The sequence below is a fragment of the Ceratotherium simum genome, chromosome 16 (assembly GCF_057802395.1).
Source record: "Ceratotherium simum simum isolate JZ-2026a chromosome 16, ASM5780239v1, whole genome shotgun sequence".
NCBI lineage: Eukaryota > Metazoa > Chordata > Mammalia > Perissodactyla > Rhinocerotidae > Ceratotherium > Ceratotherium simum.
Window position 1 is genome coordinate 39,392,548 of NC_141915.1, and position 58,353 is coordinate 39,450,900.

General features: G+C 58.0%; 6 protein-coding genes across 16 annotated transcripts in view; 4 read left to right on the forward strand and 2 right to left on the reverse strand.

Annotated features, from left to right (window-relative positions):
• Positions 1-349: 349 nt before the first annotated feature.
• NEUROD2 (neuronal differentiation 2) lies at positions 350-1,498 on the reverse strand. Its single transcript, XM_004434574.3, has one exon. The coding sequence runs from the start codon at positions 1,496-1,498 to the stop codon at positions 350-352; it is 1,149 nt and encodes a 382-aa protein (XP_004434631.1).
• Positions 1,499-19,873: 18,375 nt separating this feature from the next.
• PPP1R1B (protein phosphatase 1 regulatory inhibitor subunit 1B) lies at positions 19,874-28,709 on the forward strand. 2 transcript variants are annotated; one of them, XM_087441093.1, is made up of 8 exons: positions 20,287-20,408; positions 21,409-21,628; positions 22,071-22,131; positions 22,443-22,465; positions 22,892-22,967; positions 26,215-26,415; positions 27,681-27,800; positions 27,888-28,709. In XM_087441093.1, the coding sequence occupies exons 3-8, from the start codon at positions 22,098-22,100 to the stop codon at positions 27,935-27,937; spliced, it is 504 nt and encodes a 167-aa protein (XP_087297219.1). In that variant the 5' UTR covers positions 20,287-20,408; positions 21,409-21,628; positions 22,071-22,097; the 3' UTR covers positions 27,938-28,709. The 2 variants fall into 2 exon arrangements, with proteins under 2 accessions (XP_004434630.1, XP_087297219.1); XM_004434573.3 differs by lacking the exon at positions 21,409-21,628 and having other exon boundaries at positions 19,874-20,408.
• Positions 28,710-29,257: 548 nt separating this feature from the next.
• On the forward strand, positions 29,258-50,864 carry STARD3 (StAR related lipid transfer domain containing 3). Of its 3 annotated transcripts, XM_087441094.1 has the most exons (16): positions 29,300-29,376; positions 39,479-39,627; positions 41,509-41,781; positions 44,602-44,679; positions 45,015-45,092; positions 45,216-45,269; positions 45,653-45,770; positions 45,984-46,082; positions 46,310-46,365; positions 46,746-46,838; positions 47,494-47,556; positions 47,716-47,811; positions 48,186-48,265; positions 48,357-48,461; positions 49,562-49,655; positions 50,096-50,864. In XM_087441094.1, the coding sequence occupies exons 3-16, from the start codon at positions 41,560-41,562 to the stop codon at positions 50,198-50,200; spliced, it is 1,341 nt and encodes a 446-aa protein (XP_087297220.1). In that variant the 5' UTR covers positions 29,300-29,376; positions 39,479-39,627; positions 41,509-41,559; the 3' UTR covers positions 50,201-50,864. The 3 variants fall into 3 exon arrangements, with proteins under 3 accessions (XP_004434627.1, XP_087297221.1, XP_087297220.1); XM_004434570.3 differs by lacking the exon at positions 39,479-39,627 and having other exon boundaries at positions 29,258-29,376; XM_087441095.1 differs by lacking the exons at positions 39,479-39,627; positions 50,096-50,864 and adding an exon at positions 49,952-50,089 and having other exon boundaries at positions 29,258-29,376.
• A 186-nt stretch (positions 50,865-51,050) lies between these two features.
• Positions 51,051-53,996, forward strand: TCAP (titin-cap). Its single transcript, XM_004434569.3, has 2 exons — positions 51,051-52,869; positions 53,137-53,996. Exons 1-2 carry the CDS (start codon positions 52,760-52,762, stop codon positions 53,525-53,527), a joined length of 501 nt encoding a protein of 166 aa, XP_004434626.1. The 5' UTR covers positions 51,051-52,759; the 3' UTR covers positions 53,528-53,996.
• A 1,674-nt stretch (positions 53,997-55,670) lies between these two features.
• On the forward strand, positions 55,671-57,538 carry PNMT (phenylethanolamine N-methyltransferase). Of its 2 annotated transcripts, none has more exons than XM_087441103.1 (3): positions 55,671-56,031; positions 56,679-56,847; positions 56,971-57,538. In XM_087441103.1, the coding sequence occupies exons 1-3, from the start codon at positions 55,683-55,685 to the stop codon at positions 57,410-57,412; spliced, it is 960 nt and encodes a 319-aa protein (XP_087297229.1). In that variant the 5' UTR covers positions 55,671-55,682; the 3' UTR covers positions 57,413-57,538. The 2 variants fall into 2 exon arrangements, with proteins under 2 accessions (XP_087297229.1, XP_004434625.2); XM_004434568.3 differs by having other exon boundaries at positions 55,815-56,031; positions 56,640-56,847.
• A 537-nt stretch (positions 57,539-58,075) lies between these two features.
• The window catches only part of PGAP3 (post-GPI attachment to proteins phospholipase 3), a 14,746-nt gene continuing 14,468 nt past the window's right edge, over positions 58,076-58,353 (reverse strand). For all 7 annotated transcript variants that reach the window (XM_087441096.1, XM_087441102.1, XM_087441097.1 and 4 more), the window contains one exon: positions 58,076-58,353. This exon is cut by the window's right edge. The gene's annotated coding sequence lies outside the window, so the exon portion shown is untranslated.

Consider the following 58,353-nt stretch of genomic DNA (forward strand, 5'->3'; position numbering starts at 1 on the left):
TGGGCCTTCAGGGAGGAAGGGGAGGAAGAAACCTAAGCGTAGGGATTGGAAATGGGGGATCTCCAGGGAGTGCCCAAAGAGGGGTCCCTAGAGAGGGACTCCCTGGGAAAGAGGAGGAGGGAACCCCTTGGGGAGAGAGAAGGTGAGTCCCCTGGGGGAAGCGAGGCCCCTGGGACGGGCCACCCACAGGTAAGAGGACTGCGCTGCCCAGGAGAGCGGCAGGACCGGCGGCCTGCTCCCCGTGCCCGGCGCCAGGGTAGGTGGGGATGCCCCTGCGCTCGGGGGGCGGGGGGCCGGGGCAGGGGTGTGGGCAAAGGCAAAAGAAAAAGAAAGGGGCAGGCGCGAGGTCTCAGTTATGGAAAAACGCATTGAGCTCCTCGTACATGGGGCCCCGGTCGTGGTGAAGGTGCATATCGTAAGACAAGAGATTCTCCGAGTGGACGCCCCCGCGCACAGCCGACGAGCCAAAGACCAGCCCGTGGCCCGTGGGCCGCGAGCCGGGCAGCGCCGAGTAGTGCATAGAGTAATGGTAGCTCTTCTCGTGGTCGGGCGACGAGTCCTGCTTGAGGGAGAAGTTGCCATTGAGACAGAGTGGAGGGCTGAGCGGGCCCTCGTACTCGGAGCTGTTGTAGTCCGGGCTCGCGCCGCCGCCGCCCGCCGCCGCATACAGCGTCTCGTAGGCGGCGCAGTAGCCGTGGGTCCGCAGGGCGTGCGCCGCGCCGCCGCCCAGGCCGCCCGCCGCCTGGCACTGTGCGCCCGCCAGGCGCGAGCACGGGTACGGGTAGGGGTGCATGGCGAACGGGCCGCCCGAGCCGTGGAAGCGGCCCGTGCCGTCGGCGCCCTGCTCCGTGAGGAAGTTGCGCGAGTTGAGCTGCAGGCAGCCGGCCACCAGGTTGGTGGTGGGCTGCGACAGACCCTTGCACAGCGTCTGCACATAGGACACCAGGTCGGGCCGCTTGCCCGAGCGCAGGATCTCCGAGAGTGCCCAGATGTAGTTCTTGGCTAGGCGCAGCGTCTCGATCTTGGACAGCTTCTGTGTCTTGGAGTAGCAGGGCACAACCTTCCGCAGGTTGTCCAGCGCCGCGTTCAGGTCGTGCATGCGGTTGCGCTCCCGCGCGTTCGCCTTCTGCCGCCGCAGCTTGGAGCGCTCCAGGCGCGCCTTGGTCATCTTGCGCTTCTTCGGCCCGCGCTTCTTGGGCCGCTCGCCCTCTGCCTCGTCCAGTCCTTCCTCCTCCTCCTCTTCCTCCTCCTCCTCGCCCCCCAGCTCGCCTTCCTCCTTGACCTCGGCCAGCGCGGCCTCCGGCACCTCGTCTGCACGGAGAGGGACTGGCTTGGCGGCCCGGGCGGGCCCCGGAGCCCCAGGCCCCGGCGGAGGCGGAGGCGGCGGCGGCGCGTCGCCCTTGTCGCTCCTCGGCTCGTCGTCGTCGCCGTCGCCCCAGCTGGCGAACTTGGGCACGTCCGAGAGGAGACCGGGCTCGCTGAACAGGCGGGTCAGCATGGTGCCTGAGGGCGCCCCGCGGGCGGGAAGGGGAGACAGATAGCACAGAGTAAGGGGCGCTCTGGGGTCTTGCCGCCCTCCCCCATAACCCACCTCCAACCCCAAGTCTGTTGTAGGTTCCTCCCCAGGGGGCCCGGATGCCCACCTCGTCCGCCTGCCCCACCCAGAGCCGGCCCAGCCCTGTCCCGGCAGCCCGCCCGTGATCTCAGCCCAGGCCCTTTCCCCAGCGCTGGGCCCCAGCTCCGCCCCTCGTCTGAATGAGGGGCCGCTCCCCGAGCTTGGGTTTTCTCCGTGTCAGGGCAGGGACGGAGTAGGGGCTTTAGGGAACAGATATCTTCGCCTGGGGAGGCGGCGCGCGCGCTCTGAAAGCCTGTTCTCTCCCGGCGGTGGAGGAAGGCTGGGCGGCCGCTGGTGGGGACAGCTGCCCCGCTCGGCGGCTCTGGTGGCCCGGGCCCCTCGGCCCGGCTCCCCCACCCCTCCCGTGGCTCTCACCCCCACGCTCCCTAATCCAATTTGCAACTTGGCCGCGCGCCGCCCTCGGCTCGGCCCCCACCCCCACAGCCCCAATTCCAGAGGCGGGAGGATCCTCTCTTCTAGCCGTTGTGTCCCCAGCTCCCGGAGCCGGCTCCAGGCGGCGAGGACCGAGGAGCCCGGGCGTGGGGAGGAGACTGAGAGAAGCGAGACCCGTCCGTCTCCCCTGCGGTCAGGGGCCCCCTTCCCCCCTTTAAACTGCCTCCCTCCCACACGGCTCTTCAGATCTCGTTGTATTTCGGGATTGATGGAAAAAAATCCAGATTTGTTTGTTTGCTTCTTTTTTTTGGTAATGGGGAAAGGTCGCAGGTTGCTCTGGGACAACCATGGGGGGGGGTTCCCACCTCAGCCTCTTCACCACCCCCCATGATCATGCTTCCCCCCTCCCCAAGCCCATCGCAGGCAGAGACGCCTCCCTCTGCAGCCCCCTGAGCTGCAGCCCCTAGGAGAGAGGTAACCCAGGGCACCTCCGATGCCCACCCCATGAGAGGAGATCGTCCCAGGAAGGGGGCATTTGGGGACCCTCCCGTCCGCCGAAGCAGCCCCCCCACACACAACCGGCAGGTCAGATCTAGCTCCCTTTCGGACAACTTACCTCGGAGAGGAGTCAAGGGGAGAGGGGAGGGGGAGGGGAGGGGGACAAGAGAGAGAGGGGGGAGAAGAGGAATCTTCTCGCTTATTTCATTGTTCCCCCATCTTCAGGGAGCGGGGGCAGCGGCTCCTCAAGGCGGCGGGCGCCGGCGTCTTCAGAGCGCCATGCGAACCGCGGAGCGAGTGTGGCATCTCTACCAGGCGGGGTACCAGCCTCTATGCCAGGCCATATGGGCTTGGCACGTCACGGGCAGCAGCTATCACATGAGAGACGGTGATTGGCATGCGTCTGCATTGGGGGAGAGCCGGCTCCCCCGGGACCCGCCGCCATCTGTCACTCTCTACTCCAAAAAAAAAAAAAAAAAATTAAATAAATAAAAGAAATAAATAAATATCTCTGCCGCCCTCCCCTCCCCGCCCAACGCAGGGAAAGCAGGGATTGAGAGGGAGGTGGGAGGAATTGCCCCCCTTGGATATAGAATCCCCCACATGGGAACAATGGAGTGGCAAGGCTGGAAATTGGGGTTTTCTGGTGGCCCCCAATTCTGTGCTCCCTCCAGGGTCCTGCTCTGTCCATTTCCTCCCTTGCAGGCTCCCAAAGGTAGGTCAGGGACCAGACCCTCGGGTCTAGAGAAGAACCTCCTCAGCCACAAAGGGACAGCTGAGGCCCCCTCCCAGGGTGGGCATGGAGGGTGTCCCTGGCCCAAGCCCCATAGGTAGATGTTGGCACCATGCCATCCCTCATCCCTGTCTGCCCCTCCCCCACCCACTCTCACGCACACACAACATATGTGGCTGAACGAAATTCAAACCAAGGGAAAGACAGAGAAAAGGAAAGACTTGCCTGGATGTCTGTGTCTCTGCATGGGTGTGTGTATCTGTGGGGCAGTGTGTATATCTGTGGAGTCAGCCGATGGGAGAGATTTCCTAGGGTGTTTGGGGGGCTTACGTATGTTGGGGTGAGGGTGGAGAGGAACCCCTTGGATAAGCCTCTGCACTGTGCAGCCACCATCTGGGAATGAGGGAGAAGGTCTCAGACTGGATTCCTAACCCAGAAATCTCTCACTCCCCCCCCAACATCCCCTCCCCCTGCTAGACAAGTGACCATGCCACCAGGGGCTTTTTTTCCTGACCCTCTGACTTGCTTATTCGAGGGAGGAGGGGGCTGGGCTGGGAATAGCCTAAAGTTCCTGGAGGAGACTCAAGCATTCTATTCCCCCTGCAAAAAATACTGAAAATATCGAAGCCAACTCCAGCAGTCCTGAGAGAGACCAAGGCGAGGTAGGTCAGATCAGACAGGTGTCTTGATAAGGAAGGTAGGCAGTTGCTGTTTTATCTTACAGCTCACCTTTCAACCCTCTCACTGGGCCAGACACAGATGTAGATGGCAGGAGTTAAGGAGGTACCTTTACACACACACACACACACACACCTGTTCCTCACTCTGTGGTGCAGAGAATGGATACACACCCCTACTCAGATAGATACGTGTGTGAGCAGGTGTAGAGAGACCCTTGCCCACACGCTGATTCAGGCATTTGTGTGTTTCAGATCCACATTTCTTGTCCCCCCTCCTTCAGCTTATATATGCACAGACAACTTCAATTATACCTTAAGCACACATACTTTGATGTCACCCATTTGCCAAGCACTATGGTGGTGCAAGAACTGAGGCGTCACCCTCACCCTGGGCAGATACATTTTCTCCCTGTAGGAGCTTCCAGAGGAGTCTTGGCCTGATAAGACACTGATTTGATGCCTGGTATAATGAATTAGGTTCTAAATAGAGGCACAGTGGCTAAGGAGGCCTTGGAGAAGGGGCTCTGGTGCTGTCTGAGGCTCTCAGAGGCACCTGGCTGGGAACTGAAAGGAGCCTCAGAATGCACAGTCCCAACACATCCTTTTACAGAGGCCCATGTTGGGAACTGACTTGCCCAGGAACACACAAGCGGAGAGCAGAACTGGGTCTAGAATCCAGGGAATTGACTCCCAGCCCAGTGCTCCTTCTACAACCCCACAATCTGCCTCAGTGGTCACTAAGAATGCGAAACCAATGGTAAGTTTTCCTCCATTCAAGGATCTTAGGTCTGGGAAAGTAGAATCCCACCTATGGCAGATGGTTTGGGGCATTCTGAGCATGGCAGAGAGAGAGGCCAAAGGATAGGCCTCAGGGGGAGAAGAGACTCAGGAGTGCTGGCCAGGCCCGTCTAAGTTTGGGCACAGCCTCAAAGGCTTTACTGTCCCTTTGCTGAGGGTGAGGTCTTCAATCCTGGCACATGGCCCTTCCAGAGCCCCCCAGTTGTATGATTTTGGTTACATGCACATGCTTTGGGCTCTGATTCTTGGCCACCCCCACTTACCAGCTTTAAAGAATGCTGAATGCCTTGAGCAAGTTACATGTAACCTCTCTCAGCCTTGATTTCCCTATCTGTAAAATGGGGATAATTATGCTACCCCCCCTCATAGAGCTGTTGTTAGTACTAAAGGGGATAATACGTGTAATGAGTTTAGCACAGGGCAGCAATATAGTGAACCTTCAATAAATGCCAGCTCTCATTTTTATTAAAGCACTTTGTAAACTGTAACATGCTTTACAATATTAATTTATTAATTTCTTGCACATACCCCCCCACACACACATACACATTCAGAATGCTTTGTCTATATAGGAACTGAGTTTTTGTTGAATTAATGGCTGAATGAATGGATGAGTAAGTGAATGAATGCTTCCTTGGGGTAGAAAGATACCCCCTGCCCTCTCCTTTGGACATGAGGGCTAGGTTAAGCCTCAGAGGCCCCGAGCGGTTCTGCTTTCTGCTGTAGGCAGGAGGCTGAACCTTGCTCAGGACAGGTGAACCCTTGGGAGGTCCTTCCATCCCTCCCCTGTCTCCTGTCAGGAATGACCTCAGCTCTCTGGGTCTGAGAAGCCCCCGCGCAGCCCCCTAGAGAAGGAGGCCTGAGTCAGGGGTGGGGGGAGGTGTATGTGGGGGTATGGGGAACTCCATTCCTCTCAGTCTGTTTCCTGCCCCTGCCTTTTCTTCCTTCAGAAAAATGGAACAAGTTTTTCTCACTCGACACATTTCAACTTTTTTTTTTAGAAGATACAATAAAAAACAGGGGAAAATTGGAACAGAGGGAGGTGTGGGATGGGTCCGCCTCAGACATGGGCTTGAAAGGGGTACAACACACACGTGTCCACACACACACAAACAAGTATGAACATACAGGGACATACATGCTCCTCTCTGTACACCCAGAGATGCAGAGATGCAGTGACAGAGAGACAGAAAGAGCCAGAAATGGAAGGAAGGAGACGGAAGGAGAAGGACACCCAGAGATGCCATCTGTTCCTCCCCCTGGCATTGGGGGAAGGGAGTTGGTGAGGGGCCTAGTCCCCTCCAGGTCTCTGAGAGGGAAAGGGGAATGGTGGGCACCTCAGCCAGGCCTGGAAGACTCCCATTTCTGCTGCCCACCCCCATCCAGGGAGCTGGGAGCCGAGGGTCTGAGGTTCCCATGGAGACATAGCCCCATCCCAAGGGAGGCCACAGTCTGGGCACCTAAAATGGCTGCCTCAGAGGGGTGGCGGCCATTTTGTGCAGGCTTAGGTCCTGATGGGGGGCAAGAGGGTGAGGGGGGCTGAGAGTGAGGAGTAGAAAGAGAGGGAGAGGTTATGTCATTCCTGAGCAGTCTAGGGGACTCTTGCTCAGGGGACAGAATGAATGTTCTATAAAACTGCTCTCATTACACCTCCTGCTCCACCAAAATAAATACATGGACACATAAATCTGTAAAGGCTCCACTCCACTCTGACACCCAGAGGACACTTCGTCAGCTGCCACCACCACCATGCCCCAAATAAGATCCATGGGGGCAAGTGTGCTGGAGAAGGAGACTTGATTTCCCACCAAAGTGCCAAGCCATGGGGAGCAGGTGGGTTAGAACCCAGGTGCCCATTCCCTGGCCTCAGCCATCTACATCCATCTCCTGGGGCCTCCTCGGGCTGAGGTGGGCAGGCAGGTGAAGAATGAGGGCGGGAGTGTGGTCAGGAGGGGGCGGCCTATTCTCCCCACCCCCACCTCGGATGTGAGGGAAAGGGCAGGAATTTAGAGACCCTCTGAGGACCTGTGCTCCTGGCATTAGCTGTGCTGTGGGGGAAGGAGGAAGGGGAGGGGGCAGGCTGGCACTGCTCAGACGGCGCCTGTTCCATCAGTTCGAGATGCTCAAAGCTTCTTCCTGAAGCATAAGAACACTGCCACCCCCTTCACCAGCCCCCTGCCCCACCTCAAGTCCAAAAAGACCTTGGGGGAGGGGGACCTGCCGCTTCTTCCTGGCTCTGGGGTGGGCACCTGCCCCGCTGCCCCCTCCCCCCACCCGCCGCAGTGTTCTGGGGAGCGGCGGGCACGCCAGATGGCGTGGCTGAGAATGCGGCGACGTTGCCGGGAGGTGAGGGCTGGCACGGGTGATATGCGGCTGCGTGCCTCGTGGTGCCACCGGGGAGGGGGAGGGGGAGGACCAGTGAGGTGTAGCCCCCCTCCTCTGTGCTGACCTCCTGTCCTGACCTCCAGCTACTACCAGGACGCTCCTCCACTTCCTTTGCCTGCTCCCTGGGCTCCCACTCTGGGCCTAGGCCCCACCCAAAGATGAGTGGGCACAGGCCCATGGGGCCCGGCATGATGCTGAGAGTCCTGGGTCAGATCCCTGCTGCATCCTTCTTCCCCCCCACCCCCAACCCAGGACAAAGGGCAATGAAGGAGATCCGATAGTCTTCCAGCAAAGCCAGTCAGCACCCTCGGGATTGTTCCTTTGCTTCAAAAGGGGAGTGACTTTTGCCCTATAACCTTTGACCTCTGGCTTCTGAGCCCTGTGTTTCAGGTAAGAGCTCCTTCCCTGATGGGCACTGATCCCTGAGTCTCCCTCAAACTCATCCTCATTCCTCACCAAGGTGTTTCCCGGACACCTCCTCCTGGGAGCCTTCCCTGACCTCTCCAGGCAGGGCAGCTTCAGTCCTTACCACCTGTTAGGAGGATCCATTTACTCATCTGTCTCCCTGACTCGACAGTGGTGGCTACTTGTTTCATATTTCAATAGTTCAGTGCTTCACACAGATTGTGTTGAGTTGGTGCTCAATAAATAATTGTTGCATTAATGCCTGGCTGGCTTAGAGGGTTTGGGGTACTGAGCCTTTCTCTGGAGAATCTCTTAAGGCAGTAAGGCCCATGGTCCCGGGTCCAGCCCAGAGCCCCCAGACCCCTCCTCCTGTTTTTTGCACAAATTTCAGTCTGGGGAGGTAGACTTGGGATGGGGGGGGGGGTCACAGATTCCCCCCAAAGTGGCCCTCAGAGAGAGGGCTTAGGGCGTGGAGGCTGAGCTGGGGAGTGCCCACCCACATTCCCTGGACACCAAGCTCTGGTTCTGAGGCCACATGAGGCCTACAGTGCCTCCCCCACCCAGGGTGTTCCCTCCCAGCTGTAGACCCCCCTGCTCAGGCCTCACACCTCTCTGCAGGCTCAGAGCCCCTCTCCTTCCTACCCCACCCCACTCTGACCCTGCATGGGGTGGATGAAACTCCCTGAGGGGAGGGGAGACGAGGTCCAGGGACAGGGCTGAGTCCTACTCCTGCTGCCTTTTCTTTGCTGATGCTGCTCCCCGAAGCCACTCCCCAACATCTCAGAACCCTTCTGTCTTATGGACCCAGCCCAGGCCCTCCTCCTCTGGGAAGGCCTCACTTCCCACAGGCCCTCGCTCCTGTGGCTTCCTGCACAGGACCAAGGCTGCCCATCCTGCCCATCCTATCTGAAAGGCAAATCTGAACGTGGTGTTCTCCTACTCAGGTACCTTCAACAGCTCCCCATAACCCCTAGAATCAGGCCATGCTCCTTAGGGACACCCCTGATCTGGCTGCTGCTCAACTCTCCCTCGACACTTGTCCCTGTCTTGACCCCTGCCCCTCAGCAGCTCTAAACTGCTTCTGCTTTCACAAGCCTCATGACTGTGAGCCTTTGCTCAGGCTGTCCTCTCTACCTTTCCCCATCTTTTAAGCCTAAGCATCACCTCCTCCAGGAAGTCTCTCTGGGTTAGATGCCCCTCCCCAGGCTCCCCTGATGCCTTCTGCACACCTCTACAAGGGCACAGGCCATGACCTTTGCCTCATGGATGTCTCCCACCTGGCAGCACATTCCTTGAAGGCAGGAACTGGGCCTAGAGCCTGGCACAGAGAATATCCTCAATAAGTGTTTGTGACATCAAAGGCCTGTCCTGCCACTGTTGCAAGAAGTGCCAGTTCTACCCCAGAAACTGAATGCTGCAGCCAGAGCAGGACACCCACACACAGGAAGCCCCTCCTCGAAACTCTCCCTCCTTTGCCCTCAGCCTCCCTACGGATCCCGGCACTGACATGGAAGTCGGCCTTCCCCTCTGTAAAATGGGCATGGTAATTACAACAAGACCTGCCTGCTCAGACTATAACGTCAACCGAGCTAACAGGTGTGACAGTGCCGCCTCAGCCCACGGGCCTGTCCAGACAGGGCTGATTTCACCTTAAGCCCCTGATCACCTTTAAAAATTAAAAATTTTAAATTTAAAAATCTTTGTTCCTGGAGCTCTGTTCACCACCACATCTTGGTTCTGCCTTTCTTGTCAGTTCTCCAAGAAAGCAGTCGGGATGGCCTGCCCCTGTCCCTTCAAGGGTGCACACAGGAAGGCAGTCAGATGAAGAGGGAGCTCGAGGTGGCTAAAAGAGCACCGGGCTTACCAGGGTCTTGACCTTGGTCTAAATCACATGGCCCTCTGCATCCTCACCTGTAAAATGGGAATAGTGCCACCTGCCCACGTCAGCACTGACAACTCGAGGACGAAAAGGACAGCCGGTCATGAAGGGCACTCGAGGGGTTAAGACGTGATTGATGGGGGATGTGGGCACCTGATGGGCAGGGCAGGGCAGTGGGACAAGCAGAGGACAGGATGTGTGTCCTGGGCTCTCCCTCCTTCGGGCGGGCCCGCTGCGAACTTCTCTGTGCCCTGGGCATTTCCTGGTTTCCTCTCCTGGAAATCCGAGCCAGGGATCTGGGCTGCGGACTTGGGGGGCCTGATACCACATGGTTCTCTGATGCCTCCCTTGAGCCCTGGACGGGTGCAGGGGGCACCCCGGGCTGGCAGTGGGCGCAAATAACCCGCAGATGCAGCCGTGCTGGTACTCACAGGAGGACAGCCTCAAAGGGCCATGGTAGGGGTGTACATGGAGGGCACAGCCAGGGCAGGAGGTCACAATTTTTTTGTGTGTGTGTGAGGAAGATCAGCCCTGAGCTGACATCCATGCCAATCCTCCCCGTTTTGCTGAGGAAGACTGGCCCTGAGCTAACATCCATGCCTATCTTCCTCCACTTTATGTGGGACGCCACCACAGCATGGCCTGACAAGTGGTGCGTCAGTGCACACCCAGGCTCTGAACCCGGGCCGCCAGCAGCGGAACGCACGCACTTAACCGCTACGCCACGGGGCCGGCCCCAGGAGGTCACATTTAACAAGAGACCTCTTGGCTCAACTTCTGGGAGACTAGATGGAGCCCAGGACAGTGTGAATGAGACTTAGCCATTACTTCCCTACTTCTCCATCCTGAAGGGCCAGGGTGGGCATGGGAGGGAAGGGAACTGTCCAGGGGTAGAAGCCTCATGGACCAACGCCCCATTTTACAGATAAGGAAACCACGGCAGAGAGAGGGGAAGCAACTTGCCTGGTGTCACACATTAAGTGAGTAACAGAGCTGGGACTAGAAACTATGACCCCGATTCCCACTTTGGGGTCCTCAGAGCTCTCAGTAGTAATGTACTATGTAATCCATAATAATGTAATGATGACAATGGTGAGCGTTATCTGTGCCAGGCACGGGGCTTCACAGGCATCATCTTACCTCCACTTAAAGGTGAGGATGCTGAAACACAGAGAGGCTGTTAAGGTTGCTGTGCCAAGGTCACATAGCTAGTAAGTGGCAAAGCCCATGCTCTTATTCACTATTACAAACTGTATTCCTTTCTCTGAACCCCCCATTATCTCCACACTGTGGGACCAGCAGCTCCTGCAATAGAGAGGGAAAGGAGGGTGACCCGGGAAGGACTGGTGCCCAGGGTTTGCACTTTGTCCAGGCCCCCAAGTCACAGGAGCTAGTGCCCTGACCTGGGTCTCCAAAGTTCTACTCATGGGTGAGTGAGGGCTCCCTCTCTACACGTGGAAGGGTGGTGACATTAAACATGGGGTTTAACCATCCTGCATCCCCCTTCCCTCAGCTCCTTCAGAAGGTGGCCTCCTCACCCTTGCAGGCTCAGTGAGATGCTTCCTCCACCAGGAAGTCCTCCCTGATGCCCCCTGAGGAAATGTCGCTCCCTTTTCCGGCCCTTGGCACCACGTTGAGCACTTGGGGATGGACGGACCAGCTGGAACTCCAGCTTTACCACTTGACCACTAGCAGCCTGTGACACTGTTCTGTTCTTCTGTCTGTAAAATGGGAATAAGGAGCCCTACCTCACAGAATCTTTGTGAGGATTAGAAGCGAAGCAGCTTCCTATGAGGAGGCACCTAGCACCCAGTGGGCCCCTGCCACTAGCTCCTTCTCCTCCCCGTCCTTCTCGTCCTGGCTGTCTCCTGGTTCTCTCCTCACCGCCCCCGCCCCGCGCCTGGCCCAGGGCCCGGCGCGCCCCAGCCGCCCATTCCCGGCTTGAAGCCTGACTTCCTGCCGCCAGGCTCCCTCGCCACGTGCCCCGCGCCCCCTGGGGCCGAGCCACCTCCTGGGCGGCCTCCGCGCGTGCCCTCTCTCCCCGAGCCTGGCTTGGGCCGCCGGTCGCCTCCTGGAAGGGGGTTCAGCGGGCGGCTCGGTCGGCGGAGGCGGGGGCGGAGGCGGGCCGGCGGCGGTGAGAAGAGGACGCTGCCCCTTTAAGGTGCCACCGCCGCGTGGCAGGGAAACAGCTTGTGCCAGCCCCATTCCGCCCGGCTCCGTTCGCAACAAGAAACACAATGCATAACAATCAGGCGCGCGCTTGGAGCCGTGCCACGCAGCGGGGGCGGGGCGGGGGCGCCCAGGTCACGACCCCCGACCGGCGTCCGGTAGCCGCGGGCGGGCCCGGGCCTGACGCTCCCCGGCGCGGCCGCTCTGCGCCCGGGAGAGGCGCCCCTGCGCCCCAGCGCCCCCGCCTCGCCCCGCTCGCCTCCCCCTCCCTCCCCGCCTTCGCGCTCCCTACAAAGTTCATTCCCACTAACTCTTTTCCAGGCCACTTCCCTCTCACATCTGACAATCCGGGGCCCCTCATTCTCCCAGTAATCACTCCACTGCACTAATTGCACATGCAAATATGCAAATGCGTATTAATTAATTACTATACTAATTAGTTCTGTGGTATTTGCGAGTAATAAATCATTGGATGGGAGCGAGGAAGCTGGAGACCTGGCCCATTTTCATTCTGCATAAAATTTTAATGGTCTCTCTGGCTGATCCGGGACGGCAGCGCGCGGAGAGGCTCTTAAAGGGCCAGTGGCGGCGGGAAGGGGCAGGGGTGGGGAGCGCGGGGCGAGCCCGGCGGGGCCGGCGCCCTGGGCGTGCTTGGAGATGCAGCCCCACGTCCTGCAGAGGCGGTCTCCAGCATGCGGCTGGCTTTTCCTCTCCCCTCTGGGGCTAAGTGTCCTCCTGGGTGGCTTTTAAGGAGAGAATCCTGGCGGGAGGAGGAGGCTGAGCTCGGTTTCTTTAAGGCAAGGAGCTGTGAGAGGCCAATGCCAAAGGGAGACAGAAATGAAGACTCCACGTACAGGATGGCTGAGTAAACTGAGGCACTGGACAGGCCCAAGCTTAGCTCTCACCTCTGCCTGTCCTGGGGGTAAGGAAGCTAGTAGGAGGTCTTGGGTGGCCCAGTCTTTTCTTGTCTCTGGTGGGGGCCACCGAGGCTGGGGGTGCCTCCAACCTTCCCTTTCCACATCATCAAACTGCTGCCCTGCCCCTGTGGCACCAGCTGGCACCCTGGCAAAGCAGTCCTGGGCTTGAGTGGGCCCCTGGGACCCTGCTTTATTTCCAGGAGGTAGTCAGGACCTGGGCACCGGGAGGGGCTGGCTGCTTTACAGGACCACTGACTCGAGGACACAGAGGGTTGTGCCTCCTGATCGTGCCCAAGCCAGTGTCCAGGGGGATGCCAGAAGTGAGAACACTGAAGAAGTGGAGACTGCGGGCCCGCCCTGAGATGGGATCCCCAATACCACGGTCTCCAGTCTGGTTCTGCTCACCCTCCCACCTTCTGCCATCAACAAGCCCCTGGGTGGGGCAAAGCCTAAAAGGGGTCAGTGATCTAGTGGGGGCCAATGATAATCATAACAGCAACTAACGGTACTGTTAATCTGGGCAAACATTTATTTAGCTGGAGAACTGTTCTGAGAACCCCTGATGTCTTACAACCACCCAGTGACACAGGCTGTGTTACAGTTCCCATTTTATGGAGAAACAGGGGTGTGGGAAGGTTAAGTGACCTGTGCAAGGTCACTCAGCTGCAAGTAGTGGAGTGGGATTTGAACCTGGACAGTCCAGCTCTGGCATCTGGGTTCTTTCCACTACTCTCTGCCACCTCTCTCTGCCACGTCCTCATCACCTGCTGAGAGCCAGACCCTGTGCTAAGAACTTCATGGGCATTGTCGCATTCAACACACACACAACAACCCAGGAGGTATATTCTGGGAGTCTCCCCATTCTAGGGCTGGGGAACCCAAGGCTCAGAGAGGTTGACTAAGTTGTTCTGGGCACACAGGGAGGATGTAGCAAGGCCAGGCTCACACTGGACCTGTGTGACAACAGAGTCCAGCAGGCTCTCTCTCTGATGCCTCCCCATCCCACTGGAGGTGGGGCAGGAAAGGGTCATGGCAGCCCCTGCTGATGAGAGACCAAAAGAAGAAATGGAAGGGTTTTCGGTTAGACAGTTAGACTGGGGGGAGAACTTGCTTCTTGAGAGGTGGGGTTTCCAGGAGCTGGAGTGGAGTGGAAGCTTATCCTTCTTTCCCAAGAAGAAGGCTGGGGAAGGGCCATGGCTACCGGAGTCGGGAGGAGGTAGGGGGTAGACGGATGGGGGGAGAACAGAAGGGCCCAGAATAAGAAAGCCCAGTCAGAAGCATATAGCTCAGGAATCCTGGTCGGGCTTTTTCTGTCCAGCACTCCTACATGCCCCATTTCCACGGGAAATCTCCTGAGCACCCCCACCCCAAGATTTGCCACTTAGGGGGCCCCAGGAGATCCAGCCTCTGCTCTTTCCAGCAGGGGGATGAGAAGATAATACTAAGCGTGGCTTTGTAAGCACATACTATGTGCCAGGCACTTTATGTGCATCAGTTTATTTAATTTTCACAACAATTCTGTAATTATTATTCCTATTTTATAAATGGAGACACCGAGGAAGGACAGAGAGGTTAAGTTACTTGCCCAAGGTCACACAGCTAGTAAGTGGGAGACCAGGATTTGAACTCCTGACCTGGTGTGCTTTACCGCCCTGCTCCCCCTTTCCTGCTGAGCTCCTTGTGGCTATAAGGGCATGGCCGGATTGACCTCCTTGCCCAGCTGAGTCAGGGATCATAGTGGAAAGGCAGCAGGCCTTTCCTCTGGGTGCCTTTGGAACTTGCAGATGCAGAGAAAGAACATGCCTCATGCCTACCATTCACATGGCCCCCACCCCACGTGGATTTTCATGGTACCTTTTATATGCTAGTGGAAGTTGGCCAAAGTGAATGTTCAGGAGGCCTGAATCCCTCCTCTCATCATCCTGGGGATGGGAGTGTGTGGGCATCCCCGCATTCCTTGCCCCCTCCCAGCCCACCCTTGAGAGAACAGCAGGGTCAGGGAGCCGGTTAGCATCTGTCGGGGGGACCACCCTGATACAGGGAACTGAGATTCCAGTGCTCTCAGAGACGAGCCCAGGGTCCCCTTACCTCCCAGTGGCTCAGGGGAACTTCTCTAGGGAATCTGGACACCCTCATCTCCCTGGAACTAAGGTAACCTTTGACACCTACCTTCTGGCCTGGGAGTGGTGGGTAGGGTTTATAGGGCATTGGAAGGGATGGCCTTTAGGCTGCAGCCCACTAGGAAAGAAAAACCATCCTCACCTCTCCACTCCACTGAAGCCCAGAGAAGCTGGGTTCATCAGGGTTTCCCCCACACACGCCCAGTTCCTGGGAGAATGAGGCAAGTAAGGGAGTTGGGGGAAGGAGGCAGGAGGGGCAGGCTGGCAGCTCTGAGCTTCTCCATGCAGCCCTCCGGGCCGGGTGCCTGGGCAGGAGGAGGGGGCAGAGCAGCTGCTGGCGATTTATTAAGCAGTCACGGAAAAATTGGTTTATAAATTAACAGCTGTTTTAACTTTAGGGCCTCTTCTTCAGGGAATGGAAGCAGCCGACTGGACCGGGATTGGAGTGTGTGTGAAGCTGGTGGAGGGGGTGGGAGGCGGCGGGCTTCGGCAGCTGGCATTCTTCGGGGGCAGCCTCAGCTGGCACCTCGGGGGGCACCAGGCAGTGGCCAGAGCGAGGGGTCTCCAGGTGCCCGGGGCTGAGGCTGCCCCCACTGTGGGCTGCCTGCTTGCTCGCTCTCCTTAACAACATCCCACCTGGGGGCGCCAGAGGGCAAAGATACCGCTGGACTCATGTCTGCCACCAGAGGGAAGCCTCAGCACGCTGATTTCTGCTTCCCCCGGAGACCGGTCCAAACTGGGCTGGGCCAGGGAGAAACCGGGTCCAATGCTGAGCAAGAGAGAAGCCTAGTCCAGTGCACGCAAGCTATCTTCCACTGGCCCATTCTGAGTGTATTAAAGGCAGCAGTAAAGAGTGAGAGCTCTGGAGTCAGACTGTCTGTGTTTGAACGCAGGATCCGGGCAAAAGCTCTGAGCCTCATTTGCCTCATCTGTAAAATGGAATGATACCAATGAGCATTAAATGAGATAACACATATAAGAGGCCTAGCCCAGTGCTCAGCACAGAGTAAATGCTCCATATGTCACCTGTCGTCAATTTATATGACTTATGTGTTCATCTATGCATTCATTCCTCAATCCATCCCCTCTACAGCGTGTAGTGCCTACTGTATTCTGGGCACTGTGGCAGGCAGATGATGATGGAAAGACAGATGGTGGCAAGGACACGTCTCAAAATAATGTGCTAAGAGTTATGATACATCCAATGAGGGGGGAGGGGAGGTTGACTTGGATGAGGCAAAAGAGAATGTTTTGGGGTGGTGAAAATATTCTATATCTGTATTGTGGTAGTGGTCACATGCATAAAATTTTCAAAAACTCATAGAAATATATATTTTAAATTGGTACATTTTGTTGTATATAAACTCTAACTCAGTAAAGTTGATTTGAAAAAAAAGCACCCAATGTGAATTTATTGAATGAGTAAAGGGATGGATGATGGATGAATGAATGAATGAATGAGTGTGTGAATGAACATCTCAGATGATTGCCCACCTGTCCTGGTGCCACCATTGTCCCGGCTGAGGGTGCCCTCGCCCTCTCCTCTCAGCGTCTACGGGTTTCCCCAGAGGAGGGCCTTGGAATTCTTTCCTCCCTCCTCCCCCATCTCCTCCTCACCAGCAGCGGCAGGGACAGATGCCCCAGTGTACCCAGCTAGCGCTCCCCGGCTTCTCTAAGGTTGCTTCCCGGGGCTTCCGGGGCCTCCCTTCCAGCTGCCACATGCCAACCCGGCCAGCTCGGCTCAGCTCCATGGTGCCAAGGTCACCGGTGTGATGCCCAACTACAGACCCGGAGTGCCAGCGGCGCAGCCGCCCAAACCCTGGCCGACTCCGCCACCTTCTGGCCCTTTTGGGAACTGCATCCCTAGAGCTCCAGGGAGTCTGGACCGTTGATTGAAGACCTGTCAGGAGCCCTGCACTGGGCTGGGGGCTTTGTTAGTTTTATCTTATTGAATTGTCACAGCTACCATGGGAGGTAGGTTTGAACACGAGGACACGGAGGCATTGAGAGGCTCAGAAATTTGTTTAAGGTCACACAGTAAGTTACAGACCTAAGATTCCTACCCAGGTCTGTCCAACTCCCCAGTTTATGTTCTGTCCACGAGACTGTAACTTGCTTGGGGGAAGGGAAGGAATATTCGCGATTGTCCACTCTCCCCGCCTCCCAGAAAGAGGGAAAAGACCTCACACTTGCGGAGAAGGTGAATAGTGCCTCCTGTATGCCGGGCACTGTGGCAGGCACCAGGCAATGATGTGAAGAGAAATTGTGTGCTCAAAACAGCGCATTGAGGCCTGTGATACCTTAATAGACACCCTATGATAAACTTTTTTTGTCAGTCCAAGCACAAAGACCCATAGTTCAATCAGAGTTAAGTCAAACAAGGTCTTGAGCCTGTTCCTTGGACCCAAACGCCTGTGCTTCTAACTCAAGAATAATAATCGAGGAGTGGCATATTATTTTTACATCTCATTTGCATATGATTAATTCTAAGTCAAGAGAATGGAGGTCACCCTGGCCCCTTGCCTCTCAGCCCCTTGTGATGTGCCTGACCCTGGCCGCCTACCCCAGCGCCTGCTGGGCTCCCCCATCCTCACCAGGGCTGCCCACTCCTCGCCCCTACCCAGACCTCCCCCAGCTCCTAGAAGTCCTTCCCTTCCTCCTCTGTTACCCACGCAGCCCCCGCTACCTGGCCGCCCACCTGAAAAACTTTTCCCCAAGTTCTTGAGAAGTCGCGTAGGATCCAGGAGAGAAAAATCAAAGTAATAAAACCTCATTTAATTCCTAACGGAGGGCAGAGCTGTGAGCTGCAATTATCTTAATGCTGAGCTATTTTTACTCTCTCCATCGCTGTCTCCTGCCTCTCTCCAGCATGAGGCTTTCTCTGTCTCCCTTTGTCTCTCCATCTCTCACATGTGTTTTCTCTGTCTCTTTCTTCTCGATTTTTCCTACCTCCCTCCTTTCTCTCTCTCACCTCTTGTCTCTTTTATCCTTCCTTCCCTTCCTCCTCCTTCCTGTCTGTGCCTTGTGCCTGTACCTCTGTCAGCCAGTCTTCCCCATTCCTCCTGGCCCCAGGGTTGACAGCCAGAGCTGTGGGTGCCTGGGCAAAGGCTGGGGAAAGAGGGTAAAGACCCTTCTTTCCACTCCCAAAGAGCTCATCTTCCAGGCCTGGCTGAGAGGGGAGAGGCTGCCTTACCAGCTGCCCCAGCCTGGGTCAGGGGAATTTTTCCTGATTCAAGACCTCCCAGACCTCAAATCCTTTTGGCAGAACCTCCGTAAACAAGTCCTCCCTGGTCAAATGAGCTTCAGCTACCATGGTCCCCAAGGGCTTCTCAGCTCTGATGGGCTCCGAGGTGCAACTGGTGGTGATACTCCCTGTCCCTGTCCTCATCACCCAACCAGTTGTCCTCTGTTCCCTTCATCCCACACCAGGATGTTCCCACCCCCCAGCACTGGAGGCCACAGGCCCCTCACCCTGCGCTTGGCCCCGTGGCCACTCAGGTTACTACCTGAGCTGTACCTTTCCTGTGCCCCTTCTGACTTTCAGGACCTCCTTATTTCCTCCCAAGGCCCTGCCAAACTGGTCTTTGCCACTCCCCACCACACCCCATCTGGAAGAGGGGTCTGGGCCAAGCCAGGGGCTGCCAGAGATGCCCACACCCCTGGGCCAGCAACCTGGCATCCAGCTATTTCCCAACAAGCATATAAGTCAACAAACACAGCAGGACTTGAGCCAGGTCTAGGGTTGGGAGGAGTGGAGCCCAGTGGCCAGGACTTCCAGCTCCCATGAGCAAAGCTCTGCCCTCCTGCCACCCTCTCCCTCATGCCCAGAGTGGGCACTGACTCTGGGACACGACATCGTGCCCCTGACCCCATTTCCACACGACTCCTCTGGCTTCTTGCTCCCTCCTCGCTTTGCCAAAGACCCAGCATGCTGGGGCTGGAGTGGAAAAGTTGCTGGAGGGGTGAGAGGGAGGGCTCCTGACTGTTCCAAGCCTGAGTGTGACTAGGAGAGAACACAGCCAACACAAACAGAGCCCCAGGAAGACACATGCATACGTACAATATGTACACGTCTACACACGCACCCTCTCAGCACCACAGAGAGGCACTATGACCCTCACCCACAGGCCTGCAGAGGGAAACACCAGCTTCTGCAAAGATACCCAGGGTCTGGACAGACAAACAGGGACACTCCAACCCACAGGGCTGGCTCCTCTCCTTTCCCCCTCCAGAGACACACACACACCTCTGCAGAGAGAGCGAGGCTCACACCTCAGAGATGAGCACACGCACCTCTCCCCTCAGCTCTGTTCCTGAATGCATCAAACTCACACACGTGATGGCATGTGTACTGGTACAGGCAGCCCCCAGCACCCCCAACTCTGTCCCCTGGGCTGGCTCTGTAGCCCCCTTTAGATCTGGGTAGAAAAAGCAGGAGACACGTGAATCCAGGGTACATCATGGAAGGGTCACATCCCTGCCCAGGAGTGCTCACAGGATCACAACCCTATCCCCCCTCTACTGCACAGACTAGAGCTGTGGATACAGTACTCCCACCCCCTTGCAAGCTGGCACACGCATGCCCATCACCTTGACAGCCTCTGACATCCTCTCCCACACCCACATACTCCCCCCCCACACACAAAGTCCTCCCACACCCTGCCACTCACACCTGCATCCTTGACACTCTGACACACTTACTCACAAAGACTCTCACACACTCATACCACACTGACCCCCCCACTCCCAAACACACACACTCCCCAGCTATAGGCACCACAGGGCCCCTGGCACTCTCTCACACACACTCCCTGTCATGATGACTGACACGTGTCCTCCCACACAACCTGCTCTTCCACACTCACTCGTTCCTAGGACACCCCCATTCACAGCGTGACATGCTGGTGGTACTCTCCACGCCCTCACAGGCCTCCCCATGAAACTCCAAGTACCCAGGCCACGAAGGGGTTAAGGCCAGAGTCCTGTCTCCCTGCTGCCCCTCTCCCCCTTGGCCTCCCCCCATTATCCTCCCTGCTGGACTCCATCAATAATGCAGCTTCAAGTTCTGGGGAGACGGCAGGGGGCCCCCAGCCTGCTCCCCCGCCCCCCTACCCCCCTTCCCCCCAACCCCCGGCCCTGGCTCATGCTCCCCACCCTCCTCCCTGCACAGGGAGAACACGGTTCCCAGTGCTCATTGGCCACTTTCTCCTAAGCCCTCCCTCCAAGCACCCGGGCGCCAGTCCCAGGCCGAGGGGACGGGCTGGGGACCCCAAGGCTGGGGCCAGAGGGGTGAGACCAGGAGATACGGAGAGAGGCAGAGAGAGAGAGACACGCGGAGAGGAAGAGAGGGAGAGAGAGGAAGGGCGGAGAGACAGCGAAGAGACACTCAAAGAGAGTGAGGGAAGGAGGGGAGAGGCAGAGACACAGAGAGAGACAGACACAGAGACCTGCGAGCCGGGGGGCCCGAGGGTGGAGGCGCGAAGGGACCGGGGCTCGGCCGGAGCGCAGCGAGCGCGGCGGGCGAGCCCAGAGCCGGGGGGCGCGCGGAGCCCGGCGCCGACCCCTCCTCCCCGCCCGTGCGCCCTCCCCTCGCCGAGCGCGGTATTTTTATCTGTGCACGAACAGCCTTCCTCCTCCTCCTCGCCACACAGCCCGCTGTCGCCGCGGCGCCCGGAGCAGCGCGGGGGAGCCGAGCCGGGACGGTGCGCCCCCGCCTACTGACCAACCCGCCCGCCATGGACCCCAAGGACCGCAAGAAGATCCAGTTCTCCGTGCCCGCGCCCCCTAGCCAGCTCGACCCCCGCCAGGTGGAGATGGTAAGGGGCCGCGCCCACCTCGGCAGCGCCCCCCACACACCCCGGGGCTCCTCTGCGCTCCGGGGCGCTGCCGGGTCGGGGCCGGCCTGGGGGACGGGGGGCAAAGGAGAGTCTCGGGCCGCCTCGGACGCGGCGGGGGCGCGGAGCAGCGCGGGAAGTTCGCTGGAGACTCGTGCAACTTTTTCCCGGGGCTTCCGTCCTGATTCCGGGGCAGGAGAATTGGGGCCCCCCCGGGAGGTGGGACTGTGCTCTGGACCTCGCACAGTGTCCCCCTTCCCTGGTCCCAGCTGGCACTGGTCGGATGTGAGAAACACGGTACACTGACCCTTTCATGATACAGAGCCGGTCTGCCCCTCGGCTGCCCCGCTGCTCTGCTCCTCCCTAGTCCCACCCTGCATGGCCGGGCTGGGGTCCCCAGAACCGTGTTCTGACCTCCTTCTGCTGTCAGGCCCTAGAAAGAGCCCAACATGGGGGTGGGGATGGGGGGTGGGGGAGGTGACTAGTCGTTACGGAAGCCAGACCTCTAAACACGGACGCCTGAGTTCTCTGGAGAGTCTTCCTGGGGACTGGGAGGTCTCCAAAGTCGGGGGGAGGGGGAGGAAGAGGAGAAGGCGGCTCCACCCCCCACAACCCAGCAGGTTCGCTTGTTGCTGAGGTGCAGCTGGTACCCAACAGAGCAGTGACAGTGGGCCGAGTCATTTTTAGGGGGGAGATAGGGGGCTGTGGGGGGCGGGTTGGGTCCTGAGCCTGAGCAGCCTTTCGTCTGGAGGACTGTGTTGGAGTTTGGCAGGAGGGGGTGGCAGTGTCAGCTTAATTCACCTGGTTCTCTTTGTGTATTTCCCTGGAGCTCAGAGGGGACCTAATTAACTGACACTTGGTCTGATTGCCAAGCTGGGGGGGGGGGGCAATTACGGGGAGTGCTCAGTGGCGCCCCCCCCCACACACACCGTTCAGCTTGGCTCATGTACCAAGGAGGGCAACTTTTTGTTTTTCTTATGAGGACTAGGCAAAGAGTTCTACGGCCTGAGAGAGACTGCTGGAGGGGCCTAGACCCCAGCCTCCAGAGAACCCCACCTCCCACCCCGCCCTGGCCCCTGTGGGTCTGGGGCTCAAGCCCACAGCTGAGCCTCAGTGTGAGGTTGGAGGCGCCTGCAGTGCCCTGGCGCAGCCTCCCTCTGCAGCTGGATCCAGTTTCTTTGAAGCCCTTGAGCTGACCTTAGGTGGGCAGGGCTTCGTGGGTGCCATGGCCCACGGGGCATCTACAACAGCCGGCTTCCGCTCCCGAGGTCTGATGTCTTCAAAAATGGGAGAGGAAGGGCCTTGGTAGGGGAAGATAGAAAGGGAGATGCCCGTTCTAGAATAGCCATGGAGTGGGATGGGCATGGGCTTGAGTCAGTGACAGCTTCATCTTCTCCTTTCTTTGCCTTGGCGTGCTGTGTGGCGTTGAGCTCTTTGCTGAATTTCTCTGAGCCTTGGGTTTTCACCTCAGTAAAATGAGGGGTGAGCTATAGAGTTCCTTTCAGCTCTGACAGTCTTTGATTCAAAGGTTACCGGGGAATCCAAAGCACCGTTTGTTCCCTGCTGCCTGGGGGGCCAGGGGAATGGGGGCTGCAGGTGTCTGTCCTGTCCCCCCCACACACACCTCTTTCTCCATCTCCTTAGATCCGGCGCAGGAGACCAACCCCTGCCATGCTGTTCCGGCTCTCAGAGCACTCCTCACCAGGTGGGCCCCTTCCCTGCCCCCGCCAGACCTCACCCCACCCTAACTCTGATACCTGCTTGGGGCCCTTGCCAAAGTCCCATGAGTAGGAGACTGAGCAGAAGATGGGGCGGGAGGAGTGGGTAAGGTCTGGGAGCCCAGCTTGGCTGGGTTCATTTATTGCCCAGGCCCCTCCCAACACCAGGAAGGAAAGGGCCCACCTTCCCTTTCCCCAGAAATTCAGCCTTTGGAGAAAGTAATTTGGATTCTCTTTCTCTCTTCGTCTCTCTCCCTCTTCTTTCTTCTTCCCTGGGTTCATTGGTGGCCTCCCTCAGAGGAGGAGGCCTCCCCGCACCAGGTGAGTTTTCAGGGGCAGCTGGAGAAAGGGATCCCAGGGCCGTTTGTGGTGGGGTGGATGGGATTACTTCCCAACTAACATAGGGTGCCATCCAGGAGGACACATTAGCATATCAATCGGCACCTCCAGGGAGAATGCCTGGTGCCAGGGTGCCACCAGCAGATCCTCCTCTGCCCTTGTGTTTCCTCTGCCCCAACTGAGGGGAGGCCTCCAGAACCTAGGGTCCTGCCCTGAGGCAGGCCATGTCTTATGGAGGCCCTCCCAAAGCATCAGCCCAGGTGCAGGACCCTCGGGGCAGCAGCGCCTGGACCCCTCAGCAGAGGCTAGACCAGTCTGCTGGGGTTGCCATGGGTGGGATGGAATGGAGGGAGGGTGCTGGGAATGGGCCTGCGGTGAGCCCATTTAACCTGGCTCTTCCTCTGGCAGAGAGCCTCAGGAGAGGGACACCACCTCAAGTCGAAGAGACCCAATCCCTGTGCCTACACGCCCCCCTCGCTGAAAGGTACTATCCCCTCACCTGTCAGTCTGGCTGTCCCCTTGACCCCTGGAGTGGGGCTGACACTGGGGGAGAGAGGTGAAATGCTGAGCTTTTGTCAGCGGGGAGGGATGGTCTCATGTACCCCAACCCCTACTTGGAGACCAATTCTTTCTTAATCTGAGCCTTGTCAAGAAGGAGCCCAGAGGCTGAAAGGGGCAGCTGTGAGCCTTAAAATCAGGTTGTGGGGTTGGAAGAAAATAGGTGGCTGGCCTGAAATAACAGGTAGGCATCAACGTAAAGAGACTCAGCTCTGCTCCTCCTCTTTGCAAGTGTGTGTGGACCCCCACCCCCCACCCCATCGCCCCCGCTGCCGCTGCCCTCCCCAAAATGCACCTTCTTCTCTGGGCTGCACCCCTTGCTCTCCTCTCCCATTCGCATAACATTTGCACAGGTCTGCACACTGGATGCTTCTCGTTTCTGCTTTTCCTTTCTCTTTTAGAAGGCAAGTCATTCCTCCAACACACGCTTATACAACCCCTAGTGTATGCCAGACCTCACTGGTGAGCAGTGGGCAAAATAAGAGGAGTGAGATTCGGCCCCTGCCCTCATGAGGCCCTTTGCATCAAAGGGTCAGGGAGAATTACAGGGGAGAGGATGTTTAAGCCTGGATTTGAAGGGGGCACTGAAAGGGCATTCCAGGAAGAGGGAAGAAGGTGTGCAAAGGGGAAGAGGTGTGAAATCAGAGGGGGGTCTTAGGACCTGGAGACTCTGCTTCCAGTGGGGGGCTGGACGAGAAGGTGGGGCAGATGGGGGTGCGGGGAGGGTCTCTTCCTATCTAAGCCAGGGGATGCCTTCCCACCCCCACCTCAGCTCCCGCCTGAGGCTCTTCCTGCCTGGCCAGCTCACTTTTCCCACGGAGGGAGGGAGGGCAACCAGAAGGGTAAGCTGAGAGCTCCCTCTGGGGTGGTTTTAATGAATTCCCAGCACCGGCCAAGGTCAACAGGTGCACCTGTCAGCCCGCCTGCAGGCAGCAGAGAGGAGAGGCTGGGAGGACAGGAGAGAAGGGCAGGGGCTCTTTCTCTTCCTCTGGGACAGGAAATGAAGGGACAGCAAGTGGGCAGTGTGGCTCAGCACCTGGAAGGGCTTCCCACCTGCAGGGACGTGGGGAAGGCCAGCCCCCGGAGCAGGCATGAGGGAGGAGATGGCATCTTCTCAGGAGAGGAGATAAGAAATCTCCCTCCTCCCCGCCTGGGCTGGGGAGGGCCAAGTGGATGTGAGGGGGAAGAACAGGCCCTTGGACGCCTGACTGTGAGCATGGGGCAGAGGGCTTGGGGGAAGAGGACGGGGCTAGGGTGCTTCCAGGGTGCCCTGCAATGGCCAGAAATGTGCCCCCGCCCACACTGCCCTTTTGGGCTATGCCTTAGGAGGGTCTAAGTGGGGAGAGGCAGGGCAGAGAAAGGGGCCAGGACAGGGGCAGACAGTCTGGGGTTGGGGGTAGTGCTGGGGACCTTCGAGCTTAAAAAGGGAGACTTGGGTGGGAGGGAGTTCAAGGCCCCAGAGATGGAGACAGCGAGAGAAGGAGACAGCTGGGAGGGCGAGGGGGAGACCTTAGAGAGCCCTGAGAGGCACGAGGCGGAGGCGAGGTGAGGTGAGGCGTGCGGGAGGCTCACGGGGCGCCAGCACAGGCGCTGCACACATGCACACACCTATTGTGTCACTGTGGCTCACGAACTGCACTCTCCTCCCCTGGCTGGGGGAGAGGGCAGCTGCTTGAGCTGCCACCTCCTCTTCTTCCCTCCCATCCCCAGAGGTCCCCAGAGGACCCTTCTGTACCTGGAGGCCACTATTTTGTAGGTTCCGGCCCCTTTCTGGGCCGGGGAAAGCCCCTGGCTGGGCTGGGGGTTTGTAAGGAAGAAGAGCCCCTGAGGGAGAGTGGGCAACGCTGAGTCTAGGCATGAGGGGGCTCCCCAAGGCCAGAGCTCTCACACTTGGCTCACGGTGAAGCTTTGCCTCGTCCCCAAGGCCAGGGCAGGAAGATTTATTGCACTTTTATTGCCTGGGTAGCTTGCCCAGAGTCAGCGGGAGGCACTAGGCTGGAGTTAGGGGGAGGGCGGGTCAGCGGGCGTACACAATGCACCCTCTGTGCCTGTCCCCGAGTTGGCAGGAGCGCAGTGCCCTGCTCACTGCCCCAGAGGCTTCCAGCCTGGATCTACCCCTCTGGGCTTTCTGAGGGGAGGGGCTGCCTGCGGACCAGGAAGGAGCTGCAGCAACCCCAGCCCCTAGCTCGTCCGCATCTCGTCTGTGAGTTTAGTGACCCAAATGCTCTAAAATCCCACCAGCTCCTGGTCCCCCTGCTGCCTCTGCCCCAGGCACTCCTCACAGTGTCCCCTCAACTCCTGCCATTCTCCCAGAATCCCCCAGCCCTGCCCCCTTTCTCCAAAGCTCCTGATCCTTACCAGGGGGAAATCTTTTGGAAACTTCTCTCCAGCTGCCCACACTGTTCCCTTCTTGGCCTTATCCCAGCAGGCCTTGGTGGTGTTGGGGGTGGGGGTGTTTGCTGCTTTCTAGGTCACCGCAGAGGGAGCTGGAAGCTTGGGGATGTGGGTCAAGATTGTGGGCGCCGCATCTGAGCATGCCACATCCCCAGACACGACTTCACTGGCTGCAGACTATTATGTCTCAGAATTGTTCCTACCTCTTAGAGCCTGGGGCAGAGGTGTGTGGAGTGGCATCTAGCACAGGGCAGTGCCAGGGGGTGTGGACCAAGCCCAGCATGGGGGTGCCAGGATTGGGGTGAGCAGTGAGCCCAAAGCAGGCTGGGCACTCCCCCAGAAGTTGAAGGGACAAATTCCCCGGGCCCTGACCCCTAGGCCCTGTGCCTTCTCCCCGGGGCTGGGCTGGTGGACACTATTTCTAATACCAGGTCCTTGGAGACCAGGGAATGTTAAGCTGCTATTGTGCCTGCCTGGTCTTGTCCAGCTTGGCACCGTATGGTGTAGGGGAGCAGCCTGGTGCCAGCCTGTGGGGGGCCAGCATCTTTGGACAGCTTAAGAGCCAAACATGATCAAGAGTCTACCCCCTGCTGCTTCTGTCCTGGTCTGGACCCCACCAGGCTGACCTGCAGCCTTCAGCTTTTCAACTAGACCCCTGAGGGGGTTAGCTCTGCCCCAGGCTCATGGGAAGGAGGCTGGGGGCTGGAGCACTTGCCTCTCTAGCTCCATGGGCTGCTTGGACCTGGCTGACCCTTGCCTTCCCGGACCCCCCTTGCCAGCCGTGCAGCGCATTGCCGAGTCTCACCTGCAGTCCATCAGCAACCTGGGTGAGAATCAGGCCTCGGAGGAGGAGGATGAGCTGGGGGAGCTGCGGGAGCTGGGCTACCCAAGAGAGGAAGAGGAGGAGGAGGACGATGATGAAGAGGAGGAGGAGGAGGAGGACAGCCAGGCTGAAGTCCTGAGGAGCAGCAGGGGGTCTGGTAAGCTGAAGGGGCTGGAAGGCTGGGTCCTACCACCATGGTTAGGTGGGGTCCTCCCTGAGCATCCTGGGTCACCCCCTCCCAGTTCTCACACATGTAAACTGCAGTCACACCACAAGGGCCTCCCCATCCTCTCACCCCACTGGATGCCTCACACTCAGCCTTACCTGACACCTGGGCTGCTCCCATCCTCGACTCAGCCCCTCTCCCAATCAGGTACTCCCTAATAATTCCTCTCTTCTCTAAGAAATAAGGGAATGCCACATGAAGTTTGAAGCTAGACCCAAGAAAGGAGTTCCCATCCCCATGGCGGTGAGGGGGTGCAAGGAGATGCAAGGATAGAGGACTAAGAGTGTCCAATGCCCCCACTGCCTACGGCTCTGAACGTAGGATGTGGTCTCTGCTGGGAGGCAGAGGGCTGGCTGATAAGGCCTCTCCAGGACCCTGTGGCTGTTTCTCCCCACTTTTTCATTTCCTAGGCTGAGGATGAGAGGGTGCCCTCTAGTGTCTAGACGGAGAATCTAGGATTCAAGAACCAATCTGGTCCTCCTGCACCTCCACTCCCAGCTGGCTGGAAAGAGAGGGGCCTAAGACCTACACAGAAGGCCTCAGAACTAGAGGCCCCAGATCCAAAAATCTCCACAATGGTCCCAAGGCCCAGAGAATTTCTAGGCCCAGGGCTGTTTCTTCCATGCCTGGCCATGGAAGGCTGTGCCACATCTGTCCCTCCTAGCGCACATTAAACTTTTTGGTCCCATTGTTTATGGGGATGAAAAACAGCCGACCACCCCTGCTGGAAGTGCCCAGCCTTTGCACCCCAACAAAATGGCTTGGACTTCCTCTCTGCATCTCTGAGTCAGCTCCCACTGAGACCCCCAGAACAGGTGGAGAGGAGGTGAGAGGAGACCGTTCCCTCACGAAAAGCAGTAGGGCAGTGGGTCAAATGACAAGACTACCAAGGAGCAATATCAACCGCCCTCGGAGCAGCTCCTGGGTCCTGGCACTGGGCCAGGCAGGGTATTAACTATTATCTTATTTAAGGCAATCTACACAATTTCCCTCTTACCGTCCCCTTCAGAGAGGTAAAGACTATCTAAATCATATGGCCAGTCATTGGAAGAGCTGTCCTAGTCCAGTGCTCTCTCTACTATACCATGATGGCCTCAGAAAGCTTAGCCTCAGCCATCAGAGACTCAGCTCATGCTCCAGGACAGCCAGATGGATACTCGGAGCCTGTTTTTTCACCACTTCTTCCCTGTCCCCAGCTGGGCAGAAGACAACTTTTGGCCAGGGTCTGGAGGGGCCCTGGGAGCGCCCACCCCCTCTGGATGAGCCCCAGAGAGATGGAAGCTCCGAGGACCAAGTGGAAGACTCCACACTAAGTGGTAAGGCTTGGGAGCGGGGAATGAGGCGGCAGAGCTGGGATCTTGGTGGATGTGGCCAGGCCCTGAGTCCCTCTGCTTGCTTTGCAGAGCCAGGAGAGGAGCCACAGTGCCCTGCCCACCCTGAGCCTGGCACATAGATACCCAGCCCTACATCTCTCAGAAGAAAGTGGAGGGGGCATCGCTGCTCTCCAGAAACCCACTCTGTCCCCACCCTATTTTGTACCCTTCCCCTCATTTGCTAGGGCTGCGGCTTCTGACTTCTAGAAGACTAAAGCTGGTCTGTGTTTGCTTGTTCACCCACCTTTGGCTGATGCCCAGAGTCCCTGGGCACTTGCTGCCTGATGCCTACCCCTGCCAGTCATTCCCCTGCTCACTCAGTGGGAGGCGAGATGTGAGAGCTTGCATTGGAAAAGCCAGTGAATGGGGGACAAAGGTTCATCCTTCACAATTCTACTCCCCAGACCCTCTCCCCTGGGCACAGGAAAACCACAGGGCAGGACCCTAAGATATGGGGAAGGGAGGTACTAAGAACCTGTAGGTGCCCTTAGATCCTTCTCTATCCCCTCTCCTATGGGAGATTCCAAGTCACCACCCCTGTCACTGGCTTCTACCGGGACCCAGGATTCAGGCATCCTTCTCCACAGCCTCAAAATTTTGGAAACCTTCCCCTTATCACCCCCGCGCCCCAGCCTGGGTGCCTGGAAGATGGACTGGCAGAGGCTGCTTTGTTGCATTTTGTTTGTGCTTTGATGCCAGGAATGCCGCCTAGTATACGTCCTGGGGTGGGGGTGGGGGCACACGGTGTGGGGAGCCAGGTTCTCCTGTCCTCGAGCTGCTCTGCCCCCTTCCCCTCTTCCCTGACTCCAGGCCTGAACCGCTCCCGTGGTGTAATAAATCTTTGTAAATAACTGTGCTGAGACTGCTCTTTTAGAGGAAAGGACAGGGAGGAGGAGGTAACGGGGTTCCTGTTGTGGACTGGTTGGTGGTCATCCAAGGGGCGGGGCCTCGACCCTAGTGTCCAGTCCTCTAGTCTAAGATCCTCCCGCAAACAACAAGCTCGGGGCACACTTAGGAAGGATCACAAAAGTTCTAGATCCTGCTAGGGACGGCTGAAAGAGGCGAGGGGCGGGGGGAGAGAAATCCTTCAAGAGTAATTGGATTCCTCCAAACAACCTGTCCCCCAGCCCCACAGACCGCCCTTCACGAAGTTCCCCTTTTTTTACGCAGTGCCAGGCCGAGATGGTCCAATAACAATGATGCCCTGGGTTTCATTCCCATTCCACCGCCGTCAGGAAGACCCCCCTGAAGTCTAACTTCAGCTGTAGCCCCCACTTCCGGCCCTTGGTGGGGCGGCCCCCGCCGGCTTGGGGGCGGAGGCTGAGGCGAGAGGGAGGAGGCTGAGGCGAGAGGGCGGGGCTGCAGCCCTACGCCCGCCCCGGTTCGCTCTCGCGGGCGGACCCAGCGGCGGAAGTGGCGCCATCGGCAGATTGCCTTCCGCTCTGAGGCGCTGCCGGGGCCGCGGACCCGGACTGCGCCTGGGGCAGGAAGAGCCGGGGCGGCGGCTGACATGGAGCAGGTGGGTCCAGGAGAGGTCACTGGGGCCGGGTGGGGGCACGAGGGCTGTGTCTTGCCAGCGGATCCCGCCTCCCAGCCTGTTGTCCGCTCTTAGTTCCGTCCGACCCTCCCCACACCCCCGCGTCCCAGGTTCCGCCCCCTTCCTCTGCTCGGCCTCGCTCCGCCCCGCGCGGGGTTCTGGGGTCTTCGGCGCTGACCCTCGCGACCCCGCCCACCCGAGAGGGCCCGGGGGGAGGCGTCCCAGATCGCTTTCTAAACCCTGCCTCTTCACTCTGAGGGGAGAGGCGGGGGGACGGTGTCTGGGTGTTAAGGGGCCGGGGATGGTCGTGGGGAGGGCTCAGGGTCTGAGAAGGAGCAGGAAAATGTCTACACTTTCCGGTGGGTTTGCGTCTGGCTGTCATCCGGTCTCCCCCAACTTCCTTTGGAAACGGCAGTGGATGACTTCTTAGTTGACGTCAAAAGGGCCCTGTACACTCACTTTTGAGTTCTCAGAGGTGCATAACACCAGTGACACTCATTCCTAATTGACATCACTGACACAGGCCCCCGTTTTTGACTTCCTCCGCGTCAGCGTCCCCTTATTTTCTTCCCACTGTTCTGACAGTAGAAGTACTGTTTCACGGTCTCCTCTCCCGCCCAGCCCCCACTCTGTACACTGAATCTGGACGGACTCATGTACTCCCGTGGCTTCAGCTTTCGCCACCTGAATAGCCGAATCGCGCCCAGATCTGCGTCTTCAGCTCAGCCCCTCCCTGGAGCCCCAGACCCGGCCATCCGGCGACCGGTGGGACAGCTCCTGTTCAGCTGGAGCTTGCTGTGTCTAAACTTGACCTGGTCTTTTCCGCTGCAGACTCAGCCTTCCTCTGCCACTCCATCCCAGCGAGAAACCTGGGAATCTTCTTATTCTTCCTCCTCTCCCTCAATTCCCATTTCTAAGAGGTGGCCTAGTCTGGTTGACTTCCTGAACATGCTTCAGACCTGCTCTTGCACCTGCATCTCTTCTGTTCCCACCTTGTTGATGTGTTTCTCACCAGGATGACTGCGGTGGCTTCCCAGCAACTTCCAGTCATGGCTGCCTGCATCCCAGTCTCCAAACTGTAACTCTTGTAATCCTTTTAAAACACATCTAATAGTGTCACTTCCTTGCTTAAGGCTTCTCATCGCCTGTGGGAGAGGCTGAGTCCCTACCACAATATACAGAGCTCTCTAGGATCTGACCTCTTCCCTGCCAGTGTCCTTTGTGCACCCTAAGGTCCGATAATCTGCACTGCAGGATGTGTTTGCCTCCCCTTGCTGTTTCGTGTCTCTGTGCCTTTGCACACACCAGCCCTCTGCCTGGAAAGCCCCTTCTCCTCTTTCTGCTGAGCTCCTTTGTACTTGTCCTTCAGTGGTCTGCTCAGGCAGCACCACCTCTGGATTGACTCCCCCACCCCCAAGACTAAATATCGCCCCTCAGTGTCCCTGCAGCACCCTGTCCATAATAACCTAGTGGTTGAGAATACAGACTCCTGAACCAGACTTCCTGTGTTCTTATACTGTTTTGTGGCCTTGAGGAAGTCAGTGTCTCAGTTTCCTCATTTGTAAAATGGAGATGTAAGGTGCCTACCTCATAGAGTTGTTGTGGGGATTCAATGAAATAACGTATGTATAGTGCTTAAAACTGTGAGCACATGAGGGCTCAATACATAAATGTCAGCTCTTATTGTTTATTTAAGGACAATGTAGAGCAGTAGTTATAACGTTTAATTTCATAAGTTGTTTGAGGACTTGATGCAGTTTACTTCTCATTCTGTCCCAGAGCCCCAAATCCTGGCTTTTTGTCAATAAATAAAATTCTGGGATGGAGGGCGTTGGGGGCAGGATCTGGATTTATCGAGTGAGGAGTTAAGAGTGAAAAAGACCAGGACTTGATGTCCGTCTGCTCAGGAAATGAAGCTGGACATGGGTGAATGTTACATGGCAAGCATTAGTTCTAGAAAAATGTACATGGCGCTCTGGGAACCCCAGAGAGAGAAAAGCCAAGGATGGCTTCCCAGAGGAGCTGACAGTTAGTGAGGGGCCTTAGAGTGAGAGGATGAGTTTACCAGAGGGAGGCAGAGACCGGGGTGGGCTCAGAGAATGGAGAGCTGGGTCTTCTGAAGAGAGCTCTTGTGGAGGGAGGGGGGGTGAGGGGGGCAGGAGGGCAGAGGCAGCCGCCTCTGCCGAGGCTGGGGATTCCTTTCCTCTCTTGGCCATGAGGAAGTGTCTCCTTGGGTTAGGAGCCGCCGGGACCATACCCTGGGGAGGTGTGGAGGCCTGGAACCTGGTATTTCGGGGCAGGCCCCCTGGGGTGGGGCCAGCACGCAGGCCTGTGGGCTGGGCCTGTGCTTTAGACCAGAGTGTGGGCCTTTGTTCGTACCGTTTCGCCTGCCTGGAATGCCTCTCCTCCCTGCTGCAGCTCATAGACCCGGATTCTTCAAGCCCGGTCAATGCTCCTCCTCTCTGTGGCTTTCCCCACCTCACCCCGTCCAGCCTGGGTCAGATGCTCCCTTCTCTGGGAGCCCTTGGTCTTTTGTTTGTTCCCCCTGAAAGTGCTGATCACAGTGTGGCACCATGTGTTTCTCTGTCAGCCTCCCTCCGCAGACCCGGAGCCCCTGACTGTCCCCAGGCATGGGCACAGTGTCTGGCACGCTGCAGGCTCTCAGCTCCTGTGCTGCATAAACTGAGCTCTTGCACACTTAGCTTTGTTTGGGGAGGGGGTGCGGGTGAGACCCAAAGTCCTGTACATTTGACAGCTCATGCTTGTTCCATTGGGTGGTAGAGATGGGTGAACCCATTTTGCAGATGGGGAAGCTGAGGCTCAGGGGAGGTAGAGTCAGGGTCACCCTGCAGGGACTTCAAGGTCTCCTGACTCCAGGTCCACCGCTGTCTTCCAGAAACTGTCTCAGGGTCCCAGCCCCCAAAAGGGCAGCTGCCACATCGGTGGGGCAAGGACACATCTCATCTAGCCAGTTGTGTATCCCTCTGAACTTTTTCTGGCTGAGAAGAGGCCGATCCTGGCTGTTGTCGGTCAGGGCTTGTGCTGGGAGGAGTCTGTGCTGAACACTCCCGCCCCACCGAGGGGGCCTTCCCTTGAGTGGGCTGGTAGAACTGAGATCTCTCCCGGAAAATGACTGGCCCTTTCCAGACTGACCTTGAGAACTTGACCTCATCAGCTGCAAGTTTTACCCAACAGCAGTACCGGGTAGGCTGGCGCCTGACTCACCAGCGCCTAAATAGGCCAGGGGTCTTGGAATCACAGAGCTGGGGCATCCCCGACATTTACTGGGGCTGGGCATGTGGAGGGGGCGGGGGGTGCTGAGTGGATCTGTTTGTTAGGGTTTTCTAGTGAACTCTGCCCTCAGAACCTCCTGGGCTGGGGGTGAGAGTACAGCGATGAATGTAGTTTCTGTTTTGGCTTGACTCTTTCCTTTGCACTTCCCCAAAAAGAAAGGAGAAATGGAGCCTGGCTTATTTGTCACTGCCTCCATGTCCTCCTCTCTTTAAACTCCTGCTTCTCCAGGGAACTTCCTAAACCCTCTGTCGGTAGGGCAGGGGCCTGTAAGCTGACTGTGCCAGGGCTGATGGCACGGGCCGTCAATTACAGTAGAGCCTACCGTGTGCCATCCTGGGTCAGCGCCCTGAGGCCAGGGCCTATCCTTCCATCCAGCAGTACTGATGGCACACGCAGTTTGGGCAAAGTGCTGTGCCGTGTGTGCCGGGCCCAGGGCCCTGCCTGTCACACTGTACCCATGGCCCCTAGTAGTAGTAGTAGCTACCGGTAATTAAGCACAGACACTTTGCAGGTGTTATTTCTAATCCTTCCAGTAGCTCTGTGAAGTGGGCACTATACTATCCCCCTTTTACAGATGAGGAGACTGAGGTTCAGAGAGACTCAGTGATTTGGTCAACGTCACACAGCCTAATAAAGAATGACCTTGGCTTTGACTCCAGGTCTGCTGACCAACCCCCAAACCCGAGCCCTTTCCCCTATTCCAGGGTGGGCATTACGGATCCACAGACCAAGTAACTTACTAGACATGTACCATGGCCACACTCTGTGACCTGGGTCTCAAGCGCTCAAGGAGAGGTGACTGAGGCTCGAGTGTAGCTGTGTGAAAAGTGGATGCTGATCCCGAGTCCTGAGATCCGGGCTTGGGGAAGCCTGGAGGGTGAGGGTGAGCTTTGCCCAGGAGGAGACATTTGAACTGGTCTCTGAAGAGTTGGAGTTCTCCCCCAGGGACAGGAGATCGGTCCAGAATGAGGAATCGGGGGGTGCAGGCACAGAAGGGAGACCAGCCGGCCGTGGGGTGTCCCCGCAGCCACCAGTGGTCAGGAGAGTACTTGGGGAGGGGTGTGAGCCCCATAGCGAGAGAGGAGAGCTGGGGTCTTGCCACGGGAGCCATCCCTCCTCCTTGACCTTTGCTGTCAAGGAGTTGAACTCAGCCCCAGTCGGCTCAGGAAAGGGGAGGGGAGGGGAGCATCCACCGTGCCTGAGGTTGCCCGGGAAACCAGTTCCCCTTGCCTGCTGGTGAAGGGGTGCCTGGACTCTGGGCAGGCGAGACACCAGCAGAGGGCGGAGTCCAGCTCTAGGAGAGGCAGGCGGTCTGGACGGGGAGGGGCTGGGCCTTCAGGGCTGGGCATGAGTGTGTACTTGTGCACCTGTGTACGTGCTGCAGTAGGAAAGGGTGTAAATAGTTGTTCAACACATTTCCTGAATATTTACTGTGAGCTTGGTACCGTGCTGGGTACTAGACACGAAGCATTGAGCAGAACACGGGGAGTTACTGCTCTCATGAAGCTGGCATTCCAGTGGGAGAAGACAGACGAGTAAACATATGATATGTTTGGGGGATAAGTGCTGTGAATAATAAATAATAAAGCAGGGTAAGTGGGTGGGGGGGCTGAGTAGAGAGTTCAGGGAAAGCTCCTCCAAAGGGACTTTTACAGCAAGACCAGAATGGAGGGCGGGAACACTGCAGAGACCTGGGGGGAGGAGCTCTAAACCAAGAATAGCAGGTGCAAGGGCCCTGGGGTAGGAGCACGCTTGCTGTGTCCAAGCAACAGAGAAGGACCAGTGTGGCTGGAACAGAGGGTTCAAGGGGCAGAGGCCAGGGGAAGAGGGGTTTGTAGGCCAGGGTGGGGACATTTTGCCTTTACTCTGGCTGAGCTGGAAGCTGTTGGAGGTTTCAGGCATTGGGGAGGTGTGGTCTGACTTTTACCAGGATCCCTCTGCTGCTGTGCTGAGAACAGACTTGGGACAGGGACAAGGAGGTGTCAGGAAGCTGTAGCAGGTGAGAGACGGTGGCTTGGGCAGTGTGCTGGTGGTGGTAGTGGTGAGCAGTGGGCAATGCCGGCCGGATTTTGAAGAAAGAACCAGCAGGATTTGCTGATGGTTTGGATGTGAAGGGGAGGACACTGGGCTCTCCACAGGCCTTGGCTGGGTGGCCATTAAGCTCTTTGGGGTCTTGGGACACCCCATTCCCTGGTCAGCAGAGGCTCTGGAGGCAGCTACATTCGGGTTTATGGGTCCCAGCCCAGCACAGGGGGAGCCATGTGCCTGTGGGGTCAGCTCTGCCCCGTCCTGGCTGGGGGACTACAGGCAGGCCTCTCCGAGCCTCAGTCTCCTCCGTCCCGTCTCATCCCTGCAGCTTCTGGTGGGCGTGTGATGCACAAAGAGGAGGATGTCTGCAGGGTACCCGTGTGGGCCACTGCCAGCCCGGGTTTGTTTCTTGTGCACTGGCCCGTCTGCATGGTCCGCAGGCCTGTCTGTCCTACTTCCCTGAACCAGCTCCCTCCCAGGCTGGCCAGCGACAGGACATGGGCCAAGGCCAACCTCTTCCCACCTAGAGCCTCTGCCTCCCACCCATCTGTGGATTCTCCATTAACCTGGGCATTAACAGGGGCGGCTTGACCCAGAACAACCCCAGCCCTGGCCTGAAGCCCTCTCCCGGGGGCAGTCAGGGCCCAAGACTGTGTCTTCCTGTAAAGAAGAGGCAGGGATATCATCCTCACTGACCCTTACGTAGCAATCACTGTGTCAAGGACTGTTCTAGGCCGTTACATTTAATAAGTCGCTTAATCCTCACCATACCTGTAATAAGTAGCCGCTGCTGTCATCCCCATGTTACAGAGGAGAAAACTGAGAGTTTCAATGACTAGTGAGGTGGGAATCCAGGGTTTGAACCTTCTCCTGGCTTGGAGTCCAGTTCTTTCCGGCTTCACTGATTCCTCCTGATTTGTATGGAGTTAGCGACCCCACTGGGAAGCCCCCATGGCCAGTGTAGGGCCAGTGCTTCATTTCCTGAGGAATGCAGAACAGGGGAGGTGTTGAGAGCCTCTGTCCGCTGGGCCTCAGGAGAGGGTTTGGAGAAGCCCCACTGCCCAGAAATGTGGATCATTTCTGGATATAGATGAGACTTGTTCCCCCTGCCCCAGGTCACAGAGCACAGCTCTGTGGAACAAACTCTGGCTGGAACTTGTACAGTTTGGCCCAGCCCTCTGTAGGAGGTTGGGAGGTGGGAAAGGGCGAGGAGACCCGGAGGTGGCAGTGGTGGCGGTGGCTAACATCTGTTGAGCACTTACTCTGTGGTGCCAGGCACTGTTCTCTGCACTTCCCATGTGTGGCTGTCTCCTTCGACAGGTATTCCCAGTTTGCAGATGCAGCCTGTGAGGCTTGCACTGTGAGGAAGTGGCGTTGTTCACATTGCAGACTCGCCTGGGCCAGGAAAGGCCGGCCAGGAGCTGCAGGCAGCTGGGGTGCTGAGCTGCAGAGAGCTGGCTGGAGCTTCTGGCCTGGGTGTGACAGAGGGCTGGCAGGGACCCCGTCTGTGCCCCTGTCACCTAAGAACTGGGGAAATCAGGACCTGGGGGGTGTGAGAGAGGGGGGACAGGAGCTTGCAACTGCAGTGGGGCCGGGCACCAGTGAGGGGTAGCCTCAGAGATGAGTCCTGGCACTCATGCGAGCCAGGGCAGCCCCCACCTCCTGCCCCCACCCCAACCTGGGAATTCACCTTTGGCTGGAGCTGGAATAACTTGGCCCTTTCTATATCTAGATGAGGAAATCCGGACAGAAGACTTAGAGAGGTTGCTCTCGAGAGCTCAGATTTGAACTCAGGCCTTAGGGGGTGATTTTATTACATGTCACTGTGACCCCCCCACACACACACTTAATTTCCCTCTCACCTGAACGGCCTTGCCAGCTGCTTGTTCCATCTCAACCACCACTGCCCAAGCACCTGGCATACTTCCTTTTGACACTTACGTAAGTGCCAGCCCTAGGAGGTAGCCATTGTTGCCTTTTTCATCGTGGTAAAATATACACAGCATAACATTTACCATTTTAACCATTTTTAAGCGTACAATTTGTGGCATTAAGTATATTATTATTGCCTTTATTTAATGCAACTGAAGAAACCAAGTCTCAGAATGGTTATATTTGCCCCAGATGGCACAGCCAGTAAGGGCAGGCTGAGATCTGAACCCTGACTTCAGAGTCCGGTCCTCAGTTCCATGGTATCAGCTGCTGCTGTTGTCTGCCCTGAGTCCAGGACCCCACCCAAGAGCTCCTACTGCAATCTGCTCGTCCTAGCGTTTCCTGGGGCGAGAAGGCGGCCAGCGAGGGGGCGTGAGGGCCCGTGCCCACCCTTCCCCTTTGCCTCAGGAGTTTCCCACTGTGCCCAGACCTGACTCGCCTACTCCTCCCTACCCCTCTTTCCCTTCCAGCCTAGGACGATAAACTCCTATTTCCTCCCTCCCTGCCACTCTCCCGAGGCCTTACAGCTCGGGTTCCGCACACGCACACTGAGTGTCACGTCTGAAGCCATCCCAGGCAGACTCCTTCACGCCACCTGTGCTCTTCTACTCCCGACACCTCTGAAGGCGCTCCGGAGGGGTGGTGACAGCAGGCGGTGGGCTTGGCAGGGGGTGCTGCTCCCAGGGGCTGGGTGGCAGCCCTGCTGTCTCCCTCCAGCCGCACCACACTCTTGCTGCCTCCTGTCCTCAGGAGGGTGGGTGCGGCGGGCGGAGGCCAGGCCTAGCTGTTCCACTGGCAGCTGCCACCTTCCCCCTCCAGGGCCAGGGGGCCAGAGAACAAGTGTTTTGAGGACTGCTAAGGGCAGTTCCAGGCCAAGATGGTTTCATCTCTTAGACTGGCAGGCGGTCTCACAGAGCTCAAAGGCCTTTTGAAGTCGTCTGAATGAGCAGTTTTTGGACAGCACCCAAGGAGGCGCCCTGGGTGACCCTGGAGTTTGAGGAAAGGCTGACCAGTGGGGCGCTCTGTGGCCGCCTTCTGTGGCAGGACCCATAGCAGTCCTGTTTTATCTGTTTTACATATTGAGGTTCCAAGTAAGGTTTTATTTTTTTAGAAGTTTCTCTTGCTTAAAAAAGGGATTTAAAAAAAACCACGGACTTTTTTCCCAGATAGAGAAATGGAGTCTTAGTGAGACGGACTTGCCCGGAGTTACTCGGGATTAGCAGCTGCCTCAGGACCAGGATGCAGGCCCCAACCCCTTACCGGTGCTTGTTCTACTCGACAGGCTCTCGCTTATTTGGACTCTGAGCTGCTTCGTGGGGGAGGGTGATGCAGATCCCCCTCCCTCTGCCTCCTGGACACCCTCGCCTCCCGCACACCCTTGCGTCTGCAGCTCTCCCGGGCTCCCCAGCACCTCTGCTCTCAGCCCCCGTCTGTCTCTCTCACTTCAACAGGGATGTCTGAGTGTGTGAGTGTTGGTGCTATTGCCACTCCGAGTGCGTCTCACACCCAAGCTGCTGCCTCCCAAGTCCTGTCCCCTGGAGGGAGGGAGAAAGCCAGGGGGAAAGACAGACAGACGCGGGAGCAGACTGGGCGGAGAGAAGCCACAGTGCCCTGCAGTGAGATAGGGAAGAGGGAGAGAGACAGGGTGAAGGCAGATAGAGAAGAGCAGGAGAGAGAGAAATGTGAGAAAAAACTGGAGAAAGAGAGAGAGACTGATCTGATGGGGTGGAGAGCAAGACTCATAGATAGGAGAGAGATGGAGGGGAAGACCCAAAGAGGGGGCAAAATAAAGATAGACATGGGAGCGGGTGGCAGAGACAGAGGAAAGATAGAAAGGCAGTTTGTGGGAGAGACTGGAAAGAGGAGAGGTGGAGACAGGTCTGGCAGGAGACAAGAGGCTGTTAGAGACAAGGAAAGGTCACCCGCCCCGGAGCTGCAGCCCCATCACAGTGAGGGATGCGCAGTGTGCAGTCTGGCATCAGGTCCAGCTGATGGATGTTGAGGGGTCCCATTGCCAGCGCCCTAACACATCCCCTCTTCTGACTGCCTCCTTCCAGAGCTGGGCCCAGCTTTCCTTCAATACCCTCCAGATGAGCTTGTCATGGGGACCCCAAGAGTGTGGTATTGGGGGGTGGCCTTGGGCTGGTGCCTCTGCTGAGAACAGTCAGCTCCTGTCCATTGGGGCTTGTGCAGAGGCAGAGGGATGGCCTCTGCCATCCTCCTCCCGGCCACAGACTGGGGGCTTGTTTTGGACTTAGTAGATCAAGGGCACTGCGGAAGGTAGTAGACAGCGAAGTTATGGAGGGGACAGCAGATCAGGAGGGGAGATAGGTTAGATCTTGCCTTCCCGGGATCAGGGACAAACATCTAGGGCTCCCCTGCCACTAGCCCCCAAACCTGCCCCCCAGAGCAGGCATGTGAGAAGACTCAGGGAGACTCGTGACCGACTCCCAGAAGCTCAGACCCCACCATGCTGAGTCACCTCTTCTCTGGATCTAGACTGAACCTTTCCTTCCCTCGCCCAGGGGACAGGGCCTCTTAGGGCCCCTTGCCAGCACATTGGTGGAGCAGATACTTAGGCCTGGGGGCTGCATGGCAGGGAGGGAGTGCTCTGGGGCCCCTTTTGTCTCTAGGGTTCATGAGAATTTCAGCCCCATGGTTGCACAGGCAGTTAAGGGGTAGATAAGTCCATTCACCTCTCTGGTTCTCTCATCTGTGGAATAGGAGGAACTGTCCTGCCCTGTGTGGGCATGAAACGTGGGCACAGTGTTGTATGGGCAGGGGAGCTCTGGGTTAACCTTAGGTGGTGACTGGTTCTTATTCTCTTTAGGGTTCGCCCTGGTCCTCTCTGCTGTGTAGCATGGAGCTGAGGGCCAGGAGACCCTCTGGATCATCCATTTATTCAGCAATCAATTATTCGGTACCTATTAGGTACCAGGCATTGTGCCAGGCACTGGGAGACAGCAGCAACCAAGTCAGGTGAAGGCCCTGCCCCCATGGAGTTTGCAGAACAGTCAACAAGATCATTTCAGAGAGTGATGGCTTCACTGAAGAAAGTAAAGCCCTGTAACATAACGTGACACTGTGACTGGGGACAGGAGGGTGGCAGGGTCTGAGGAGAGGGCTTTCGAGCTGCCAGTTGAAAGGACTGGGAAGAGCATTCCATGCAGTGGGGAGAGCTAGGTCCAAGGCCCCGAGGCTGGATTGGGCTGCCACATGTAGGGACCTAAAGGAAGACCAGGGTGACGGTGGGAGTGAGACGGGGGCAGGCCTCTGGAGAGGAGCTGTAAGAGGAGCTGGGCAGGGCCACACCCTGCAGGGCCCAGACAGAGGGCATGGTGAGGAGGGTGCTGTTATCCTAAGACTGCTGGGGAGCCTTCGGATGGTTGTAAGCGGAGAGTGGCAGGATCTAATTTATGTTTTGAAAGTTCTCTCTGGCTGTTTTGTGGATGATTTTATATTGTTGCAGGATGAGAGAGGCAGCCTGGAGATGCACCCGTTAGGAGCACATTGTAGCTGTCCAGTCAGAGAAGATGGTGGTCGGGCTTGAGGTGGGGGTGAGGGTGATACCGAACCTCTTAATCTCAAGTTCGTGTGCCCGATGCCCAGCAAGCCAAACACTGAGACATCGGTGCTTGGAGATGAGAAAGGTTCATTTGAATTGGCCAAAACGAGTAGGTGGGAGCCTGGGTTCGCTCATATCCGCCTCCCCAAGAACAGAAAGCAGGGGGGTTTTATAGAGCTAAGGGACTTGGCAGGAGGGGCTTCAGGGAAACAAAGGGGTCACTCCTGATAAGCCTCTGGGCAATCTGACTTCTGGGCTTCAACAGCTGCTGAGGGCTGCCCATCGGTGATCTCGGCCATCCCGTGATCACAACCTCCCCGAAGGCATTCTCTTTCTCCTGCAAAACAGGCTCACAAATCCTGGAGACCCCCGAGTCACCCCTCAAGTGAAACAGGAAAAACAGCAAATTGGTTTAATATCTACAGTACCCCTCAAGATACCCGGTTTAGGGCCGGCCCCGTGGCTTAGCGGTTGAGTGCGCTTGCTCCGCTACTGGTGGCCCGGGTTCGGATCCCGGGCGCGCACCGACGCACCGCTTCTCCGGCCATGCTGAGGCCGCGTCCCACATACAGCAACTGGCAGGATGTGCAACTCTGACATACAACTATCTGCTGGGGCTTTGGGGAAAAAAAAAAAAGGAGGAGGACTGGCATGGATGTTAGCTCAGGGCTGATCTTCCTCACAAAAAAAAAAGGGGGGGGGTGGAGCTAGAGAGAAGGGACCAAGATGTCCTCCCTCCATACCCGCTGTCCCAGTGCAGAGCACTCAGAGACACAGCTCTGGGAAGTCCCTCCCAGTTGCCATGGCTTAGTGGGTGGGAGGGTAGGGCTGGCTGCTGGGAGGGAATGTGGCTTTGTGCTTGGAAAACAAAGAACAGAGCTTGGGGCCCTCATCTCCTGGGGGTGTGGGCAGGCCAAGAGGCTGTTGACAAGACCAGAGGCTGAACCACGCACGGGGCAGGGCTTGGCAGGAGCAGGCTGTGCCCCTAGGCATCGGGGAGGACCCCAGAGACTTCTGAGGGTGAACCATGCGGCCGCTGGGCTTTGCAGGGGGCTGGTGAGGAAGGAGGACAGAGAGAGGGATCCTCAAACCCTCTAGCCTGGAAGTCAGGCCGCTGGAGAGAATTTGGGCGGAGAGGTCCCTGGGCTGTGGGGTTGGGTCAGGAAGAGGGGGCAGATATGTTTGGGAGCAAATGGGGTCCCTGAGGGCAGTGTGTGAAGGGATGAAGGAGGTTACCAGGACCTCTAGGCCCCTGACAGGCAGGACCTGACCCAGCTGCCCCACCTCCCCCCCAGCCTTGCCGCTGAGGCTCTGCCCTCCCTGCCCTGAGGTGGGGGCCCACCAGGATGAACAAACCATCCGGGGAGCCTGCCCGCGACTTGGAGTGCAGCCTGCCAGCCGTGGCCTCCCTTGGCTTGTCACTGTCTGGCAGCCAGAGCCTCTCAACGCACCTCCTCCCGCCACCTCCTGAGAAGCGCCGGGCCATCTCTGATGTCCGCCGCACCTTCTGTCTCTTTGTCACCTTCGACCTGCTCTTCATCTCCCTGCTCTGGATCATTGAGCTGAATGTGAGTGGGGCCAAGGCTGGGGGCACAAGCTGTGTTGGGGGCTCACCTGGGCCTCAGTTCGTCCATCTGCCATGGGAGGGTTGCCTCTCTGATGGGGTTCATTTCCGGGTAAAATGAGGAATAGGCTGATAAGAACAGCTGTTTTCATCTTCCAGAGAAGGAAATGGAGCTGGGAGGGGTTGAGTCAGTTGTCTGAGGTCTCTCCGCACCTAGGTGAAGGAGGCAGTTTGAACCCAGAGGCTCTGGCTCCAGAGTTCACTCTTGACCTCTGCGCCTTAGTGCCCCCTAGTGGACACTCTTGAGAAGGGAGGAGAGAGCCCAACAGGCTCTGGTTGAGCTATTGAAAGCTTTGTCTTCTTTCTGCCCTACTTTGCTCTCTGGCTCAATTCATTCATTTACTCATTCATTCATTCAGCAAACATTTTTTGAGCCCCTGCTGTGTCTCAGGCACTGTGCTAAAGCAGAGGGTACACTGGGGAGCAAACCAGTAAAAACTCCCAGTTCCCAGTGGCTCCCAGCACACTCCTCCAGTGCGCCTGTTTGGCCTCTCCGGATTTGGTAAGATGCCACCTAGCAGCCTGGAGCTGCCTCTCAGTGCAGGGTCTCTGCCCCTCCCCCAGTGCAGTGCTTGTCTGGGTGGCGGTGGGCCTGATCTCCAGGCGCTGGCAGGGCGGAGCAGGACCTGACCACAGAGGAGTAGGGCATCCCAGGCTCGGTCCTGTCCCAGCTCCTCTTCTGTGTTAACTCTGTGACCTCAGCAAGAGACTCAGCCTTTCTGAGCCTCCCCTCATTTTCCTCCTGCAAAGTGGGTCAGAGTTCTGGATGGCAGGTGCCCTTCCTTGAAGTCTCAAGCTCAGGTGACAGGAAGACAATGACTTTGGTAGAAGTGAGGAGTTTGGAGAAGGGGCTGGTTTAGAAGTGAAGAGGATAAGTTTGATTCTGGGCATGTTGAGCTGGAGGGCAAGGCAGGGCTCTGAGGGTGACTGTCCTTTGTGTGCAGAGATGAGCTGGCACTTCAGCGGGATGAGCCACAGGCACAGGGGACCTTAGGGACCATCTTACCGATGAAAAAGCCGAGGCCAAGCAAGGTTCAGGCCCCTTTAAAGAGCTGAGGTCTTAGGCAATCGTCCTTTGGAAAGTCCCATCCAACATCAAAGCAAGCACTAAAATTCACCCATATCCTGCATTCAGTAGAGATTTTCTTGCCAAAAAAGAGCTGAAAAAATTTTGATAATTTTCCTTTTGAAATTATCTGGCTGTATTGTCTGTAATAGCTCAGCAGTCATCATGCGTCCTTGGGAATTGTTGCAAAGTGAGAAAATCTAACCTTCAAATTATTGTCAAACGTAATGAAAAGTTTCAGAATGCTAGATTTAACAATTAGTAGAGTTAGCATAATGTTTCCCTTGGTAGACATTTAATTAAAATTTTATTAATTTTCAATTTTGTGGTTCTAATTTCGTATTTTGGAACACATATGTTTTCAGTTCTCTCACAGACTGTGTGTCGCCCAGTGGGTACAAGGACCCTAGCGGGGTTATAAGACCCGCATGAGGTCTTACAGCCAGAGACTGGCACAGCCGGGGCTGGAACCCGGCTCTCCTGAGTCCTGGTGCAGTCAGCACAGGCGGGCACCCAGGTGGAGGGAGAGCTCTCTGTAAAGAGAGAAGGACAGAGGACAGAGCTCTGAATGACAGCGACTGTTAGGGGTGGGAGGGGCTGTAGAGCCCAGGAGGGAACAATCTGAGGAGTAAGAGAAGGGCCAGGCTGGGCTGGGCTCCGTGTCAGGCTAGGGGCAGGGGGCATCAGACTCCCAAGGGTATTCTTGAGGAAGATGCACGAGGTGGGGACATGCAGGGGGTTGGAGTGTCAAGGGGGGAGGGGCCTGTCCAGACTGCTGGCTCCTGCTCTGAGCATCAGAATAACCTGGGAGCTTTATAAAGATTCCAGATGCTCAGCTCAGCCTGAGATTCAGACTGTGGCCTGAACATCAGTGTCTTTAACAAGCCCTTCCCCTCCAAACTTTGGATCATCTGCCAGAGATCAGAAGCCCCAGTCTAGGTGGTTGTGAAGGGTCTTCCCATCAGGGCTCTTGGGCTTCATTCCCCTGAGTCCCCTCGTGTCCTCCCTTCTCCAGGGGGCTGCTGCCTAGTCCTGTCACCCCATTCTTCCTGAGGACTCAGGCTACAGTCTGCCTCTGTGTCCATCCAGACCCCTCATTCCCCAGCCAAGGTCTCAGGGGTCCCATTGAAAGTGTGGGTGGCTGGGGCAGGGATGGGGCAAGGACAAGTCTGCTCACTCTCCACGCCATCCTCTCCAGCAGCATGATGGATTTTGCCCATTAAGCATAAACCTAATCAATTAGATTTGCCACCTGGGGCTCTGTCTGACACCACTGCCCACTGCCCCCATCGCCCCAGATGGATGGTTGGCTGGGAAGATGGAGCACTATAGTGGTGGGAGGGAGATGAAATTATGTGAGAGGCAGGCTCCAGTACCCTGTCTGGCAGCCCTACCTGCCTGCTTGTGGCCCATCGCCTCCCCTGCACAGCCCCGAGACCCCCAAGTCTACCCCTTCCTCTGCAGTGTGCCCACGAGTATCCGTGCTTGAGCCCAGCCCTGCCTGTCTGGGGTATTAGTGTTGGGGTCTTGTGCTGAGCTCTCTTGGTGCTTTGGGGGCCTCCTTTGGTGGTGGCTTAGCATTTACAGCCTCTCCCCCAGATTCCACCCTCCCCCTATCTTCTCCCCATTCCCAGAGGTGAGGGGCAGCCCCGGGGACCTGGTTCTGCTTGCAGAGCTGTTCATATCTCCCTCTTCCAGACCAACACAGGTATCCGGAAGAACCTGGAGCAGGAGATCATCCACTACAACTTTAAAACTTCCTTCTTTGACATCTTTGTGAGTGGCCTTAGAGGATCCTGGGGGCCCTGGGGGCAGGGACATGACTCTGGCTGTGTTCTCTTCTTAATGCAACACACATCCTAATCTGATCAGGAAGACTTGGCTCCCATCTTCAGTCTTCAAAAGGTTCCTAAATGAGGCCTCACCTTCAGAGAGTCTCAAGTGGGAGGGGGAAGACAAGACCGCTGTCCAAGAAGGTCACAAAGAAACCCTGACTCAGCGGTTCTCTCCCAAGGCGTGCACACCATGTGGAGGGAACGTGGGGGAGCAGGACTGGAGGGGGGCGTGGGGCATTGGCTGACCTGTGACCTCCCGCCCTGCACCCCCTCCAGGTCCTGGCCTTCTTCCGCTTCTCGGGGCTGCTCCTGGGCTACGCTGTGCTGCGGCTCCGGCACTGGTGGGTGATTGCGGTAAGATGCCACTTTTCTGGCAGCTCCCGGGCCCTGGCAGGACTGGTGCAAGGGAGGGGACGGAGGAGGACTCACTCCCCAGCCTCGGTTTTCTCTATCTCCCTCCTTCCCTCCCCTGGGCAGGTTACCACGCTGGTGTCCAGTGCATTCCTCATTGTCAAGGTCATTCTCTCTGAGGTCAGTGGCTCAGGGTCTGGCTGGTCTGGTGGGTATCTGGCCTGAGGGATGGGCTTCTCCTAAGAAGGGACCATTTTTCTGATTTTGGGTGTCTACCCCTGTTGTCAGGGTTGGGGTGGGGGAGAATCCTGTCCTTTGATATTTCTAAGGAATCATCTTCGCTGTATTCCCCCACTTGCCCTGCTGCAACCCCAAGAACAGAAAGTTCTTCCTCAGTTTATCCTGCTGCAGAATTCATTAATCCCTCTGAGAGGCGTGTGCCCCAGAGGGTCCCCAAGCATCTGGTACCAGGAGTGGGGTGTATGCTGGAATTGGTACCCCAGGAGGGGGCTCTGGGTTTGGGGTGGCCCCCTGCCATGGAGCTCAGCCCCCTCCCTCCACAGCTGCTCAGCAAAGGGGCATTCGGCTACCTGCTCCCCATCGTCTCCTTTGTCCTTGCCTGGTTGGAGACCTGGTTCCTTGACTTCAAAGTCCTACCCCAGGAGGCCGAAGAGGAGCGATGTGAGTGCTGGGGGTAAGGGGTGCAGTGAGGGTCATCCCAGCCCCAAGAGAGGAGAGTTTCAGGCATACGAGGCAGTTCTGAACTATCTTGCCAACTCTGAGCAGCCTCCAAGAGCCTAAGGGTGAGCCGGGGGTGGGGGGCAGGGGGTGCTGGCTGCTAAGGTGTGAGTGTCCTCGGTCTGGGACAATGCCTGCCCATGTCTGCTCCCTCAGGGTATCTTGCTGCCCAGGCTGCTGTCGCCCGCGGACCCCTACTCTTCTCCGGTGCTCTGTCCGAGGGCCAGTTCTATTCACCTCCAGAATCCTTTGCAGGTGAGGGTGGTGGGTGGGGGAACTGCCTTCAGGGAGGAGCTCTATGAGGAGTGGAAGAGGCTGGGTCTGTTCTTTCTATTCCTTCTATCAGCTCCCTAGGGAAAGCCAGCAGCCCTCTCCCACACACACTTCTATGCCCCCACATCCTTGCACTTATACCTAAATCCCACTACCTCCCCACTCTCTCCCCACCCCTTCCCATTGTCATCTGCGCTCGCTCTCTGCAGGTTCTGATGATGAATCAGAGGATGAAGTTGTCGGGAAGAAAAGCTTCTCTGCCCAGGTATTTGGCTGCCACCCCCACCCTACCTCTGGGGGGCACCCCGGAGAAGGGCCAGTGCTGGGCTCAGCCAGGGCGGGCAGGGGCTTCCTAGCAGAGGGTAGGCCTCAGGCAACCTGAATGCCAGTCAGTGTCTGTCTGAGTCTCTGCCCTACCATCAGTCAGGCGCACTGGTCTGCTTCATGCCAAGGACCCAGTGAGGAACAACCATAGCCCCTGACCCCAGGAACCCCGCAGGGCCCAGGAGACCAGCCCACACCCCATGTCTGGCTGGGTCAGGCTTCTGTAAGAGGTGTGTGGAGTGTCTAGAGAAAGACAGGGCCACAAACAAGGTGGGGTGCAGGCCCCAGGCTGACCCCTTCCTGCCTCCCATCCCTGGCCAGGAATGGGAATACATCCGCCAGGGGAAGGAGGCCACAGCACTGGTGGACCAGATCTTGGCCCAGGAGGAGAACTGGAAGTTCGAGAAGAATAATGTAAGAGACCTCTATCCCACCTGACCTGCCCATGCATGCTGGGAGTTTTCCCTCCCTTTTCTGAGGCCTGAGAAATAAGCCCAAGGATTGCATGGGTTGGAACCATATTCCTGCCCCAAGAGAGAGGGCTGGGCCCTGGGGTTGGCCGAGATTGGATGTTCCCACTGCCCCTCCCCCTGCTACTCGCCCCCACCATCCTCACCTCCCTGCTGCTCTGCTCCCTTGGCTCCTGCTTTGAAGGGGAAGCCAGGCTTCTGCCCTGTGTCTGGTGTTTTCTTTCATGATCAAAACATTATCTAAAAGGATGGCAGAGAGCTTGAAAAATAGAAGGGAAACATCCTCAGCCCTTTCTCTGGCCAGTTCCTCTGGCAGCGCTTGTCGGCCTGGAGACACAGTTCTTCGTGGTTGCAGCTCCAGCTGTGCTCCTGTCTTTTAACTTGATATCACAAAGCTTTCTCTCCTTGTTGCTGGACATTTGTCAAAACCACTGTTTTTTAACAGCTGCTCAAATATCCCCAAACTCCTGGAGTTTTCTACCCTGAGCTGTTAAAAACGTGCCCTGCCTGTCACCAATTCTTGTGCCACCAGCCCACCGCCCCATGCCCTGCCCCTGCCCTCCACCCACCTCCCTGCTACCCCTCTGTCCCTGCCACAGGAATATGGGGACACTGTGTACACCATCGAGATTCCCTTTCATGGCAAGACATTCATCCTGAAGGTGGGTGAAGGAAGCAGGTTTCCTGGAGCCTCCTGGTCTGTCTGGGACTCCAGGAAGGGGCTGAGGGGCCCTCTGGCAGGTTTCTCCCCACCAAGAGGAAAGGGCTGGTGTTCCCAAGCACATCTGGCACCATCCAGCCCTCTGCCTGCCCTGCCCCAGACTTTCCTGCCCTGCCCTGCGGAGCTGGTGTACCAGGAGGTGATCCTGCAGCCCGAGAGGATGGTGCTGTGGAACAAGACAGTGACTGCCTGCCAGGTGAGCCGAGCCAGGGGGCCCGGCTTGGCCACCTCTCAGGGTAGAAACAGAGTGACATGGTGGGTCAGGGCAGTCATGCCCCAGCATGACCAGTTACCCCCAGGGGACCGGGGTCATGTCACTGAAGTGCTCTGTGCTTCAGCTTCCCCATCTGTAAAGTGGGGATGATGGTGATAGTGCCTCCTGGAAAGGGTAGGGGCGATGGAAAGAGGGAGTGCCCATAGAACGCCCAGCCCAAGGCCCATGAACGGACAAGGCTCTTAGTAAAGAGACCTGAGCAGACAGCAGGCCTGCGGGTCTCCTGAGGTGCTGGGACCCTGTCCCTGGGGTTTTCCTGGGCTGGGCTGCACCTTGTCTCCCCTGATGGCCCGCAGATCCTACAGCGAGTAGAAGACAACACCCTCGTCTCCTACGATGTGTCTGCGGGGGCCGCGGGCGGTGTGGTCTCCCCAAGGTGAGTACCCAGCACGCCCCCTCCTCTCAGGCAGTCCTTTTGCCCTTGGATCTTGGGCTTGGCGCCCCCAATCTAATCCTCCCTCCCCCAGGGACTTTGTGAATGTCCGACGCATCGAGCGGCGCAGAGACCGATACCTGTCATCAGGCATCGCCACCACCCACTGCACCAAGCCCCCAACACACAAATACGTCAGGTGAGCCTTGCCTTGCCCAGGGTCATCCCCGCCGGCCCCTCCCCTGGTGGCTGTGAGGACAGGGCAGGGTACAGTATGTCCATCTGGGCACTGTCTCCTGCTGAGGCTGCCTTCCTGTCCCGGCCCCTAATCCTGCTAATCTGCTGCTCTGTCTGCTGGAGACTGGGGGATGGTGGCTGGAGCCACACCACCCAAGCCAGAAGGCAGTGCCAGGGGTAGACCGTGGGTAGGGACCAGTTGGGGAAGAGGGCTGGGAGCCATGTGGTCATGCTGGTCTGGGCAACCTGAGCAGGAGGCTCTGAGTTCTGGAGCTTCATCTTCCTGCCTGAGGAGAGTCGAGTCCCCTTTCATCCCCCTCCCCCTGTCCCTGCTGCCCTGCCTTTCTCCCGGAGCGCTCCGAAGTCCCACCAAAGGAAGAGGGGTTAGTTTTCCTGCTGTCTGTTCCGGGGCATCCTCCAGTTCTGCTGTCTAATCTTAGACTCCAGTGCTGTAGGCGGCCTCCCTCCAGATAGCCCTCTCTTCCCCATCCTTCCTGGGGTTCCACAGAGAGCACCACTACAGACTTGCTGGGTGATGGGCAAGCTCATTTCCTCTCTGAGTGCCAACTTCCTTATCTATGGAGTGGGCTTAAGAGTGCTCAGTGGAGCTGTGTGTGGGTTAAATGGCAAGGGGTTGTGAACCATACAGCCCAGTTCCTGACCACCTCCTGAGAAGGTGCCCCCTCCTGGAGCCCATTAGCACTGCACTGCTCCCTGAGTTGGGCAGGACTGAGAAGTGTCTGCCCAATCCACCCCCTCACAGCCTAGAGTCCCTGAAGAGAGTGGATGAAAGCTGAGAAGGTGGTGAGCTCCCTGCCACTGGGGGTGTGCAAACATCAGCAGACTGTTGGAGGATTTGAGCATCATGTAGTGGGTGGAGGTGGAGGGCTGTGGCCTCTGGGACACCTGTTCTGGGTCCTGCTCAGGCAGCGTAGCACTTGCTAGACCAGCAGCTCCCTTCCCTCTTCCACCCCAGTCCAAGATGAGCCAAGAATGGGGGAGGGAGGTCAAGGGCCTTTCCTGGCTCAAAGGTCCCCTCCCCAATGGCGCCTCTTTCCTTAGGGGAGAGAATGGTCCTGGGGGCTTCATCGTGCTCAAGTCGGCCAGTAACCCCCGAGTCTGCACCTTCATCTGGATCCTTAATACAGATCTCAAGGTAGGGGTGCTGGGGCTGTTGAGGCAGACTCGGTGGAGTGGAGGGGGCTCTGCTATGTGACATTGGGGGCTCCCTGCCCTGCTGAGGGCCTCCCCTACTCTCCGCCTCCTTTCTTACTCTAAAATTGGGACAGGGTCCAGATGGTCTTCCCTGAGTTGCTGGAGGGCCTGTGCCTCCCCTTTCTTACCTCTGACTCCTGAGGCCCCAGAAGGGTGGCTGGCTGCCAATCCAGCCCCTCCCGGGTCTGTTTGCCTGGCTGGTGCCAAGACCCAGGCACAGCATGTTCCTCTTGCCAGGAGTGAGGGCGAGAGGGTGTCCTAGGCTGCATTCCAGAGCTGCACCTGCGTTTTGGTTAGAGCACCCCCTGCTGGTGCCAGTTGTTGAGGGGGAGCCCCTGCTGAGGACAAGCCTTCCTGGAGCCTCATCCTGCCTTCCCCCAGGGCCGCCTGCCCCGGTACCTCATCCACCAGAGCCTTGCAGCCACCATGTTTGAATTTGCCTTCCACCTGCGGCAGCGCATCGGAGAGCTGGGGGTCCGGGCATAACCATGCCCCCTCGCCACCCTGCGGGCCAGGGTCCTGTCGCCACAGCCTCCAGAGTCAGAGACAGGGGCCAGTTGGGTTTCCTGCTGCCCACAGAGGACCTGGCCTCACGCAGTGGGAAGAGGAAGTTTCCTCCCGTGGCAGCATCTTGGTCCCAAGCCACCACCCTCCACCACGCTCTGCTGTGCCTGGGACCCATGGCCGCGAGCAGGTTGTAGGGTCAAGCATCTGGACACTGGGGCTCTGCCGCTGAGGCGAGTGGGGTCTGTCCTGCTGATGTTTACATGGCATCCCTGCCTCCTGGGGGAGGAGATCCGCTGTCTCCTCCCTAGCCAGGGGCAGGGTCTGGAATGGGAGCCTCAGACTTGGTGGAGGAGGGCCAGGGTCCTGAGCAGGACGGAGGTAAGGGCAGGCTGTCACCAGTGTTAAGGTGCAGGAGCCCCTTCATCTCCTGCTCTCTCATCACGGTTTTTTAGGATTATTTAAAGGGTCTGGGACCTTTTTCCACATGCACTTGTTTGGGGGCAGGTGAGGATGGTGGGTGTTGGCAGTAAACCTCTGCCTCTCCCAGGTTCTCTCCCCTCCCCCCAAGGGCCTCCTTGGGGACCTTTGTAATTTGAGCCAATTAAAAAAAAAGAAGAAAGCAACTCTTGCAGCCTGGCCTCCTAAGGGGAGAGGAGGGCGGCACCATGGAGGTGGGGAAGGAGTGAGCCCCCACCGCAGCTGACACCTCACATGCCCTCTCACACCCTCCCTCACCCTTCCTAAGCCCACAGGAGGGCGGAGCCAGTGAGGACCCAGTTCCTGGAACACCCCCCACACACATACTTCTCTGAATGGTTCGACTGGCCAGATGACTGGTCAGAGGAAAATGCCCCGCCCCCCTGCCAGGCCTCCAGTGAGGGAAGGTCAGGTTAAGGTCTCCAGGATTCAGGGGAAGTAGGAGAGACCTAACAGCACCCACAGCAGGCCTTGATTGTGCCTGGGGCCGCAAGACTGAATGGCCTGGAGGTAGGGCCTGGGCTTCCAGTTCCCTGAGGCACCTGTGAGATCTCGGCCTCTCAGGCTCCACTTGCTAACCCCTCTGTCCCATCACACCACTAGGGGCAGCAGAGAGTCAGATCTCAAGGAGGGCCGGGGTAGTGCTGGGCCACCAGCACACGTGCCCCCCTCCCTCCCTGCCAGGCTTCCAAAGGAGCCAACTTGCTTAGAGCCAGGGGTGTCCCATCTTGGTCCTGGCTAGGTGTGTGACCCTGGGCAAATCTATTTCTCAGCCTCCATTTCCTACTTGGTAAAAATGAGGCTCAGTAGTCATAGGGCTGTTGTAAGATGCAAAGAAAGCAAGACTCAGGCATGGTGTCTCAGTAATCACCGGTATGCAGTTCTGCCCCAGGTGGGTGTCCTGACTAGCTGCTGGAGCTCTGCTTTCCCCACAAGGTCCTCATCTCAGCTCCTGTCACCGCCTCTGCTGCTGCCCTTTGCTTTGTCCACTTGGTGATGCCCTCATTCCTCCTCCCCCTGTGCCCACCACCCTGTGTGCCAGCTTCTTGCACCATGAGTTGCTACTCGTGGCCGCTGGGCTGTCCCAGCTGCCATCCTGCCATCCTGTCCCCCGTGAAAGAGCTGGGCTCCTCCTAGGTGGCACATTGCAGCTGGCAGGTCCCAGAGCTCTTCTGGTCAGGCCATTGTGACCAGAAGGTGGGGAAAATGACAAGGAGCAAGGACTGACCCATGGTCACACAGCCTATTTATGGCTGACGTGGGGCCAGAGCCAGATTTTGTAACTCTACCACTCATCAGAGCCCCTGGATCCCTAGCTCACCCCATTTCACTCCACTTGGGGGGGTCGGGGTAGAGCTGGGGGCCACCTCCTGCGCCTGCTCCCTCCACCCTCGCTGGCTCCACCTGGAGACCACGTCTCTGACCACCGGCCGTGGGAAAGGTGAACACCTGGCAGAGGTTTGTGCCCAGGGGCCCACATTTGGAATTAATTTCCAGAACCCTTGCTGGTGTGGTGGTGGCGGTCAGGGACCAAGTCTTTGAGGACAGACACCTGAGGACGTGGTGGCACTGTCCCTGTCGACAGGCATGACCCAGAGATGTGCCCTTGAGCCCTGGCAGACCTGATGGCCTGGTGCAGAGCCCAGAGGGGGCCTCAGTTCCCACTGTTTCCTGCTCTGTTTACAGACAAGCTGCCACCCTCCCTGGGTGAGGGCGAAGGGGTGGGGCAGAGGGCAAGTGCCAAGGTGGCACGAGGCTGGGCATGTGCCTGGTCTCAGCCAGTGTCTAAGGAGTGTCAGACACCTGGAGGTGTCACTCTGAGGACCCTCGCCCCCACTGGAGCATCTTGATCTCTTCAGAAGCTGACCTCTGACCTGGGGGTAGCCCAAGTCCAGGTACCCCAACCCCCACCCTGGGCCCAGAGTCCTGCATCAGTGAGTCTTGGCTCTGCTTATAGCATATGACGCCAGAGGGGCTGAAAATAGCCCCTGGAGGAGGGGGAGGAGGGGGCTATTTAAAGGGCCTGGGAGGAGCAGAGCCAAGAGGGAGTGAGCAGTGACCATGGCCACCTCAGAGCTGAGCTGCCAGGTGTCCGAGGAGAACTGCGAGCGCAGAGAGGCCTTCTGGGCTGAATGGAAGGATCTGACACTGTCCACACGGCCTGAGGAGGGGTGAGTGCTGGCCAGCTAGGGGTCCCTCCTCTCATCCCCTAGAGCATCCTCCCTGAGCCTTATGAGGCCAGAGCACAAAGCCCTGGAGAAGTTTCTGGGGGTGGGGGCAAGGAGAGTGCCCACTGGGAAGAGTGAAGTGGAGTCACCCCTCCTGCGCCCCATGTCCTGGCAGCCCCAGGGAGCCCCCTGCCCAGCCCCAGCCCTGGTCAGTGACTGGAGGGCTACAGGTCTCAGGAGCTCAGTGTCGCCCTCCCCTCTCCTTCCCAGTTGCTCCTTGCATGAGGAGGATACCCAGCGGCATGAGACCTACCACCGGCAGGGGCAGTGCCAGGCACTGGTGCAGTGTTCCCCGTGGTTGGTGATGCGTATGGGCATCCTCGGCCGCGGGCTGCAAGAGTACCAGCTGCCCTACCAGCGGGTGCTGCCACTGCCCATCTTCACCCCCACCAAGGTGGGCACCAAGGAGGAGCGCGAGGATACTCCCCTCCAGCTGCAGGAGCTGCTGGCAATGGAGACAGCCTTGGGTGGCCAGTGTGTGGACCGCCAGGATGTGGCCGAGATCACCAAGCAGCTGCCCCCTGTGGTGCCTGTCAGCAAGCCCGGCGCCCTTCATCGCTCCCTGTCCCGCTCCATGTCCCAGGAAGCACAGAGAGGCTGAGGGGGACTGTGACTTGGGCTCCACCGTGCCCGCCCTGGGCTGGGCCCTTCCTGGCTAGGACCACGGAGGAGAGCTGCTGGCCATGGATGCTTTGTAGTTTGCCCAGAGTTGGGGGCTAGGGGAGGAGGGAGCCAGAGGCCAGAATGCCTGGGTCCCCTGAGTTCCCAAAGGGAGGGGAGCAAAGATGGGGGGCACTAAGGGTGGAGAGCTGGGGGCCAGTACAGCCGAGTTCCCCCAGCCCAGGAGAAGGGACACAAGATACTGGTGAGGGCAAGAGGTCCCTTCTTGAGAGGAGTGACCCTGGTCCAGTTTTCAGCTTCAGAGAAGGACAAAGACAAGTGTAGGGGGATCTGGAATGCTCTGGGAAGGAGGCTTGGAGAAGACCGGAGGGAGGGGGACGTGAAGAGGGCAGAGGCAGGGTGGAGCCCCCAGCACCCTCTGTTAGTGCTGCAATAAATGCTCAATTATGTTCCAGAGTTTTGTTTCTTTCCTTGTGGTTGTGGGGGCCAGCCCAGTGGTGTCCCCCATGCTCACTTCTGGGAACAGGTCCTGCATCTGAGCTAAATATGGCAGAGCTAGTGGGTACGCCCCATGTTTGGCAGGGCGGGCAGGACGGAGCTGGAAACAGGGTAGCTGTCTGTTCAGTGCCCCTTCCATACCCTGACTCTGCTGCACAGTCCTGGCCTCCGTGTCCAGCCCCCTGGCACTGGGCAGTGCCCCACAGACCAGCTGGCATCCAGGGTTTGTTTAAATAATCTCATGGAGAATATGGAGGGGGCTGGCACCAGGACTGTCCTTGGCTGTGCCTTGGTGTGGATGGGGTCAGTGGCCCCAAGGCTGACCTACCTCTCAGTTCTGAATCCAGACAGAATCAATCCTTGGCTGGGATCAGGTGGTCCACCCTCCCTGCCCTCAGAGTCAGGGTGGGTTGTTGGGTGTGTGTGTGGGGGGGTCAGGTTCCTGTCTATGACCCCTGCAGCTGTTGTGGTGACTCATGTCCCAACCTGGCTGCCTGTCTCCCAACAAGGAGAGACTTTCCCCTTGGGACAAGGTGGGGGCGGGGGCACAGAGGAGGCCAGGGACCCACCTCGGTAGGGGCTGGTAGCCCACCCAGGGCAAAGGAGCAGTGGACTGACCTCGAGGGGTCCCACTCCAGGAAGACCATGGAGATGGTCCTGCAGAATCCACTTCCCATTTGGAGGGGAGATCCTGGCATCTTGACAGCCTGGTACCCGGAGCAGCGCCAAGCAAGACCTGCAGGCCTGGCCTGGCTTGCTCCCCCAGAGAGGCTGGAGTGTGGGCTGGAAGAGGAGAGGGGTCCAAGACCCAGACTGGCAGGACCCCAAATCTCTTGGCGTCCGACGGTCCGGACCGCGCCCCCTAGTGGTCCTGACAGGCTGGAGAATGCGCCCCGCGCCCTCTCTCCTTCGGCGGGGTGCCGCGCCCCCGACGTGGCGGGAACGTCCCGAGCCTTCCGCCCTTGGCAGCCCCCAGATAAGCGGCTCGGAGCCCGCAGGGCCCACAAAGGAGGCCCGGCTGTTCCGTCCGCTAAGTGCATTAGCCCCCTCTCCTCCCTTATCGCTGCTGCCATCCGACGGGCGGGGCGAGCTCCGCTCCGGGGCCCCGGGGCGACCGTGGCGGAGGCCGGAACGGACTGTCCTTTCAGAGGTTGGGGGGGGGGCGCGGGACGGGGAGGTAGGAAAAGACTAAAAAGAGGCCTGGAGGAGGGGCGGAGGGCAGTTGGGGTGATCTTATTAAGGAAGAGGGGGATGTTGGACAAGGTGTCCCAGAGGAAGGGGAGACTTGCGGGGGACTGGGCCCTTGCGGGAGGGCGCCGGGAGGTGGACTGGGGAAAGGGCTAATTCGAACCCTGGCAAAAGAGAAGGGATAGGATGCCGGGCAGAAGGGTGAATGGCTGGGCGAGCTGGAGAAGAGCGACGGGAGGAGCTGGGGACTGGCGGGGCCGGTATCTAAGGATTATGGGGGAGGAAGCCGAGACAGGGGGCGCGAAAGCAGGACTTAGAGCAGGGCAGGTGAAGCAAAGGATGGAGAGCAGCGGGAGCAAGTGTGGAGCGGGGGCGGGAACAGATGTGCCCGCGGCTGCCCCCCCCCCCCCCGCCCCGTGTGTCTGCTGCTCGGACACTAAAGGAGACGGATGCGGTGGGGGAGACGCGGCGCGAGTGGCCCCAGGCGGCTCATCGCTCAACCGCCGCCCCCGCAGCGGAGGGGTCTGGGCGGGGGTCCGGCCGCAAATAAAAGGGCCGGGAGGCGGGTGGGGGATACGGCGGGCCACGGCGGCAGCATGAGCGCGGCAGATCGGAGTCACGCTGCGGGCGCGGTCCCCGACTCGGACCCGGGCCGGGCGGCGGTGGCCTCTGCCTACCAGCGCTTCGAGCCCCGCGCCTACCTCCGCAACAACTACGCGCCCCCTCGGGGGGACCTGAGCAACCCGGACAGCGTCGGGCTTTGGAAGCTGCGCTGCTTGGCGCAGACCTTCGCCACTGGTGAGCGCGGGGAAACTGAGGCACGGAGAACAAGAAGTCATCAGGGAGCTAAAGGGGCGCACGCGCGCGAGCCAGATGGGGACCAAGAAGCAGAGACAGGTAGTTAAGAAGTGAAAATAGAAAAAGAGGAGCAATAGTCCTCAGGTGAGGAGCAGAGGAGATAGACCGGTGGAGAGAGGGTGGGGAGGGGAAAACACTCAGCGTTGAGAAATGAGGTGGGAGATGCAGAAGAGAAACTCAGATGAAGAGAGAGGCAGAGAAAAAAATGGAGGCAGAGACTGGGGAGGGGAGAGAGAAACTACCAGGCACCTCACGATTTCCCCACTTAATCGTCCTTGGTAGGTACAGTGTTATAGATGTAGAACCTGAGTCTCAGAGGGGTTAAGTTCCTTTCCCAAGGTCAGTCAGTGCATGTGAGGTTACAGCCAGGACTCAGACCCCGGTCAGTCTAACTCCAGAGCTGATGCTTTTTCCAGATAGAGACACGCTTACAGAAGGAGAAAAACAGTGAGCGAGAGGGAGGGAGAAGCAGGTAACGGAGGTAGTGGCTGAGGTAGGGGGCCGCCTGGACAGGCCTGGCACCAGGACTCTTCCTCTGCCCCGCCTAGGTGAGGTGTCTGGACGCACCCTCATTGACATTGGTTCAGGTCCCACCATATACCAGCTGCTCAGCGCCTGCGCCCACTTTGAGGACATCACCATGACAGATTTCCTGGAGGTGAACCGCCAGGAACTGGGGCTCTGGCTGCGGGAAGAGCCCGGGGCCTTCGACTGGAGCATGTACAGCCAGCACGTCTGCCTCATCGAGGGCAAGGGGTAAGGGCTAGGAGATCAGGGTGGCCAGGGGGCTTCCCATGGAGTGGCTGGTGGGGGGCAAGAGAACTGGGCATGTGGCAGTCCTGAGCCCTGGTCCTGACTCTGCCTTCTGCCCCCCATCAGTGAGTCCTGGCAGGAGAAGGAGCGCCAGCTGCGAGCCAGGGTGAAGAGGGTCCTTCCCATTGATGTGCACCAGCCCCAGCCCTTGGGTGCTGGGAGCCTAGCGCCTCTGCCTGCTGATGCCCTGGTCTCTGCCTTCTGCCTGGAGGCTGTGAGCCCAGACCTCGCCAGCTTCCAGCGGGCCCTGGACCACATCACTACGCTACTGAGGCCTGGGGGGCACTTCCTCCTCATCGGGGCCCTGGAGGAGTCGTGGTACCTGGCTGGGGAGGCCAGGCTGGCGGTGGTGCCAGTGTGTGAGGAGGAGGTGAGGGAGGCCCTGGAGCACAGTGGCTATGAGGTGCGGGACTTGCGCACCTACATCATGCCTGCCCGCCTGCAGACAGGTGTAGACGATGTCAAGGGCATCTTCTTCACCTGGGCCCAAAAGAAGGTGGGGGTGTGAGGGCCCAGTGCACCCAGTGCTGACGGCCCTCACCCACCCAGATTCCCTATTATCTGAAGTGGCACCTAATAAAGAAATAAGGCCCAGCTGCTGAGTGTCAGCACTGTCTGTGGCTCTCCTGGGAAGCAACAAGGGCTCAGAGCTCTCTTGTATTGTGGACGTGTGGGAGGCACCAACCTTAGCCTTTTTTTCCAGAAACTTCCATGAAGATAGGTTTCTGTACCACTCATTCTTCCCAAACTAAAGCAGGCCACGGTCAGGGGGAGCTCATTCAGCATCTGCTGTGTGCCAGGTGCCTGTTAGGTCCATTGGGTCCTCACACTCAGCAGCAGGTCCTGTTATCCTGTTTGCAGGTGAAGCTCAGAAAGGTTAAGAACAAACAGTAGTGGAGCCTAGGACCAGAAGGGAACAGGAGGGTATATTTAGGAGACGGAAGTGGAACTTGCAGTGGGGTGGAGTTGCAAACAAAGGTCCCCATGAAGTGAGAGGGGAAAACGGGTACCAGCTCCCTCCCCTGTCCCCCTCCACAAGCTGGACTGGAGCTCTGCCCAGCTCTACTGTCGCTCTGCATCTGCACCCTGCCACCCCCACGTGCCTAAGCAGAGGCCCCACCTGTCCACTGTCTCTGGCCCACCCTACTCACACAAATGAGCTGAACAAGGGTCAGGGAGGCTGAGAATTGGTTTATTAAGAATGTCCCTTGCTACCCTCCTACCTTAAAATAGTTCTCAGTATCAAAAGAAACTAATACAGGCCACCCAAGTCCCTGAGACTGGAGTCCTAGCATAGTGCCCTACTCCCGGGGAGGGACAAGGGGGCAGGGAAAGAACAAGAATCCAGACTGCCTGCTCTAATCACAGAGACTGCCTTTGGATGGAAAGTTTCTGGAGCTCCACATTCTATCCTTGTGGAGCAGGAATGTGCTAGGGCTGCCGGCAACT

Coding starts and splice junctions, on each gene's coding strand:
- NEUROD2 (XM_004434574.3), bottom strand. CDS start 1,498: ATGCTGACCCGCCTGTTCAGCGAGCCCGGTCTCCTCTCGGACGTGCCC.
- PPP1R1B (XM_004434573.3), top strand. CDS start 20,328: ATGGACCCCAAGGACCGCAAGAAGATCCAGTTCTCCGTGCCCGCGCCC. Junction 22,968..26,214: donor CACGCCCCCCTCGCTGAAAG/GTACTATCCCCT, acceptor CCCCCTTGCCAG/CCGTGCAGCGCATTGCCGAG. Junction 26,416..27,680: donor GAGGAGCAGCAGGGGGTCTG/GTAAGCTGAAGG, acceptor CCCTGTCCCCAG/CTGGGCAGAAGACAACTTTT.
- STARD3 (XM_004434570.3), top strand. CDS start 41,560: ATGAACAAACCATCCGGGGAGCCTGCCCGCGACTTGGAGTGCAGCCTG. Junction 44,680..45,014: donor CTTCCTTCTTTGACATCTTT/GTGAGTGGCCTT, acceptor CACCCCCTCCAG/GTCCTGGCCTTCTTCCGCTT. Junction 48,462..49,561: donor CCAACACACAAATACGTCAG/GTGAGCCTTGCC, acceptor CTCTTTCCTTAG/GGGAGAGAATGGTCCTGGGG.
- TCAP (XM_004434569.3), top strand. CDS start 52,760: ATGGCCACCTCAGAGCTGAGCTGCCAGGTGTCCGAGGAGAACTGCGAG. Junction 52,870..53,136: donor TCCACACGGCCTGAGGAGGG/GTGAGTGCTGGC, acceptor TCTCCTTCCCAG/TTGCTCCTTGCATGAGGAGG.
- PNMT (XM_087441103.1), top strand. CDS start 55,683: ATGCGGTGGGGGAGACGCGGCGCGAGTGGCCCCAGGCGGCTCATCGCT. Junction 56,032..56,678: donor GGCGCAGACCTTCGCCACTG/GTGAGCGCGGGG, acceptor ACATTGGTTCAG/GTCCCACCATATACCAGCTG. Junction 56,848..56,970: donor TGCCTCATCGAGGGCAAGGG/GTAAGGGCTAGG, acceptor GCCCCCCATCAG/TGAGTCCTGGCAGGAGAAGG.